The sequence below is a fragment of the Leishmania panamensis genome (genome assembly GCF_000755165.1).
Source record: "Leishmania panamensis strain MHOM/PA/94/PSC-1 chromosome 32 sequence".
Classification (NCBI taxonomy): domain Eukaryota; phylum Euglenozoa; class Kinetoplastea; order Trypanosomatida; family Trypanosomatidae; genus Leishmania; species Leishmania panamensis.
The window spans coordinates 304,021-371,332 of NC_025879.1; the positions used below are offsets into that span (position 1 = coordinate 304,021).

General features: G+C 55.9%; 15 protein-coding genes across 15 annotated transcripts in view, besides 5 other annotated features; all 15 read left to right on the plus strand.

The window, feature by feature from the left end:
* The window catches only part of LPMP_320900 (hypothetical protein), a gene marked incomplete at both ends in the record, with an annotated part of 1,539 nt that extends 993 nt beyond the window's left edge, over positions 1-546 (plus strand). The window contains one exon of the mRNA XM_010703475.1: positions 1-546. This exon is cut by the window's left edge and continues 993 nt beyond it. Coding sequence (XP_010701777.1) covers positions 1-546 — 546 coding nt within the window.
* A 5,542-nt stretch (positions 547-6,088) lies between these two features.
* On the plus strand, positions 6,089-8,344 carry LPMP_320910 (hypothetical protein; the record flags this gene model as incomplete). Its single annotated transcript, XM_010703476.1, has 1 exon — positions 6,089-8,344. The coding sequence occupies one exon, from the start codon at positions 6,089-6,091 to the stop codon at positions 8,342-8,344; it is 2,256 nt and encodes a 751-aa protein (XP_010701778.1).
* Positions 8,345-8,946: 602 nt separating this feature from the next.
* On the plus strand, positions 8,947-10,956 carry LPMP_320920 (hypothetical protein; the record flags this gene model as incomplete). The annotated part of the gene is made up of 1 exon (XM_010703477.1): positions 8,947-10,956. The coding sequence occupies one exon, from the start codon at positions 8,947-8,949 to the stop codon at positions 10,954-10,956; it is 2,010 nt and encodes a 669-aa protein (XP_010701779.1).
* Positions 10,957-13,086: 2,130 nt separating this feature from the next.
* Positions 13,087-13,348: a repeat region.
* A 627-nt stretch (positions 13,349-13,975) lies between these two features.
* Positions 13,976-15,478, plus strand: LPMP_320930 (phenylalanyl-tRNA synthetase alpha chain, putative; the record flags this gene model as incomplete). The annotated part of the gene is made up of 1 exon (XM_010703478.1): positions 13,976-15,478. One exon carries the CDS (start codon positions 13,976-13,978, stop codon positions 15,476-15,478), a length of 1,503 nt encoding a protein of 500 aa, XP_010701780.1.
* A 1,791-nt stretch (positions 15,479-17,269) lies between these two features.
* On the plus strand, positions 17,270-17,809 carry LPMP_320940 (60S ribosomal protein L18a, putative; the record flags this gene model as incomplete). The annotated part of the gene is made up of 1 exon (XM_010703479.1): positions 17,270-17,809. The coding sequence occupies one exon, from the start codon at positions 17,270-17,272 to the stop codon at positions 17,807-17,809; it is 540 nt and encodes a 179-aa protein (XP_010701781.1).
* Positions 17,810-19,151: 1,342 nt separating this feature from the next.
* LPMP_320950 (ethanolamine-phosphate cytidylyltransferase, putative) lies at positions 19,152-20,363 on the plus strand (the record flags this gene model as incomplete). The annotated part of the gene is made up of 1 exon (XM_010703480.1): positions 19,152-20,363. The coding sequence occupies one exon, from the start codon at positions 19,152-19,154 to the stop codon at positions 20,361-20,363; it is 1,212 nt and encodes a 403-aa protein (XP_010701782.1).
* Positions 20,364-24,058: 3,695 nt separating this feature from the next.
* Positions 24,059-24,460, plus strand: LPMP_320960 (hypothetical protein; the record flags this gene model as incomplete). Its single annotated transcript, XM_010703481.1, has 1 exon — positions 24,059-24,460. The coding sequence occupies one exon, from the start codon at positions 24,059-24,061 to the stop codon at positions 24,458-24,460; it is 402 nt and encodes a 133-aa protein (XP_010701783.1).
* Positions 24,461-25,439: 979 nt separating this feature from the next.
* Positions 25,440-26,282, plus strand: LPMP_320970 (protein phosphatase methylesterase, putative; the record flags this gene model as incomplete). Its single annotated transcript, XM_010703482.1, has 1 exon — positions 25,440-26,282. One exon carries the CDS (start codon positions 25,440-25,442, stop codon positions 26,280-26,282), a length of 843 nt encoding a protein of 280 aa, XP_010701784.1.
* A 2,105-nt stretch (positions 26,283-28,387) lies between these two features.
* Positions 28,388-31,081, plus strand: LPMP_320980 (vacuolar proton-ATPase-like protein, putative; the record flags this gene model as incomplete). The annotated part of the gene is made up of 1 exon (XM_010703483.1): positions 28,388-31,081. The coding sequence occupies one exon, from the start codon at positions 28,388-28,390 to the stop codon at positions 31,079-31,081; it is 2,694 nt and encodes an 897-aa protein (XP_010701785.1).
* A 2,652-nt stretch (positions 31,082-33,733) lies between these two features.
* Positions 33,734-34,029: a repeat region.
* Positions 34,030-37,156: 3,127 nt separating this feature from the next.
* Positions 37,157-37,493: a repeat region.
* Positions 37,494-37,835: 342 nt separating this feature from the next.
* Positions 37,836-39,950, plus strand: LPMP_320990 (hypothetical protein; the record flags this gene model as incomplete). Its single annotated transcript, XM_010703484.1, has 1 exon — positions 37,836-39,950. The coding sequence occupies one exon, from the start codon at positions 37,836-37,838 to the stop codon at positions 39,948-39,950; it is 2,115 nt and encodes a 704-aa protein (XP_010701786.1).
* A 1,024-nt stretch (positions 39,951-40,974) lies between these two features.
* On the plus strand, positions 40,975-44,124 carry LPMP_321000 (hypothetical protein; the record flags this gene model as incomplete). The annotated part of the gene is made up of 1 exon (XM_010703485.1): positions 40,975-44,124. The coding sequence occupies one exon, from the start codon at positions 40,975-40,977 to the stop codon at positions 44,122-44,124; it is 3,150 nt and encodes a 1,049-aa protein (XP_010701787.1).
* Positions 44,125-45,080: 956 nt separating this feature from the next.
* On the plus strand, positions 45,081-47,882 carry LPMP_321010 (hypothetical protein; the record flags this gene model as incomplete). The annotated part of the gene is made up of 1 exon (XM_010703486.1): positions 45,081-47,882. One exon carries the CDS (start codon positions 45,081-45,083, stop codon positions 47,880-47,882), a length of 2,802 nt encoding a protein of 933 aa, XP_010701788.1.
* Positions 47,883-49,850: 1,968 nt separating this feature from the next.
* Positions 49,851-50,108: a repeat region.
* Positions 50,109-51,213: 1,105 nt separating this feature from the next.
* On the plus strand, positions 51,214-52,029 carry LPMP_321020 (ubiquitin-conjugating enzyme protein, putative; the record flags this gene model as incomplete). Its single annotated transcript, XM_010703487.1, has 1 exon — positions 51,214-52,029. One exon carries the CDS (start codon positions 51,214-51,216, stop codon positions 52,027-52,029), a length of 816 nt encoding a protein of 271 aa, XP_010701789.1.
* Positions 52,030-53,143: 1,114 nt separating this feature from the next.
* LPMP_321030 (hypothetical protein) lies at positions 53,144-58,816 on the plus strand (the record flags this gene model as incomplete). The annotated part of the gene is made up of 1 exon (XM_010703488.1): positions 53,144-58,816. The coding sequence occupies one exon, from the start codon at positions 53,144-53,146 to the stop codon at positions 58,814-58,816; it is 5,673 nt and encodes a 1,890-aa protein (XP_010701790.1).
* A 5,283-nt stretch (positions 58,817-64,099) lies between these two features.
* LPMP_321040 (hypothetical protein) lies at positions 64,100-65,767 on the plus strand (the record flags this gene model as incomplete). The annotated part of the gene is made up of 1 exon (XM_010703489.1): positions 64,100-65,767. One exon carries the CDS (start codon positions 64,100-64,102, stop codon positions 65,765-65,767), a length of 1,668 nt encoding a protein of 555 aa, XP_010701791.1.
* A 696-nt stretch (positions 65,768-66,463) lies between these two features.
* Positions 66,464-66,767: a repeat region.
* The last annotated feature ends 545 nt before the right edge of the window (positions 66,768-67,312 follow it).

Genomic DNA, 67,312 nt, shown 5'->3' on the forward strand with positions numbered 1-67,312 from the left:
GGCGTTACGGCGATCCGCCGCAACCAAAACAAGAAGGAGATTCTGACTGTGAAGGCTGCCTCACCGGACGACGCGCTGGCCATCGTGACCTACATGCATCGCGTGCCGTATGTGGGTGGCCAAGTGAGCGGCAAGCTCTTCCCCAACTACGTCGAGCGATACCCGTGCACTGACGAAGGAGACCCGCTCGACCCCGAGACGGTGCAGTACGACTTCACCGCTTCCCGCCATCGCAGCCCAGGTCATCGCAGCAAGGCCGTGCCGTCGCGCATCATCAAGATCACAGGCTGCAATACGTACGAGGACACTGAGGTGATGACGTATCTCAACGGCAAGGGCATCAACCCCGAGCGCATCACTAAGTCCGAGGATGGGACCTTCGAAGTTCATCTGCCGGACGTGGCAACTTCCGTGAAGGTGCTCTTGGAGTGCCAGGGGAGTGTGTGTGACGAGGAGAAGTCTAACGTCATCTTTGTTGAGGGACCGCGCGATGATCCGGTCAGTACGGATCATAAGGTGGCTGAGGAGCACGCGAACGAGCAGTGAGTCAGCATCCACACACTCTTTAACCGATCACCCCTGTATATGGAGAGTTTTCTCCTTCTATGATATGTGTTCTCTTTTTTTTCTTTAGCGTAACGCAGGCGTCGATTGCGTGTTTGAGGGTATTCTTGTGCGAAATAGTCCCCTCCCCCGCCGTTGTAGGTACGTGTATGTGTGCGCATGTGCGTTTCAGTCGTTGTTCTTTCGGCGTTGACGCACTTGTGTTTTGGCGTCTCACTTTGTGAAAGCGAGTTAACCGTATAGACCAGCGAAGACTTTGTTCTCTCTTTCCTCTGCAAGGATTCCATGGCTGTAAGAGGGAAGAGGTGGAAAAGGGGAAGGGGAGAGGTAGGAGAAAAGAAGGAAGAAGAATGCCACATCTGACCGTGTGCGTACATGCAGGCACACACCGGCAGACACGTCGGCTCACCCCTTCATCTCGCTCTCTAACACTCTTATCTTCTCTATTGCCCTCCTGTTGCACCCTGGTGCTTGCTGGAGCTTAAATCTCTTGTTTTGCTGTTTTTTTTTTCTCATGTTGTTGTTGTTAAGGTATGTTAAAGAAACAAAAAAGCTGAACAGGAGGGAGAAACGAAAAGACTTGCCATGACCCGAAACGTGACCCCCTCCCTCCCTCGTAACCTTGTCTTGTCCTTCCGTATTTGTGCGTGCTATCCTCTGCGCGGGCGCTTTGTTGGAATGCTGTGACGCGGCAAAGTCACTTGAGTGTCTCACCGTTTGTCGTCTTTCCTTTTCTCCGTGAGGACATCCCACGACTTCTCGTCTCTCCGTGGATGCGCGCGTGTGTGCGTAGGGAGGTGCGTTTGGCTGCCGTTTCTCTGCGTTCTATGAGTTTAGAGAGAGACAGAGAGAGCGAGAGTGACGTTGGACGGGTGCTTTGTGTGCTTTGTGTACGTGTGTGCCAGTCCTCGTTGTGCTTTCTTTCTTCCTCTAGGCATCACTGCCAACCTTGCGCCTCTCAGTGCAAGCGTGCGTGTTGGACGGCGAGTGTATTGCTGAGGCTGCAGATATGTCACTTGCTCACACCCAGGCACAAGCGCATGCGCACATACACACACGCACAGCCGCCGCCGGCTCCTCCGCCTCCCTCGTCTGCATGCTTTCCAGTTTTGATCGGTGCTCGCGAGCTTGCAGCCTCATCTGTTTTTCCTTTTTCGTTCACCGTGTTCTTGTTGCGTGGGGAGGGGTGCATGATCACCACAAAGAAACCCCTCTCTTCCCCCATACCTTCCTGGGACCTCCACGCTCCACCTTGACCGTCTTCTCCACCTTGTTCGCTGTCTCTTCTTCTTCCCCTCTGTCTTCCTCTTTGTTTCGTTTTTCTCTCCCCGTGTTTCCCACACATCCGCACACCCACATGTGTGCGTAAAGGCCCCAACTTCTTCAATGGACTTTCTGTTCGCGTTCAGGGCGGCCTTTTCTTTCGTTTGTTTGTCCTTATGTGTTTCTTCTTACAGCACCCCAAGGAGGCTCTTGTTTACTCATCTCTACGTTTTCTTGAGTTCTCTCCACCCGCTGCAGCCGGTGGCCACTATACCGACGTCTTTCTCTTTCGCTTATCGCCAGGCACTCACGCATACTCACGTTACCTTGTTCTTTCAAGCAAATGCACCTCTCCGTTTCGCGCAAAATTACTGTTTAATTTTTTTTTTCCATGTCCGATACTATACGATCGTTGGGTCCATCGCCAACGCCTTTGAGGCAGCGCATCATGCGTCGTGGAGAGTTTGCGACTCATTCTGAAAGCTCACTATTTTTTCCCCTCTCTCTTTCTCCGTTCCAAGTCGCTGCACACAGTCCTTCCTTGCAGCAGCATTCTTTTCAAGTAATTAGTTCCACCGTATACTAGTCGCTTCAAGACAGGCTGAGTCTTTCCCCTCTTTCATCGGCAGAGCATCATCGCTTTCGTCTGCTTTGGCCCCAACGCCTTGTTCGAGGGCCCCTCTCCACCCTTTTCCCTCTTTTTCTCTGCAAACGGTGTCACGCCTGCGCCGCGGCTCCTGGCGCAGCGCTCCACCGACGCAGGACCGAGTACTGCCCGATCCTGAGCAAGGCTCATGTGTCTGTGTTACTCCCTTGTTTCCCTCGTCTCTCAGATGGAGGAAACTCGTGCTTGTTTATTCAGTGGAGGTCGTTCTGTCCTTCGTAGCGGTACAAGATGCGCTCAACGAGATCCGCAATGCTTCGGTGATGTGCCTGGTTCTTTCCCTCTTGCAGCTAAGGAAGCATCAAATGTGGGGCGGCCCCCACACAAACCCATCTCCCTTTACGCGATCTGTTTTACTGCTAATATCGAATTTCTTATAACCTTGCGCTGTGTCGCACGCCTTGCCTCAGCTATCTTTCGTCGACCCATTTGTTAACGCTTGGGTATTCCAAGCAAAGGCTTAAACGAAAAAAAGAAAAAAAGAGGTGAACTTACACGCGGCACACGTGCGTCTTCGTCTTTTTGTTGTTGTTCTTCTTCTGCGTGGGCCTACTGCATCACCATGCGGATCACCTTACTGTGTAGCAGTGCTTTTCGACCTTAAACTGTGAGATGACTCCCTTGTGCATTACCTCACTTTCGAGAACGAGGGAAAGCGAGTGCTATCGGGGAGGGGGAATGAGCTGGAAGGGACAACGCCATGTGCGTCTCGTGCCACCCATCTCCCCACACGTTATTTCTTCGTTTTCTTTTCCGGGGATGCAACCCTCTTTTTTTTTTTCTCTGCTCAACCATTTCGTGATCCTTGATGTCATACTCTTTTACGAAGCAAGCGAGGGGTACGGTGTGTGAGGGACGCTCTTGATTGCACCGCGCCCTCTTGCGCCTTATGTGCGTGTGCGTGTGTCCATTCTGCTCTTTTCTGTTGTGTGCTAGTCTTTTCTCTTACTTCGTTTTTACTGGTACACGGGTATTGATGTGTGTTTCTCTGACGGCAATGTGAGGTTTGCAAGGAGGTGCACGGCTACCTGTCCTTCTGGCCCTCTTCTCTTCCTCGGCTCCGTTTCATTGACTCTGTGTTTAACACCCACAAACTCCAGTGCCCCCCTCCCCTCCCCCCACTCAATCACTTTCTCCTCTCTCTCTCCGCTGTTTTTCGTGTAACTCTCACGCACCACAGTTGCTTTTCGTGGACTGAGACATGAAGTAACCAAGGAGTGCACTGCTCATTACTGCACATATAGGTGCGTTGTGCGTGGCGGTCTCTCTGTTCGACTTGAGGGGTGAGCACGCACCCACACCCACACACATCTTTGCATATTCATGTGATCTGGTGAGCGACCTGGTTCAGCTAAGAAATGCAAAACAACATGCCGCGCTGCTGCGCTGCTGCCCTCTCCACCTACTGATCTCTTTACCTGACCACCTCCGGAAAAAAAAAGAGAAGCTTTCACCCAATGCTAAAGAAACGATGCAAATAAACAACACCCCGTGGTAGAAGGGCTATGGGCTGGGAGGGTGGTGTCCGTCGTGCTGTCTTTTCTGGTGTTTCTTACCCACCTCTCCGCACGTGGCTCAGCTGCGCATGTACGTTTCACAAGTCTATGTCGTTTGGTGTGTTTTCGCCATCACCACAGCCTCAAGAACCCCAATCGCTGGACTGAGGAGGCAGGTGGAGGTGGACTGGGCTGCTCTAGGAGTTTTCTTGAAATGGAGCTTTGCGCAGCTATCCGAGCACCTACTGAAGGGGTTGTCGTGGAAAGCGTGGGGTTATCGACAGTGCTACATGGACTGTTGCAGTGCTGCAACTCGTCAGCGTCTAATGGGAGATGTCAGCAAACTAGATGAGCTACTATGTTCTACCAGTACTACCCCCCAACAGCTGCGAAATGTTCAGGAAACAGAGAAGGCAAAACAATGTCCTAGCAAGTACGACTGGCGACGCATCGGGATGAGAATTGGAAAAAAAAGGAAAAGGAGGATCTGGTCTGACACTGTGTACACAAGGGCCTACACACCCATGCACGTCTGTGCATTTGCCGCTGCATTTATGTGTGTAGCTGTATGCCTTGTTCACCAGAAACATGGAAAGTAAAGGTGCCTCTACTCACGAAAGGGCGACTCGGTCTCACCCATTTTTGTGTACGGGCGTGCTTGCGTGCAGGAGGAGCCTTGGTGACCTCCTCGAAACCCACGATTCAGTACTCGTCAAGAGACGCACAGCCGCACTCAAAGGCGTGGGGCAAACAACAGCACGTCACCCCCCAAAAAAAAACAGAAGCAAAGTTCGTTGGGAATTAAAACATGAGAAGTAAATACCTGCGCTTCTGCACAGGCTCGCAGAGAAGGATCAAAAAGCTGATTTTTTGTGCACCACCGGTGCGTACATACGCGATTGCATGACGTGGACAACAGCAAACTACCTCGCTTTAACTGAGAAACACACCAAGAGGAGGAGACAGTGGGCGAAGGCCAATGGCGGGCATGAGCACGTAGGAGACGAAAAAAGGCAAAAAAAAACAAATCAGATGAACAGCCGCGACGGCTTGATGCATCATCGAACTCCACTCCCTCCCACCCTCTCCCACTCCCACATTGTCTCTCTTTCTCTCGGCCTTGAAAACGTCTTTGACTCTTCTGCGCGTGTACGTTCTGCTTCTCTCCTTCTCCGTCGTCGACTTCACTGGTGTCTCCGCGCCTGTGTGCATCGAGTTAGGAAGCCAACGCCGCAAACACGAGGAAAAAAAAGCACATCGACAACAGACGACGAGTTTACGGTGGATTTTATTGCCTCCCTCGAGTGCACTGCCACCCATCCCCCTCGGGCAGGTGCTGTCTCCCATTTTCTCGCCGTCTTTTTTTTTCTGGGCTTTGTTAATTAATTCTGTGCTGAGAGGAAGGAAGGAAGACGAAGGACGCTGGAGCAAAGTCAAGTAAACAACAAAACAGGGAAGCGGGTGGCTGCCCAAAACCACCCGTGCAGTTCATTTCACTTAAAAAGTGCGCTTGCAAGGCTGTTACTTTCTCCCCTTTACCAGGCCGCAGGAAGCAAAAAGTGGCACGCAGAGAGGAAAACTGATCTCGCTCGAATACAAGGAACGTGAAAAGTACGGACAAGCTACCGCACCAAAAGGAGGCGAGCGTGTGCGTGGAAGTGGCTACTCAGCAGGTTGGAGCGCTTGCAGGACAGGGTGACATCACGTATTGACTGTCTTGTTGGCTCTTCTCACCTTTTTTCCCTTTTTTCATCTCCTCGTTGTTCTCCACAGGTGACCTTTCATCATTGTTCTGTCCATGTGTGTTGTCTGTCGTGCATTTGCGTGAATTGTTTGAGCTCTTTGCCTGCTACCTCCTTCAGCTCACTCGAGGTGGCGTCTCCTTCGCCGACTTTGTGGATGTCTGTCGCTGTCTCTCTTTCTGCCTCCTTCGCTAGTGATCTGTTCTTGTAACTGTCGCTGTCTAGCCACTGCACCTCTTTTTTGGTTCGCCGCTTCTCCATATCTAGCTAGCATTTCCTTGGTTCCTAATTCTCCACCTCTTTTTTGTGTTGTTTTTATTCGGTGTGCCCCCCTCACCCAGTCAGCGTAGCTGTTCACCATGTCCACTGTGGTCCTCAGCAACCTCCCGATGGGGTGCATCGAGTCGGATATCCACCGGGCCTTACTCATGTATGGCACCGCCGTCCACATTGAGATGCATGTGAATGCATCTCAGGCCACTGTGACAATGCGCACGAAGCAGGAGGCCCAGGCACTGTTGAATCGACGCTCTGTGAACGTCATTGGCACCTCGGTGCGCGTGGACGCTCCGGTGCAGGGGCCACCACTGCAGCCGCAGCATCACCTGACTCAACAGCAGCAGGCGATGCCCCAATCACCGCAACATCTGCAGCAGCAACAGATAGGTGGCTACGGGTATGGTTCTGGTGATGGTGCCCAGCAGCAACAGCCCATCTACAGCAACATGGCACCGCAGCAGTATCCCCAACACGAGCTCAGTCGTCCGCCACAGCAGCACCTGCAGCCACAGCAGCTCTACCCACAACAACCACAGCAGATGCCCTTGCAGTCGCAACCGCAAAGCACGGGCAATTACATTACAAACTCCAGCCACAGAGGCGGCGGCAGTGGCCACGCAATCATGCCAACGCCTCCTCAGCCTTCTCGGCGTCTACGTGTGCTTGTGGAGGACTGTCGCTACCCGATTACCCGCGACGTACTCATGCAGATGTTCAGCATGATTGCTCCGCCCGTGAGTGTGTCGTGTGGCCCGTACGGCCCAACTACCACCGGCACGGTGGAGTTCGCGGACGCAGCGGCGGCGCAACAGGCCATGGACGAATTTCACAACAACGCAATCTATCCCAACTGCTGCTACATCAAGCTGTACTTTGAGCCGATGTGGGACCAATTCGACCCCGCGCAACCGCCTCAGCCGTTGCACCAACCGCACTTGTACGGCAACAGCAACAGCGCCTACGGCTATCCGACGCAAAGCTCCACCAACTCGCCGCCCTCGGGGCATGCGAATCCGTACGGTGTGACATCGCACGCCCCCGCTCAACCCGACGCGCCTGGCGCGGGCTGGGGCGGCGGCGATAGTGCCCGATGTTATAGCGGCTCCACCCCGTCAAATGCCGCGCCGCAGTCGCAGCATCCGCAGTCTGGGCAGTCCACAACCGATCCTAACAGTGGCGGCCGAGACGGCTATGGTGCCGGTTCAGGCTATGCGCACGACGGAGGCTCTGCAGTGCGACAGGGTGGCGAGGGTGAGGCTACTCGTGGAATGGCACCTGGGGCGATAGGGCGAGGTGGCCGGGGCACCATTCGGGGTGGTATCGTGGGTCGTGGGAGCGGTCCGGGGTCCGGCGCTGCCACCGGCTTCAGCCCGTACGACTCCTCAGGGGCACCGCCGGCGCGAGGTGGCGGTATCGGCGTCGTGCGCCCTCCGGGATCGCAGGTGAGCCCCTGCATCGTCTTGGTCAGCGGTGTGAACGAGTCGGTTCCTTTGTACGACCTATGGGTGCTATTAGAGGTTTTCGGCAACGTGAACTCGTTGAAACGGCAGTTTCGCGAGCGCACGAACGTGGTGGCGCAGTTCCAACACCCTGGCGATACCTTGACGGCGATTCAATACCTGCAGCACTGCCCGTTTCGCGGTGGTGTGCTGCGGCTGAAGCGCTTCAGCGGGTACCAAGCGCGGGAGGCGGAGTTGGAAACGAAGTCGGCGACTGATCCGACAGCTCAGGCTGCGGTTTTCACCACTGGTTATCACCACCGCACGCCGCCGCGAGCGCCAGTGAACGTGCGAGGCCGTGTGCGCCCAGACAAGAACCTATACATCACCAACCTCACGGAGGCCATCCAGGATGACGAGCTGAAGGGGATCATGAAGGAGGTCGGGTTTGAGCCAGACTCGTTCTACCGTCGAGGTCCTACAGGAGTCATTGTCGCCTATAAGGATACGGAGACGGCTGTAGACGCTCTCATCGCGGTACACGCCAAGGAGGTGCGCGGTCGCTTTCTCCGAGTGACCTTCTCACGCTTCCCACCAGGTCCGCGGCCCTTGCGCGACGGCGTGGACAAAGGAGACGAGGACGACGACGGGGATGCTGTGCAGTGCGGCGGTCAACAGGAGACGCCACCACCGCATCAGCAGCAGCAACAGCAGGCGGCTGAGCCACCACAGGAAAGCGAGGCAGCGCCTCAAGATTTTGCAGAGGCGCCGGTGCCGCCCCCGCCGCAGAAACCTGAGCCTCTTCCAGAGGGGGCGAACAGAGGCGAGGCGGAGTCGTCCGCACCTGAGGCATCACCAAAGACGACGAAGGCAAAGACGAGGGCTGCAAAGAGGTAGAGGTTCTGTGTGTAGTTTTGTAGGTTAGTCGCGCCTGGTTGCGTGAGGTTGGCCTCGGCGCCGCAAGAGGTATGACACGTGCGCAGCGAAGAGGTGAAGAGTGGGTGCGAAGGACATGCACATCCTGCCTATCGAGGATGGGTGCTTGGCGTGCGCTGCGTGTGATGAGCCTGTACCTGCGCCGGCCGCTTGAGTCGCTGTCGCTGATGCTGTCGTCAAAGGGTGTACTTGTTTTTTTGTGCTTGTACTCTTGGGTCTGGGGCCGCGTGAGGGACAATAAAGGAACTGCTGTCAGGTCAACCTATGCGGGCAGGCGGGGGCGGGGGAGGGGATGTACACTGCAAAAGGGATCGCCGCGTATAGCCTCGGACGGCCCATTACCACGGATGCTGCGTCGACTCTGCGCGGCGAATGCGAGCGAGAGCACGTGCGAAAGGCGTTCGAGCCGCCAGGCCTTTCCCTGTCGCTTCGGCGCCTTTGAAGCTCTCCTCAGTCAACTCAACTGCGCAAGACGCGTCATCGGCCCCTGTGTGCATGCCGTGTTTCCCAGCTACACCTTCACGAGCGCGCATACGTGACCGCCCCCCTGCCTCTCGGTGTGCATGAGCTCAGTAATTTCTCCAGCCCGTAATAAGCATGCTACCTGCGCACGTGCAGGTACTGTGCTGATCTCCCTGTTTTGCCCACCGATCTCGGCGCACGCGTTCGTGACGACTCTCGACGTAGGTGCCTATGCGTTTTGGTTCGTGCACGTGTGTACTCTCGTATTAGGACCCTCCTCCCTTTCTGTTTGCTTTTTGACGCTCCTCCGAGGACACGAGCTACACCTCCGTCAGCATGCGTCCCCCCTACTCACATTTAGAGAGTACACGAGTATGGATGTGGCTGGCTCGCTGGAGCAGGCGTGGGATCCATCCACGCCTGGTGCCGGCGCGCTCCGTGCCACTGCTATCGCCCAGCTCTACTTCCGGATGACCACTCATCACCCCCTGACGATCTTGGTGGTGGACACGATGTGCCTCGTCTTTGGGGCGGACGGCGTAACGGTGCAGGAGCTGGTGAACTACTTGGGGATCACCGAGGATCGGGTGCGGTTTGGTCTGGAGGGCATTCCCGCGGGAATGCGGTGCACTGCGCGGCAGCTGGAGTCGGAAGGGTCGTTTGTTGGAGCTGCGCCCGACGCATTGGAGGATGAGGATGCGGTGCAACGCGACCGACGCACTGGCGACGGAGAGGGGGGCTCCAAGGAGACTCGATACTACCTGAACTACAAGCAAATGTTGCCCCTTGTGTACGCCCATGTGACGCGTCTGCTGCTGTCTGCGTGCGTGACCGATGTGCCGCCATGTCGGTACGTGGAGTCTGTGAAACAGGCGCAGCTGGCGGCGTACCAGAAATTTGATACAAGCAATGCTTACGCCTTCTTTGCCTCCGGCCCCCCACCCCACGCAGAGGAAGCACAGGCGACCAGCGGCGGCGTCGGGCCGTCCGGCAGGGGCATCGACGATTACGTCGATATCTCAGAGGCAATGCGGCGCCGAAACGCGATTCGTGGTGTCCCCTGTCTCGGCTGTTCTTGCTACTTCCTTGTCGAGGAGTTTTGCGAAACCCTCACTCGCTGTCCGCGGTGCGGCAAGGACATCCTGAGCCTCTGCCTTCACTTCATCCAGACAAAGTTACAGGCACGTGTGAAGGAGAAGGAGACTCTGGTCACGCTGTTGCCACCGGTGAGGCAGATGTGGAAGCGCTTCGTTGCACGTGAACAGTCACAGACGCCGAGTGCCGCACCGGTGTCTTCGTTATTGACTGCCGAGACGCACAAGACAGCAGTGCACAACACCGCTGCGAGCACAGGTGCTTCCGCTGCTTCAGCTGTGCCACTTCTGAGGCTCCTGCTCGATTGCACGCTGGCCCGCGACCCGTTTTTGTTTCAGCAAGCTGCTGCATTCTTGTCGCTCTATAGCGCGCGCTTTGCCTCTGTGAGCGACGCGGCGAGTGTAGTGGATGTGCAGGAAATACTCACCGAGCGCGAGTATCAAGATCGGCTTCGGAGCTGCGCATCGCTAGCCGACCAGTTTCGCTCCCGCCACCGTCACGCCGCGTCGGTGCACGTGCGTCTTATTTCCCAGCGAGAGATTGACGCAGCGAGGCAGCAGGAAAGCCACCAGAAGCTGCTGAAGCGGGCAATGCTGCCACCTTGGCTGCGACACACAGCCGCGCTCGATGAACTCGGTGGCAGCCACATTTGCGCCAGCCCTAACAGCGGTACCGCCTCGACGCAGGGGGCGGAGATGGACGTGGCAAAGGAGCCTTGTGGAATAGAGGGCTCACGATTCGGAGAAATTAGCAAAGGATGCGTCTCCACTGGTGGAGCGGTCTGGACGGCAGAGAATAGCCTAGCCGGCTGCTCGGTAGCTGCGGCGTCTGCGCAGAAGCGTCAACGGGCCGCAACAGACACTGACGCGAAGGCAGCACTGACCCGAACCGCTTCCTTCATCACGGCGCACTACTACAATGACGAATTTGATGCGGTGGTCCTCCCTCAGTTGCGGCGTGTACGACGAACAAAGAAAGAGCCATCCATCGGAAACGAAAAACCGAGTGTTATATAAAGGTGCGCGCGCTTGTGGTTTTTGTCTGAGTCTACTCTGCAACGGCTGACACGCGTTACATCAAGCTGCGATTTTGTCGTTGCTGTTCCAGCGGTGTTTCATGCCAGCGCAGCGGAGGTGCAGCTGCCTCCGAAGAGGTCCATGCCAGAAGCACGGCACTGGTGCCGCGAAAACAAAATGACGAGAAGCAGTGAAGAAACATCCTAGCGGGCGCATGTTATCTTTGCAGTTGCTAACAAGTCTGTAGGTGTCTGCATGCATCCTCCTCTCCAGCCCCGTAGGGTGCCATGTGCGCCGTTCAGGTGGCAGCTGTTGAGCCCGGTCTGCTGAGACTCGTGAAAATGGAGGGGGGGGGTGAGGACATGTATCCAAAGGTCATATTTCACCGAATCAACCGCGGGACGACAGTATGCATGACTCTTCCATGCTGTCGACATATGCTCTTTCTTCGTGTGGACTGAACAACGTCGCAGTCCTTACTGGCCTAAATGGTCCATGTGGGCCCCTCTCTTTGGCGTGGGAAAGACGCGTTAGATCTTGTCGTCTTGTCTCTTCTCCCCCCTTTTTGCTTTCCCTCGAGCTTAACTTTATACCGTCAATGTCGATTTTCCTCATCCGGAAACACACGGTGTGTGTAGGCGCCTCTGTGCTGCCACTATCCAGATTGGCGCTGCTCCAAAACTGCTTCGGGACACTGTTGTCCATGTCTCTCTGTCCTTGTATGGCTCTCTACAGCAGCTCAATCGACCCTGTATCCCGTTTCTCCAACACGTTGTCCGCCTCAAGTAGCCCCCTCCCCCCTCAGTACACAGCCATGCGCAGGGCACCCCAAGTGTCCAGGCGCCCAAGTGAAACACGAAGGGTAGAAGACATGGAAGGCGTCCTCTCTCGCTGACGTTGTCCATCCTCCTTTTTGACCTTTCTTATTGAATGGGCTCTCTAATGAGGGCGACCACACTCTAGCTAGACACGTCGGCATACGTGCGAATCCCATAGCGCGATCGCTCCCATGCGCATTCTCCTTTCCCGTCTCTTGATCTCTTGTTCGCCAAGGTCGTAAAGTACTTACATTCGACAGCACCATTTTTGCCCTCGTCTATGCTTCTACTTCGCTCCCCTCTCTGTGCCGCGAGTTCACCCCGCCTTCATAGGGACCCACCACATACGCCCAGCGAATGAAGCGTTCGCTCTTTCTCTACTAATCGCCGGTGAGTTCGGCATTCTTTGGCATCCACTTAGAGCCAATTCACCTCCCTGTTGCCGCTCTGTCTTGTGTTTGCGTTCGTAGCGCGCGCGAGAGAGACGAAAATTCACTATGACAGGCTCAGCGCAGCTGCTCAGACACGTCTTTCAGTACCGGCGCTTTTTCTGTTTGCTTACCCGACGTCTGGGCGATCGGGGTGCGCGCGTGGGTCAGTGTGCGGGTGTGACTACTTTTTTTTGTTCTCACATCGTTTCGTCGATTCCTCACTGCTGTTACCGCCCTTGAGGCTGCAGCGCGCTTTTCTTTTCCGCTCTTCTCTTGGTGCTCTGTCCAAGTCAATCGCGCGGTCGCTCGCTCTCTCCTTCTGTGTGCCTCCCTCGTTGCTTCCCTTTTCCCTCTTCATCGGACTGCATGTCGCTTTTTTGCTCTATTTCCTGTCGTTGTCAATCGCGCCCCTCAGCACGGAGCGCGTCATTCTTTACAGTGAATTCCGTCGTACCGGCCTTCACTCCCAATCGTGCTCGCCTTTGCAGTCTCGGGACTACTATTCAGTGGACGGCTATTCCAGGGCGGAAGTCCGCGGTGGCGCGTCAGTTTTCTCCCTTACAGCTGCTGTGCAGCAATGAAGGTGCTTTTGCTGGTAGCGAACGGCTGAGTGAGCTGCTCTACGTTGAAGTGCACCTCCTCGGAGAGGAAACGGCACCTTCCCTACTACGGGAATTGCGCTTCGGGCAAGCCTACGGCAGTCCCCCCCCTGTGTCAATGCCAGCGCAAATCGCGCTGAACGTTTCTTTCGCGGCGTTACCTCTAACTCAACCACTGTTTTTCTATGAAACAGAAGCGCACGCCCTGATAGCAGGCAACTCCTCAGTGCGTGGTGCCTGGGTCTAGGGCCCCACGGCACAGGGAAGCCAAGCAGCTTCAGTCCCGGCCCTCGCTCTCTACTGGCGTGGGGAGCCTGCGCCTGGTGGCGGCCGGCACGGTGGAAGGGGTCTCTGAGGCGGTCTGCGGGGCGAGGGTGGGTGGGTGCAGCTCGAGTCTGCGGCCGTGCTCGGATGACTGGGGTCAGCGCATGGCTGTGGCGCGTGTCTAGCGCTGCGGCACACGGCGCGAGCTGCCTGTGGCGGGCTGGAGGAGGAGTGGCGTTTGGCTCATGTTGCGCGGCCGTGAATGGGCACACTGGAAAAATTTCTTCTGCTAGTTTGTTGTTTTACTCGCTTATGTTAACGGAGCATGCGTGTGGACGTGGCGAAGAGAGGAAGTTTGTGTTACAGCACATAACACGAGCACGTGATAGAGGATCGCCTTCATGAGGAGATGCCACTTGGTTACTGGACGCTGTGTAGCTCTTTCAGTGGGGATCACCTGTGGTACTGTAGGCAGCATGTATTAACCGTTGTGTATACTGTGGCGGCAAAGGATGTGCAGAGCCGTGCAGTTGCACCCAAACTGCTCCTGTTGACCAGCAGCGAAAAGCTGAATACGTGCACACCCGCTAACAGCGTGGATGGTGGGGTCGCCGAGAATCCTCCGTGTTGTCGTTGCTACCCAACTACCCTTCTATCTTTGGGCAGTGCGGTTTTCATTTTTGTCGTTGTGCCACCTCGTGTCCCTCTCTCTTGTTCTGTTCCCTTGCCTGCACGCGCTTCACCCACAAGTACACAAGAGCAACGAAGCGTACCCTTTCGTGCACCTGCGCTGGCTCGTGCCCAACCATATACGCCTCAGTGGTGCCACTAATATACCCTGCCATTCATTCAAGTAGTCTGCTTCACTTTTTGTTTTTGCCTTCCACAGTGGCTTTTGTCTACTGAAATGACGGAGCAGGTATCAATTGAGGCGACCATCCTCAAGGCGCTGTCGAGTACCGAGCGAGTGTTCTCGACAGATGTAGCAGAGTCGATTGGGGCCGACCACCAGGACGTCGTGGGTGCCGGTAAGTCGCTGGAGGCGGACAACTACATCCACTCGGAAATGGAGCAGAGGATGGTCCTAAAGCTCTCCAGCGAGGCTCTGCAGATTATGGAGAGCGGTAGCCCCGAGTACCGAGTCTGGAGTCTGCTCAAGGATGACAAGATGAGTCAGGAGGACGTAGCGAGCAAACTCGGCAAGGAGGCAACGGGGGTGGCGCTGGCCAACGGCATCAAGTCGAAGATGTTCAAGACGACAAAGGAGGCGGGGAAGGTCTTTCTGGAGCGCGTGCCGGGCAGCGAAAATGTCGTTGACACTGTTCGGGAGTTGCTAAAGGAGACTGCCGCCGCCGCGAACCAAATTGATGCCAAGGCGATGGAGACGCTCAAGAAGCGTAAGCTCGCGGCGATGGAGGCGAAGAAGGTCTTTGTGTATACAAAGGGGCCGTCATACGCTGTGGAACGTGCTGCGAAGGCAGTGGGGGACCTGACGCGCGAGATGCTCGCCGACGGCTCGTGGAAAGAGCGTCAGTTCAAGGAGTACAACTTCTCTGCACAGGGTGCGGAGGTGGGTGGCGGTGCACTGCATCCGCTCTTGAAGGTGCGCCAGGAGTTCCGCGAGATTCTCATGGAGCTTGGGTTCCAGGAGATGAGCACGCAGCATTGGGCAGAGGTGTCGTTCTGGAACTTTGACTCGCTCTTTATTCCCCAGCAGCATCCGGCGCGGGATCTGCAGGACACCTTCTTCCTGTCAAAGCCAGAGACCTCAAATGTGAGCGACTTGGAGTACGTGGAGCGCGTCAAGGCGCAGCACGAGGAGAGCTTCCGTACGCCGTGGAAGCTTGAGGAGGCAAGCCGCAACGTGCTGCGTACCCACACCACCGGCTCCTCAGCCTTCGTGCTAAAAAATCTCGCCAAATGTGCGAAGCGTGGTCCAGATGGCAAGCTGCACTTTACTCCTGGGCGGTACTATAGCATTGACCGCGTATTCCGCAACGAGGAGATGGACCGCACCCACTTGTGCGAGTTCCACCAAGTTGAGGGGTGCGTGATTGATCGCGACATCTCTCTTGCCAAAATGATGCACACTTTCGACTCCTTCTTCCGTCGCATTGGCGTTTCTCAGCTACGCTTCAAGCCCGCCTTCAACCCGTACACGGAGCCCTCAATGGAGATCTTTGGCTTCCACACCGGCCTGAACAAGTGGATCGAGGTGGGCAACAGCGGCCTCTTCCGACCAGAGCTGCTGCGCCCAATGGGCTTCGAAGACGACGTGGCAGTGATGGCTTGGGGGCTTTCGCTAGAGCGACCGACGATGATCAAGTACGGTATCAACAACATTCATGAGCTCTTTGGCCATCGTGTTGATATTCGCTCCATCAAGCGCGCCGCAATTGCCCGCTATTAGACGTGAGCGCACATGTTGGAGAGGGCGAAATGGGGTAAGTCGTCTTGCCCTTTGCTGGAGACTCATCTGCGGTTCAGAGGGTGGGGTGGCCTCTCTTTGGTTGTCCTTTGGGAAAATCTCTGCGCACACCATGTCCTTTGCTTGTGGTGTTCTTTGGCGCTGAACGTCTTCTCTTCTTCTCTGTTGCCACGTCCCTGGATAGTCAAGCAGGCGAGCAGTCATGGGTTTATGCAGCAAAGCACCAATTATTACGTTTTCGTGTAAGTGTGCGATGCTGGTGGTGTGCACACTCTCATGCACACCACCATCGCGCCTGAAAGTGCGGTTGTCCCATCCCTCACCGGAGAACGAGACGCTCGCTTGTGCGTACGTACGTAAGGATCCTAGTGATGTGCCCAGTTGCCGAACTTTTTCTTTCCCGGCTGCTCGTTGGTTGTGTTGTACTCTTTGGTCACCCGTTTCTTCGCGCACGTGTGTGTGCGTGTGCGTGTGTTCTTGTGGTTGCTCTTCATGTTGTGAAGGCGCGATGACTTTTGTGCTGCCGTCGCGCAGAGTCCCCCTCCTCCCAAGAGAGAGAGAGACAAAACGGATGAGACTTCGCGTATGAGTGATGTGCGTGGCTGTCGTCTGTGCCCCTCGTTCTCTTGCTTGCTTGCTTCTGCAGTTTACTCTTCCCCAAGTCCCTCTTGCCTTGTGAGAGTCTGAGATGGAGTGGGCTTGAGGACGCAAGACAAAAAAGGGAGCGGGGTGGAACCGTGAATGCAGGGGGGTGGGTGGGTGGGTCGGAGTGCGAGTGCAATCAGGTCGTAGCTTAGGCTATTTTTTTTTGGTCTCGTCTTTCTAACATCGTTGCCGTCGTGGCTGTGGTTGCGCTGCGCAGGGTGATGTTCCCATGCCAACAGCTTCTTCCACAGACACGCCTCTGCTGACAAATGCTGACATGCATGCCTACTCCCACACTAACTGGTAGGGTGATGTGCGTCACACGTCGTTGCGATGATTTTGGCGTCTGTGAGGGTATGCGGCAGCTCGGCTTTGTCGTCTGCGTCCTTTTCCTTGTGAGTGTCCGCTGCGTGCGTCAGGCGTTTGGCATCGTGTCCCCACCTCACTTGGGGGCGGGGTGGCGTACGCACCTTTTTAAAGAGGGAGATTGTTCTACTTAACAGGTTGGAAGATCTCTCGGTGTGCTCCATAGGAAAAATCAAAGCAGAAGAGGGTAAAAGCGAAGTCAAGGTGACAAGACTGATGAGAGACGTATGGTGCGCTTGTTCCGTGTAGTGTAGTGAGGCAGTCACCAGGAAGGTGGAGGTGGGGTATGTGTGTGTGTGTGCTGGGGTGGGGGAGATGGGGGGAAGCATGGTAAGAAACCCAGAAAGACCACGAGCACTGTGTATTCAGTGGAGCACAGCTGCGTAGCATGCGATAGGTGAGGCTCGCATCGTGCCGTGCAGTTCTTCTCTTCTAGGGAGCCTTTTCCCTCCTCCCCCGCTCATCTCCATTCACCGGCGTAGTGATGTGTTCTCGTGGCATAGGTGCTGCTTGTTTCGCATAGGCCGGCCCCACTCGCGGAGCAGAGGTTTCACGTATGTGTGTGCCGCCTTTCCTTTCCTTTCCTTCTCTCCTTATCCGCCCCCGTTGCACTGTTTCTCAACTATTCCCCCTTTCCCCCCCTCTCTCTCCCTCCACACGTCTCTGCATGTGTGCCTCTCTTCCATTCTCCGTCCACGGTTGCCACGATTTCATAATTTTTTTTTTAGAAGTGAGGAACAGCCGTCGCGCCTCCACGCAAAAATGGTAAAGCCACACCTCCGCCACTACCAGGTGGTCGGCCGCGAGTCCCCCTCCGAGAAGAACCCCGAGCCGACTGTGTACAAGTTTGAGGTGTTCGCCCCGAACTTCGTCGTTGCCAAGAGTCGCTTCTGGCGCATGATGAAGATCAAGAACAAGGTCAAGGCCACCCACGGTGATGTGCTTTCCTGCAAGGTCGTGAAGGACGCGAAGCTGGTGGCGCGCAACTATCTGGTCGACATCGCCTACTACAGCCAGCGCTGCGGCTACACGCGCATGGTCAAGGAGTTCCGCGACGTCTCCAAAACTGGTGCCGTGAGCCAGGCCTACCACGATCTGGCCTCCCGCCACCGTGCTCGTTACCACAACATTGAGGTGCTGTGCGTGAAGAGTATCCCGGACCACGAGGTGAAGCACCTGAGCATTGCCCAGTACCACGCCCCGAACCTGTCCTTCCCGCTCCTGCAGCGCCGCAGTAAGGCAGCCCGCAAGGACCGCGCCATATTCGTCAAGAAGAACACGAAGCGCGCTGTGGTGGCGTAAGGAATGCGTTAGGGTTCTTCTGCGTTGCTGACGTCGGCATAAGTGTGTGTACAGGGCGTCTGTGTGGGGAGGTGTGCGGATGCGAGCCTGCGCTTGTGTGCTGGTGCGTGTGTGCAGCCTGCGCTTGTGTGCTGGTGCGTGTGTGCAGCCTGCGCTTGTGTGCTGGTGCGTGTGTGCAGCCTTCTCTCCCCGCCCCTCCCTCTCTCTGTTGCGCACTGGTGTCTGTTGTGCCCTCCGTTTCCATCTAATTTATTCATTTTTTTTTTCCGCCTCGTTTCCTTTTTCGAACTTGTACGTCCGCAAAACAACGACATAAAAGTCCACTCAGAGGCTGAGCAGCAAGGAGTAGCCAATACCGGGCTCTGTAGTACATACCCGCCCGTGGCTCTTATGGCTCCTGTATCCTCCGCTTCTACCCCTCTTGATGGGCCCAATCGCTACAAGTCGCATACCCATCGAGGATGGACCGCTTCTCTGCGGCGGCACAGGGGAAGAGAGTGTCTGACGGTACTGAAAGTATCCCATGCGGCGGATTCTTCTCTGTCAACTGCCGGTTGCGGACTGCAGGGTGTGCAGAGCATGCGCCGTCACTGCTATGAAGTACCGTTTCCTGTTCTCGGTGCTTGGACTCAGCCAAAAGGAGTGCAAAGCGTGAGCGGACAGGCAGGGGAGAAGAGAGCATGGACGGAGGGTCAGGCGCATGTATGTGTACACGCTCACACCCATACGTGCTTGGCTCGTTGGCATGTACATGTGCTTTTCCTGATCATTTTCCCCCACTTTTCACCGCTCTTTATTGCCGTATACACTACCACCCGTCCACACACACGCACACCCACAGATGTGTACTGTGTATGTGTGTATATACCTGCCACACGCATAGCACCTCTCCTACATGAAACAAAGAAAGAAGTGAGTCGTTACACAATAAAGATATAGGCATCTTTGTGGTCGTCATACTTCTGTATTTCGTGCTCGTTTGCTATACCCGTCGCTCACCCCCCACCCCCTCACCCGCCGCACGCCCTCCAAAAAAGTGACGTGTGAGTGGTGATTTTTCGTTGTCTCTTTCACATATACCCCCCCTTTTTTTTTCTCACGCACCTGGTGCGGTAAAAACGCAGCAGTGTCGTTCCTTCGATACCCTTTGCTGGCCAGTGCACGTAGTCGCTGCCCTATTTGCTTAGCACCCTCGTACAGTGCGAAAGGCAGCAACCCACTACTGCGGGTACCTTCTGTGTCGTTGCTCTTTGGTGCGCATACGCAATCCGAGGCGGTGCTTACCAATTCATTGTACACTTCCCGTGCTTCAAGACTAACTAATTCCGCCCCCACCTCTACCATGTCTGCCGCTCCTTCTTCGACAACTCCATCGTGTGTCACCTCGCCTACTGTGGAGGTCCCATCAGGCAAAGTGTGGTTGAACTCTGACGAGCCCAATGACGAGTACGCACTGTTCTGCACCGAAGAGATCCCACCGAAAGCGCCAGGCACAATTCGCATCTGGGTAGACGGGTGCTTCGATATGCTCCACTTTGGACACGCAAATGCACTGCGGCAGGCACGCCGACTCGGCGCCGAACTCTTCGTCGGCTGCCACAGCGATGAGGAGGTGATGCGCTTTAAAGGGCCGCCAATGATGCACGCTGAGGAGCGCTATGAAGCGCTGCGGGCGTGCAAGTGGGTCGACTACGTGGTCGAAAACTACCCGTACTGCACACGGCTCAAAGATGTCCAACGTTTCGAGATCGACTACGTCGTACACGGCGACGACATCTCCGTCGACTTGGATGGCAACAATTCCTACCAGGAGATCATCGATGCCGGCAAGTTCAAGGTGGTAAAGCGTACTGAGGGCATCTCAACAACGAACCTGGTGGGGCGCATGCTCCTGTGCACAAAGGACCACATGCTGAAGTCAGTGGACGAGATGCAGCTGGAGAACTGCCTGTTCGAAGAAAAACCCACCATGCACTGTCTGACCACCTCTCGCAAGATAGTGCAGTTCAGCAACAACTCCAACCCCAAATCAGGTGACCGTATTGTGTATGTGGACGGTAGTTTCGATCTCTTTCACATTGGCCATATCCGCGTTTTGCGGAAGGCGCGCGAACTGGGTGACTACGTCATTGTCGGCGTGTATGAGGATCAGGTGGTGAATGAGCAGAAAGGCAAGAACTACCCAATCATGAACCTCAACGAACGTGTGCTCGGCGTCTTGTCTTGCCGTTACGTTGACGAGGTGGTGATGGGCGTGCCGTTTGACGTCAGTAAAGAGGTCATTGATGAGCTCCACATTGATGTGGTCGTAGGCGGCAGGTTCTCGGATGTGGAGGCAGGGGCGGGAGGGAGTACGGCGTATGAGGTACCCAAGGCGATGGGCATCTACCACGAAGTCGACTCGGGCTGCACCCTCTCGACGGACTCCCTTATCGATCGCGTCGTCGAAAACCGCCTTGCCTTTCTGAAGCGTCAGGCGAAGAAGCGCGCCAAGGACAAGAAGAGTCAGGAGAGCAAGCCGGACGCGTTCCGCAATGTGGAGGAGGTGAGCTAGCGGAAGTGGGCTGGTGGAGGGATACGGAGAAATGAGAAGAAATGTAAGGAGCGAAGGGGGAGACGGTGGAGGAGACGAAGGGTGTGCGAGGGGAGGAAGAGAAGAAACCGATTGTGCCAGCACCCCCTTCTCAACTACTGAAACTACCTTCCTCGTTTCAGGGGGTTGGTGTGTGGGTCATTGCCAATCATTCACCTCTTTGCTCCTTTCTCTCTCTCTCTCTCTCTTGGCGCTTCAGCTTGCTGAACCGCGCGAGTTGCTCCCTTCGCTGCGGTGTTGCGATGATCTCGCCACGGTTGTCCCTGTGGGCGCTTCCCTCGGTGCTTTCTTGCCTTCCCATCTCCATCTCTGTGCACTTTTTTCAGTATAACGTTGCCTCGTCTTCCTTTTCCGAACCGTATGCTGTTGGAGGCGGCGACACTGGAGGCTGTCGGTCTTGCACAGGAGCGAAGCTGCAGATGCACTTTCACCACCACAGGTGCATTCTTTTTTTTTTCACTCGCTCTTACCACTCCGCATCGTTATGCAAGATCAATCTAATCACCCCACTCGGGTATTCCTGTTTAGGATGCATTGCATTTCAAGTAAAACACGTCTAAAGCACTCGAGGGGCAGAGGCGCATCTCTCGCATGCGCCCGCGAGGGGAATTGTAGGCCGTGTTACGGGGATGTACGGGTTCGAGGTGTTCGTTCAGCCTTGAGATGTTGGCATCTACACGGATGCACATGTGTTGCTCGGCAAAAGGTTTTCACGTGCTTCCGAGAGATAGTATCCTCGCAGTCTGTGATGTAGATGAAAGAAACGCGAACGACATTTTCAGCTTTTTTTTACCGCTGTTCTGTTTTGAGTGCGGTGTGCGTGCCGGGCACTATCGGTCCTACGCCCACTCCTCCTGTTGTTTCGCTCGCGGTATTCCCCTTCCGTTTCTCCACCGCTTCCCTCCTCCCTTCTTCACTTCCCGTGTCTTCTTCCCCACCTCTCCCCCCGGGCATACAACGCCCAGGGAAGACAAAAATGGGTACTCTTCGCTACAATCACCCACATCCACACACCACCGCCTCTCTGTGTGTTCTGCGCCGTTCTCTCTCTCACGCTCTTTACCACTTTTCCCAGCCCGAAGCCCACACCATACTCACAGCCACGCCGCTGAGGGAATCGGGTCTTCCCTTCCCCCCTCATGTACGAGCGCAGGCAGATGGCGCTTGGCATATCCTGCACCTTGGAGTGAACCAGCTCTGCCATGGTCACTTCTTCCGCTACGTGCAGCCCTTGCTGGAGCTGTCTGTCTAGCAGAACGACTCGTACGACATCTAGGGCATCGTTGAAGTGAGCTGGAGATGAAGGACTTCAATAAACAACAGTCCCTGTACACGGTGACGCTGCGCCTGAGCAAGGGTGCCCGCTAGACGGAGATGGTGGACAGCATCATCGTCTTTGTCTACCTCACCGAAGACCAACAAAAGGTCATCGACTAACTCGTCGATCAGCGCATCTGCATTGTCTCGCTGGTGATGATAGAGGGCGGCGACAGCGCTGATGGACAAAAGGGCTGCTTTATCTTGGCGAACGAGATGACCAAGTTGAACCTTGCCAACCTACAGCACCAGCACACGTCGTTTGCCTACCTCTTTGAGGTGCCAGCGCCGTCGCTGCGAGCACTAGGCGGAGCCGTTCACACCGATGTCGTGTGCAAACGTACGCCACAACGACGCTGTTGCGGAGAAGGGGATCCGAGCCTCTGCAAGTGCACCGAGGACAGAGTGTGTGCTGCCCGAGTCGTATGGTCGAGCGCATTACCCCCCCCCCCCCATGACGACGCTTACTAGGCACACGCACCCGAACGTGCTAACGGGGATGGACCACATGCAACCGGTGGGCGGCGATTACTTTAACCAGTGTGTGATCACGAGCAAGTTCTGCACTCGCCCGTCGTGAGAGGGCGTCGGCTAGTAGCTGTCTGGCGATGTGCTCGGCTTTGAGAACGCTGTGACACGCATCCTCAGCCTGTCTCATGTGATACCATCTTTCTCCGGTCTGTTGGTGGGCTACCGTAGAGCACATGAGACGTTGGCTGATTCCGATATCTACTGTTTCGTCAGGAACACGCTCGACGACGACACTCTGCTAGCGCTGGCGTCCCCTATGGACAAGGAGTAATGCACAAAAACAAAAACAAAGTACTCTCCTGCTTGCGGAGCACCGCGATCGGCGGACCAGCTGTTGCGCAATGCCGGTGACGGCTGCAGCAAGTTGCAGTTGTTCTGGGCGAGCAATATCGTTGCGGCCCAGAGGAACAAGCGTGATGTGAGGAGCTTCGTCTTCGGTTTGACCTGTTTCGTGGGGTACCTGGAGGGTAAGGCCTACAAGGACCAGGGCTTCCCGGTGATGGAGCCGCAACCCTACGCTTCATGAAAGGAGCTGATGATGAAGGAAAGCCTCGGCGAGCCGCTGGTGTGAACCATTTGTGAGTCGCAGCGCAACCTTCAGCACGTAGACGACCGCTGTCTGATCAGGGAGAAGGGCCCCTGTGTGAGCAACGGTTTTAGAAGACCGCAGCTTAAAGATGTGACGCACGAGAAGAAAGGCTAGTGCTTCATTGGTTCCACGACCGTGTGCGGCATTGCCGCGACCCCCGCTGGTTCTTGCGGGAGGAGGGTGAGTCTTTCGTGGAGGCGCAGAAGTCTTTCACTCTCTTGAGTTTCGCACCCACTTTCTCCTCACACGCATAGTCTGCAGTGTGTCTTTGCATGTATTCGTATGCGTGTGTACTTTGATGCGCGCCTTCTCTCCCACTCCCACACCCTCTCCCTGCTTGAAGTGCACCGTGGCATCAATGGAGTGTATGGGGCACTGCTGGAGCCGAGAAAAAAGAACGAATTGAAGCGCCGTCTTCTCGTGAAGTCATTGCACGAGCCACGTTGATGCATTTGATGGTGAGTTCAGCTGGAAGCCGCGCACATGTGAACCGCTCTCGCGAACTCGTCTGTGGTGCAGAGGGTGCAACTGTACTGTTCCGTGTGTTGTGTGAAGTCGTATCATTGTGACGTGAGCCCTACAAACACCAGCGACCTCTCCGTACTCCGCTGCCGTCTCGTCTTCCCCGTCTTCACTCTTTGTTTCTTCCCCTGCTATATCGCACTTTCTCGCTTCTCCTCTGCGCCGTTGCTTTGCGCGTCTGTGTGCCGGCCGGTGTATCCCCTGCGGTGTTTGAGAGTTAAGTTGTTCGCCGTCGTCTTTCGTCATGTTTGACGGGGTGGCACTTCCGTTTGGAGACAGCACACTGAGTGGGCCTTCATCCGCCTCCCAGGAAGTTCGATGGATGGCCTTTGCCCGCGACTTGGTTCTGCAGGAAATACAGAGTACCCCGTCCGCGGCACAGGCATGGGCGGATGCGATAGCCTGCTCGCAAGAGGCACAACGCAGGCACTACCAGTCGTTCTGCGACTTCGAGAATGCCGTGCAGGAGCGACTCCCGCGCAACATGCACGAGGGAAGTCCGTCACCGATTTCAGGCACGGTTCGACCTATCGGCGGCCCCTACCGTTTCGGCCTGCTCGACCGTGTTGAGGTCGCAGCGCCCCCTGCAACGCTTCGGTGTGCAGCGGTGACGGGTGCATCGACGGGAACTGTGCTGTGCCTTCCCAGCGGAGGGGGGCCGGAGTCGAAGGAGGGGGAGGAGGAGGAGCCTCTGTTGATGTCGTCCTCTCCCAGTGTCACGCCGTCCGTGACGCAGCCGATGGTTTCCCAGACCACCCTCGACGGTGTTTTTTTTGAAGCTCTTCTGAGCCAAGAGCTCAACCTAGCTCTCTGGCGGAGCTGCGGCGCACCACAGGAGGCTCTACAGTGTGCTCTGGAGGAGATGCAGCGGCTAGATCGTGCTGCTTGCGCAGAGGATGCGCTTCTACGCTACCTCAATGCCAGCCGCTGCACCGAACAGCGTGCGTACAAACGGCGGCGCGATGAGCTGCAGTCGCAGTTGCATAAGACGCGCGAGAAGGTCTCAGCTCTGGAGAAGTTGGTGTGCGTCGGAACTGCTGGGTTGTCTGCGCGTGAAGTTGGTATAGGCAAGCGCTTGCGCGCGTGCTTGCTCGAGTAGTGTCTCGGTCTTCTCAACTGGCGTTTCCTCAATGTTGGACATGATGGCCTGTGGGCCTCTCTTTTATAAAACAGTGGTGTTCTAGTGAAGGGAGGGCCTCCCTCATTTTCTCGCTGCCACCCCCCGATCATTGTGCTCCAAAAGCCCAATGCATGCAGGGAAGAGGCGTTCAGGAACGGGAAAGGAAGAGGGACGCACTCAGTGGATCAACATGCACAGGTGAAGCGATGCTTCGAGCTGATGTGGCTTTGGCGAAACTCTTCCTCGCTCACGCTCTCTCTCTCTCTCTCTCTGTGCATGTGTGTGTGTGTGTGGGGGGACTTCTTCCGCTGCCCCCCTTTCCTTTCCTTTTTTCTTTCTGTTTGCCATGCGACGAAGTACTTCGGCATTAGAGGGCCGGCAGATGCATTCTTCATCCTCTCCCTCAGCCCCCTCCTCCGGTTCATGTTTTTCTCGCTGCCGCCTTCCCTCCTCTCGTTTCCGGCTTGGTTGTACGCACCCTCATCCCCACTGAGCTAGTCGCCTCTGTGCTGATCCTACGGCACATCTGCTAGCCCCCAGTCTCACAGTAGACAACAAAAGATCACAATCTTCACTGACCGGCGGATCCCACGAGTGCACCACGTGTTCTGCACGCGCTCTGTTCTTTTACGACTCATTCTTTACCAGCTCTACCCAGGTGCTTAACATGTCCAGTGCTTCGACCAGCCCGCCGTTGCCGTCCCCTGACGAACACGTCTTCCTGAACGCACAGGGCGAACGTTTTCACTGCACCACCTTTGCACCGTCACTGTCATGCCTGACACCCACTTCACCGCAAGACACACCAATACCGGTGATTTTGTGCGTGCATGGCGCGGGTATGAGCGGTGATTGCTTTTTTAGGATGGCAAGGGACCTTCAGCGCCACATCGACAAGCCGAACGGCATGATGGCAAACTGTGCTTCACCTCCACTGCAGGAGATTGGTGCACCTTTGATGCCGCGCTCTGCATATGAGGCGATGACGTCAAGTGCGGAGTCGCATGGCGATGACATAGACATGCACGTCATGACATACGACCAGCGCTGCCACGGCCGGTCCACTTTCGGTGGCGGCGAAGATCATCTCTCGATCGAGGTGCTGATGCGTGACTTCTTGGACGTACTCCAGTACGCCAAAACAGAGCTGTACCCCACGAGCAACTTTTATGTCCTCGGCCACTCGCTTGGCGGCGCCATCGTGACGCGTGCGCTGAGCGGAAACAAGTCCGGCCTTGACCGTGTTTCTGGCGTGCTTCTTGTAGACGTGGTCGAGGGAACGGCGCAACTGTCGTTACAGCACATGAAGTCCTTCCTCAAAAACCGCCCCAACACGTTTCCCGAGGTGAAGGATGCCGTGGTCTGGTTCTTGCGCATGGGGGGGATGCAGAACCCTGATGGCGCCGAAGTCTCCGTGCCACCGCTGTTGCAGCAAAACCCCAACACAGGCCTGTGGGAGTGGCGGACGGACATGCACAAAATGGAGAGCGTCTGGGACGGGTGGTTCACCGGCCTCGACGAGGCGTTCATTTCACTGCCGTGCGCTAAGATGCTGTGCACCGCGAACGCGGAGCGGCTGGACAAGGCGCTCACGGTTGCACAGATGCAGGGCAAATTCCAGTTCGAGGTAATTGGCAACGGGTGTGGGCACTACGTCATGGACGACGCGACGCTGACCATTGTCGCAAAGGTGCGTCGCTTTGTAAAGCGCAACGAGGTGCTGGGGCAGAAGGTGCAACTTATAAACAGGCACCTCTCTGGTCAGATGAACAATACAACGGTGCCGTCCAACCGCATGTAGGTGCAGCTGCCGCTGTTGGTCCACGCCTATGCGCCTACCCAACATGAACACAAGGCTCACTGCGCGGAAACGTCCCCCACCCCACGTTCCCTTCAAGAATAGAAATAGGGACAGGGTGTGGAAGCCGCAGCGCAGAATACAAAGGGCAGCGGCTTTTAGGCCCGTGCGTCGTTTGTGTTGGGGTTTTCCTCATTGCCGCCCACGCGGTATATCTTGGGCATTACGCGACTCGTGTTTCTTTTGCGAAAGGGAAATTTGTTTCCTCTCTGTGGCGGTTCTCATGTGGGTCTTGTTCGACTTCCTTGCTCCTTCATACAGACGCACCCGCACACAACGAAGAAAGGCCTGCCACCCATGAGGAGGCACTCGCCGCGTCTTGTCTGCCGCTCGTTGTCATTCTCCCAATAAGGCCGGACACAAAAGGAAAGTGCTACACTCATCGCGTGCGCGTACACGTGCGAACCCAGCGTGGACGCTGGCTGCGCTTCTAGAACGCTGGTTGACTGCCCAGGAAGGGGCACCTGGTGTTGCGGTCACGTGCACTTCATTTCCTCGGCCATCTTCTGCCTCACATCTTGGCATGGCTGACTGAATGTGCCGCGCTCAGCACTCCGCAGTTCTCACTGTGGGTCAGTAAGTCGTTTGTATTCGTTCTGTCGTGCAGCTTGCGCACTCTTCTCCTTCATGTATGTTTTATGTATGCGCGTGTCGTCGTGTGTATGCGTTCTCTCCATGGCCCCCTTCTGTCTCTCGCTCCCCATTTTTTTTTGTCCACTCAGCAACGTTAACGCGCGTGCTTGTATCGCCTCCGCCACGTACAGTTTAATACACAAACACCCATACTGACGGACTTGCGTCTCCTTGTCATCACTCTCCACTCACGTCCATGTTTCTACCCACATGAAAGCGAAGCCTCAATTGCCCGCAGACTCGACTCCCCCCATTTTTGACACTGACACTCCTTTTCGGCCTTCACTACCACACGTACAAACAAGGCACATTTACCCCCCCCCCCTCATACTGAAAAGTAACTGAGACTCTCTAGAGAAAGCCAGTGCCACCCTGACGAGGGCGCAGAGGCCAGGAAATCCGAGAGGACGGCATATGGGTGCTTCCCCCTCCCCCGTTTTGTGTCTACTTGTGCTTACTGTGTGTGGCTGTTGGCATTTTCTTCTTGTTCGCGGTTCGAGATCTTTTTCTTTTGGGGAATTCGCAAAGGACAGAGGTGCGTGCGAGTGCGGAAGTGTTCATTACCGGGATTCTATCACCAACCATACGATTTTTCTCCTCGGGGCCTTTCATTCTCTTTCCTCCTCAGCGAAGTAGAGTGTACTGTGCGCTTGTTGTTCGCGGTGCCATTAGCTGTTGTTTGTTGTTGCTCTCGCGGAGGGTGGGCCTCCGTCAGTGAGGGTGTGGTTTGTCGCTGCCGTGTCCTTTTCGTTTCTCTCTTTGTAGTGTACCTTTCCGTTCAGTATTGGCACTCCAGCGCCTCAGTGTCTCTGCGAGTGTGTTTGCTCGCTCCCTTTCTTTTCTCTTGCCATCTTAGTACTTTGTCCAGTCGTGCCACCTGTAACAGGTGCGATCAGGACCGAGGAAGACGGCCCACCCGGATTCCAAAGGAAGAAGGAAACGTCCACCACGCAGTTGACACCTGCTCTCCTTCTGTCGGCTCTGCTGACTCGTGATCCTTCATTTCTTTTTTTTTTTCACTTGAATTACATTGTTGGGGCTTTGCATCGACGGCTTAGTGGGATAGCGACAGTGGCAGCGGCTGTAGGTGTCTATGTATCGCTGAATGACTGTGGCGCCGCGCGGCCTTCTTGTCCTCTCTCTCCCGGGCCTCTGCTCCTTCCTCTTGCTTCAGCTCCCGCTCCCGTTTCAATCCTCCTTTCTCTCTTTCTCTGTCTGTGTGTGTGTGTGCTATGCTGCTGCTGCTGCTGTTACGTGGACTACTCTGCAGTATTCATTCCATTTTGCGTTCTTCTCGCTTTTCGAGTCTTTTCGGCCTTGTTTTTCAACAATCCAGGAAAAGAAGCATTACGTACATAGCAACTCTATCGTGACCTGCCTTCACTTCATTTTCCCCGTTACCAATACTGCAGGCCATGTCGTGGTGTCAGGAGCATTGCAGCGGCTTGTGGCGGTCGGAGGACATGATCCGTGTCAACATCATTGTTCAGCGAGAAGTGCTGCATGACACAATGTACGAGATTGGGATGCTGGGCCGTGTGCAGTTTCTCGACATGAACCAAGGCGTGACGGCGTTTGCCAGACCGTTCACAGAAGAGCTGCGTCGCTGCGAAGAGCTGCAACGCAAGCTTCACTTCATCGAGGAGTCGATGCGCAAGGATTTGGTGTTGCTTGAGAAGTACCCCACGGACATCAACATGAGCGCCACCGTGGAGGAGATGCAGTCATCGCTGCTACGGAGTCAAATGCATATGATTGATGACCGCATCGAGTCGACCGTGAACGATTTGACCGCCATGCTCACATCGCTCGAAGGGTTCCAGCATGAGATGAACCAGAACCAGGAGATGACACTACTCTACTACAAATACCAGCTTTTGGTGGAGACGCCACCTGTCAGCATTGCGAGCAACAGCAGCTTTGCCCACCGCGGCTCTGCCGTTACCTCAGAGGCGTTCTCCCGCCTTTCCAGCCTTTTCGGCATCATTGACACAACACTCAGCGAGGAGCTCTACCGCCTGTGCTATCGCATCACCCGCGGCAACGCCATTGTCGAGATCAATAATGAGCCGGCCATGTTCGTCGATGTTCAGACCGGAAAGCGCAATGTGGCCAAGACGACATTCGTCGTGCTGTGCGCCTCGGCGACAATGATCACCCGCTTGAGGAAGCTCATGAGTGGACTCGGCGCTAACGTGTACAGCCTGGACGAGGTGCAGAGTCGCGGTATCGAGCTCACGACCTCGACCACCGCCCATCACGTCGAGGACACTGTCGAGGGAGTCAAGCGGCGCAAGCACGATGTCCTGACACAGTGGTATGAAGAGCATCGATTGTATAAGACGTACCTGAAGGTGGAGAAGGTGGTGCTGACAACAATGAACATGTGCGCCATGTCTGGCTCCACCTGCACGGCCTCCGCGTGGGTGCCGCTGCGCCACGAGCAGGCTCTTCGCCGTGCATTGCAGGACGCTGTCGCCTCCGCAAACGGCAGCGTTGAGTCCATCGTGACGCTCCACAATGAACAGCAGCACCCGCCTACGTTTTTCGAGACTACCCGCTTCACCGAGTCCTTCCAGAGCATTGTCGATAGCTACGGCATGGCACGCTACAAGGAGATCAACCCCGGCGTGTTTACCATCATCACGTTCCCGTACCTGTTCGGCATCATGTACGGCGACATTGGCCACGGCTTTCTTCTGCTGTTCATTGCCCTCTTCTTTGTAAGCAAAGAAAAGGCCTGGCGCACAGCGCAGCTCAACGAGATAGTCGCCATGGTGTTCGGTGGCCGTTACTTATTGTTGCTCATGTCCCTCTTTGCCATCTACATGGGCGTCCTCTATAACGACTTCTTTGGCTTTTCCCTGAACCTCTTCTCCAGCGGGTATACGTGGGCGCCGATCGCTGAGCAGAATGGTACCACCTACCCGACGACGCCGAGCGGGTTGCCAAGTGTGAAGCCGCCTCACGTGTATACGATGGGGTTGGACGCAGCATGGGCCGAGACGGACAATAAGCTCGAGTTCTACAACTCTGTCAAGATGAAGCATGCTGTCATTGTCGGTGTGGCCCAGATGCTTGCTGGTCTCTTGCTCTCGCTTAGCAACAGCATCTATGAGAAAAACTGGTACAAGGTCGGCTTTTTATTTGTGCCTGAGTTCCTTTTCCTGCTTTGCACTTTTGGATATATGTCGATCCTCATCATGGTGAAGTGGTGCTGCACCTGGGAGAACACAAACAAGGCGCCGAGCATCCTGGAGATCATGACGAACTTTTTCCTGCAACCTGGCTCGGTGCCGAACCCACTCTTCCGTGGACAGGCTGCGCTGCAGGTGTTCCTGCTCCTCTTGGCGTTTGTGATGGTGCCCTTCATGCTGCTGGGAATGCCGTACATCGAGATGCGCGACTACAAGCGGTGGAAACAGCGCCGGCATGTTGGCGGCGGCCGCCACTACGGCGGATCGCAACGGGCCAGCATGATCACGATCGAAAACGCCGACTTCTCGGACGTCTTCTTCAACGAGCCGCCGGTGTCGCGGCAGCACCGGCCGTATTGCGACAGTGGTGACGAGAGGACGCATCGCACCTTGATGAGCGATGACGATACCGCGGCGCCGCCAGCCGCGAACATCTTCTTCGATGATGACAGTATGCATCCCTTTGGTGGAGCTCCATCGGACAGCGAGGGCGGTGCAACGGCCCAGGTGATCCAGAACGAAAATGAGAAGTTTGAGAACTTCGATGTATCGGAGTTGTTCATTCACTATGTCATTCACACCATTGAGTACGTGCTGAGCAGTGTGTCAAACACCGCATCGTACCTGCGTTTGTGGGCGCTGTCACTCGCCCATGCGCAGCTCTCCGAGGTCTTCTTCAACTTCGCCGTCGTCCAAACCCTCAACGTCGACAACAGCTCTGGGCTTGTGATCGCCATTGGGGTGTTGTTATGGCTTGGAGCTACACTTGGCGTGTTAGTAGGCATGGAGGCCCTGTCAGCGTTTTTGCACGCGCTGCGGCTGCACTGGGTCGAGTTCCAGAGCAAATTCTACGCCGGCGACGGCCGGACGTTTGATCCGATGGACCTGCTAAGCCTTAACATGCAAAGCTGACGTGGCTAGTGGGGGAATGGGTAGCGGCGCTGCATTCTTGGCCTGCTCTGCGATAAGTGCCATGCTCGTGGACACATGTGCGTTGGTGAGCCCCTTCGTTCCCTTTCTCGTGCTTTGTCGAACTGCCAAGGAGAGCGGAACGGAAAATGGAGAGCACACGGCCCCACGGGAGGAACGAGTGCGACCGCCTCACATGGTTCATGCCTTGCCTTTCCCCCGGCTGCAGATACCACCGACTCCTTCCCCACCTTCTTTCCGTTTTTCTCCCCACAAACCCCTCCCCCCTCCCTCCTGTTTCTTCCTGCTCGTTTTTTATTTATTATTGTGTTCATTCTTATGACTCATTTGGGATGTATGCCGTAGCCAGCCCTGCTACCGAGTGGCGTGTACAATGCGTGTTGCGTGTGTGCGAGTGCATCTCCCTCTTCGTCTGTCGTTTGTCTTGTCGTCGTTTCCTCTCTCTTTCGTACTGCGTTGCTTTCCTCACTTGCTGCCTACGTCAATGCACACAGCGTCCGTCCGTCCGCACACACACCCACACACCCACACGCACACACACACAGGCACACAAAGGTGGACTGAAAAAGAAAATACAGAAAAAACGATGAGGTGGTATAACTGTTGCCTCCCTCCCTTTTCCCCTACTGTCCTCCCTCGTCGTGGCACATGCTGCGTCATCGAGTACGGGAAATAAACGAGCGGATTCTTGAATGGCAGGATGGTTCTGGGTTGGGGTGGGCTACATGCGTTGTCCTAAGGAATGCTCTTCCTCAGAAGATCGCTATAGCGCAGTCTATGGCTGAGGCCAACAGCCGTGGTGCACGCACCCGTCCTCACCCCACCTTTGGCACTCCCTTCCACGTGCTCTACCTCTGTTTCCCTCTCTTCCCGTCTATGTCTGTGTCTTTCGCCCCGTCTCCACATCCGCCCTGCTTCTCCGCGGCTAGTGAAGCGTCGAAGCGTCCTCCCAGCTCACTGAGCAAGCGAAAGAAATCACGAAGAACCACGGCACACACACAAAAAGCGTCTATCAGGGACACACCTCTACTCTTGATTTTTTCTTCGCCTCTCGCCCTTTTTTTCATTGTCACTGTCCTTTCAACACCTCAGCAAGCCCTGCCGACATCACGAGCGTCCTCACCTTTTCTTTTTCTGCCTCAGTTTTTCTGGCTTCTCATCAGGTCTATCGCCCCCGTCTGTTTCACATCTTTTTTCCGTTCTTTGAACGACTCTTGTCACGCTCCGCTGGCAACGTGTCGGTAGAGACCTCTTTTCTTCTACTTGTCATTCTCTCTGTTTCGCCACCCCTATAGCGATTGTGGTTCTTTTTCATCGCTGCTGTTCAGTGACCCGCTTTTCTTCTTCCCTTTCTCTATGTGTGTGGGGTTTCTTGCTTGCCCGCAATCTTGTGCTCTTTCGCTATTGTGTGTGCGTGCCCCATCGCACGCGCCCCTCCTTTCTTTATCATATGCTCGTTATTATCTTGTCTGTTAGTCGCTCTCCGTCCCCGTAGCGTTGGACCCCCCTCCCCCTCCCCCATCACCACCACAATTTGCATTGGCTCTATACGGCATTTGCGCACTTGTGCTTCTCATCGTTTTCGTTATCTTCGCTGTTCTTTTCCCTTTGTTCTTGTTCTCGTAGACACCACCATCTCTGGAGAAAACGACGTAACTCCTCAGCGAGGTCGCAAGCAGAAGAACCACGGCCACAGGCGATAAAAGGAGGTACGGTTCGGTTGCTCGCACGTCCACTCGACTCAGCGTATCGTTTGCGCTCTCTTTCATCTCGCGCTCTGCTTCTTTCCGTTGCCGTTTCTCTCTTTTTTTTTTTTTGCACTCTTTTGCTCGTATTGTTCTGTTCTTCCTACAGCCACCCACTCATTTGTGTGCCGCGCGCTTTCTCCCCGTCACGCCTTTTGTTTCTTCACCAATCACCACATTCGCGGCCCAGTCAGAAAAACAAGAAAACATACCAACCGAAACCTATATGCCAGCCATGAGGCAGTCGCATAGCAAGAGCTCTAACACTCTTGCTGATGTGGAAGACAAGCCCTTTTTCGTGGCCACCTTTAAGCGCACCCCCAGTCGCTGTGGTGCTTTAGAGAACGACGATGATATGCCGTCGAGCTTGATAACCTCGCGTTCCAATGTGCCTGGCATGACGCCTCAGGAGCTCATGGCGGCGCACCGCTTCTCCCTCGCCGAGATCTCGAAGCGGGCGGATCCCGACTTGCACAGCCTCACCCTCAGTCGTCATCAGGTAGAGCCGGAAGATATTTGCCACGCTTCGCTCGGCGACATTCCGGATGACGAATACCGCGACGCGTTGGAAAGCTTCAAGTTTGGTCACGCTGACGATTGAGTGCACCATCAGTTTTCTCTTTTTCCTCTTCGTTTACTGCTGCTTGCAGATCTTGCTTAATGCGTGTGAAATTGTTTTTTTTTTTCTTTGGGACAACTGCGGTGCTCAGCAGCTCTGATGTGGCTCGCAGAGTCTGCCGTTGAGGGGCGGGGGGAAGCACTGAGAACATAGGCCAGTAGAGAGAAGTCAAAACACAAACACACGTCTTCATCCATCGACTCGATGTTCTGATGCGTCTTTTTCCCCTCCTGCCGCTTCTTAGCTGTTCTCCACCAGCTGATCTCGTCAAGGCAGACATCAGATCAGGAGCGGCCGCATGTCCTTTATGCTGCGAACACACTCGCCGGTGCAGGGACAAGGGACTGCACGCCCCTCCCTGCTTGCCGCTATGGCGCCGAGCACGACGCAATGGAGCCGTGGGACCTGGCGTGCTGAAAGGACAACGGGGCCAGCTGAGACACAGAGAAGCCCGTCTGGCTGCTGCTACGGACTCGCTCTCTCTCTCCTCGTGGCGCTCGACACGGGACCCGACCGCGGTGCTGGGACGGCTCAGTGCGACGTACGTGGGCACCAAGGCTGGCGCCGGTCGCGCGGCAGGCATGCGAGGAGAGGGGGTGGGCAGCGAGGGAGCGGAAGATCCTGCCGGCCGCGGTGCTGGGACGGCTGCCGGGCTGTTGCTGTAGGCGTATACTTGCTGGCGTGTGGGTGGTAGAAGAGGTATGAGGAGAGTGAAAATTGAGTTCGTGGGAGTTTAGGGTGTTCGTGTTTTTCTTTTGTGTTTGGCTCATTTTTTTTACCGCCTTATTGTCCGGAAAACAAAAAGAAGAGGTATAAAAGGGGTCGCTGAAGGAGGTCAGCGTCGCCGAGGTGTACGGATGTGCTTCTGGTGGTTTGTCGTTGCTGTGCTCGTGTGTAGATGGTGGGAGTCTGTTAATGTTTTTCGCGTTTTCTGTGTATTTCTGCCTTCTCTTCCCTCTTGTGGGTTTGGTGCTGGTGTCGGGGGTGGTGCTCGTTCATTATGGCGCTCTTTTGTCTGAGTTTTCGTGTATAGCCTATTTGTATTTTGGGAGCCTCCCCCTTATTTCGTGGCTGTGTGGCACAGTCCGCAGGAACGACCTGCAGGCGGGGTGAGCTTCTCCGCAAGCAAGCGACCACTCGCTGTGTGCTCATTCTAAGGTTGCCTACTGACCCATTGTACGTGCACACTCCCACCCTCACCCACCCATACATACAGACACGCATCTGCGCGCCCGCAATGAATTCGCGCGCCTTTTTTTTCTTTCGCTTCGTACACCCTTTGAAGATTTTCTGCTCTCCCTTTTTCTCCTGCCTCACGTGTGATCATTGACTCGCTTCTATTTTTTGTTTTTAGTTTCGGTTTGCGCTCCGCTTTCACTCCTCGCTCTCCCACTCACTCTCTAGTTGTTGTAGTGGTGGCTTCTCTCTCTTCTCATTTATGTGTCTACCTGAGAATGGATGATCGGGAATGCACCTGGTTCTCGTGCTGTTACTGCCGGTGCACCGTGACCGTGGCTGTCAGGGGCGGGGGACATTTACTTCACCTATGAAGAAAGCGCAAGCACCTCAAAGCATCGTCTTATTATTGTTGTGTGTGCTTGCGTTTTCGGCTCTTTGGAGATTGTTTTTACCGACATACAGGCATCAGCTGAGGTGCGCGCTACTGAAGTGGGGTGGAGGCGCCTGCGTATATTGACGTGTACCTCTAAACTCGGCAGGCAACAGCAAGGGAATGGTGTATGGTAAAGTCTTCGTGGCGCAGTGAGGTAGTTTCCTCCTTATTACTGGCTTTGCTTCTGAAGCTGCTCAGCCCCGCTGTCGCGCAGTACTGCGTGGTGACGGACTCTGTGTCGTGACGGGGAGGTGTGTGTGTGTGTGTGTGTGAGGGGTGGTGCTCAGACTGCTTAGCTGCCCATCAAGGGAGTACCGCTTTACGGTATGCTCGACACTATCATTTCACGGTTTTTTTTCGATAGAGTTTTCCTTGATTTGTGACGCTCTGTTCTTCTCTTCCTTATCTGTCTTCCTTCCTAACCCCTCTTTTTACTCCATGAGGCTTGGCAAGTCAGTCCGCGGCGCTGCATACTCTGCTCTGCTCTCTTCCTCCACTGTCTCTTTCCGAACATACTCCCCACAGAAATTGTCAAGCAGCAAGAAGGCGCTGGTGTACGTACCACGGCATTCTCGAACCTTTCTTCCCCTCCCCCCTCTTCCTCAGCTCCCACCGTTTTATCTTGTGGTGGTTGTTGCGTGGGACTCATCACTTTGCGCACGATCCTTTTTTTTTGTGGTGGTGGTTGGGTGGTGGTGGAGGAGAGACGTGCTTTCGCGTGTTCATCTAATGGTTGCCCCTAATCAAACCCTTTCTTCTTTTTGGTTACCCTCTTTGCTTATGCTTGCTCGAGCGTGTTGCCACGCTATTCTGAGAATTCGAACGTGAGTGAGTGCCTCTCTCTCTACTTTACTGTACGGGTGTCTGTCTAACGAGTCACTTGTGTGCTGAGGTGCATGGAGAAATCGGTCCTTCATTTTTTCTTTTTTTGTTGTTGTCCTCTTCTTTCGTGTTTCGTCTTGTTTGTTTGTTTTGTTCTGTTGTTTTGTGGGTTGGAGGTGTGTCCATACCGCACACCCCATTATTCCCCTCACTTCTTTTCTACGCAGTCGCGCTGTTCGCTCTCATTTTGGGACTAGTGAGGATGAAGCAAAAAAGAAAAAAAACACGCAAGCACCATAACGGCACAGCACCTCATCTCGGTTTGTGCAGTGCCTTTAGTGCTTCTCTCAGCCGCGGCCTGCTCGAGCGCGTATTCCTCTCTCCGCGTGGGTATATATATATATATATATATATATATACATACATATACATGTGTGTGTGTGCCGCATCTCTCTCGGGCACATTGATCTGCTCTCATTACTTGAGTGTTTGCGTGCGTTCTCGTATGACTTCTCATTCCTCTTTTCCGCTTTCTTTGGCTCGTTGAGATGACGAAAGTGTGAATCGGGTTGTGGGAGGGTGTAGGGACGTGCTGTGGAGAATAACGAGGGCTACAGACAAAATGGGAGCCCTTGAAAAACTGTAGGAAAGAGGGAGAGCAGGAGCGGAAAGAAGACGTTAGATGTGGTGAGGACTCGTACTTTCAGGTGTTCATTGCATTATTTTTCTAGTCTTTTGACAAACCAAGCAGCAAAACGAGAGGGGAGAAGCAACCTTACCTACCCATTCTGGGCAGTGCTGCCGACACCACTAACGTGATTGCCGCAGCAGGCGGGGGTAATAGGCACCCAGCAGCCTTCTTTGTCGTTCTGTCCTATTCGTCATCCCCCACAAGCGCAGCCTCTCATTCATATGAAACATATATATATGCGTCTGTCCCAGGAGAGGAGAGAAGTGTGTGTACCCCTATCCAGACCAGATAGCGTGCTTGCGTCAGTTTGTTGTGCTTGCAAGTTGGGAACTATTCTGGTACTCCACACTCACCGCCGCACATCACGCGCAGCAAGACGCATGCGGAACTCACCAAAAAGAGCAAAATAGGAAGGGGTGACGTTTCCTCCTTCTTTTTTCCTCTTGCGACCTTTCTGGTTCCTATGAGTTGTGTGCGAGCGCTACCACACATCGTGGCGCTTCCCCACTCTCCCTCGCGGCGTTACCTCTAACTCAAACACTGTTTTTCTATAAAATAGTAGCGCACGCCCTGATGGCAGGCAACTCCTCAGTGCGTGGTGCCTGGGTCCAGGGCCCCACGGCACAGGGAAGCCAAGCAGCTTCAGTCCCGGCCCTCGCTCTCTACTGGCGTGGGGAGCCTGCGCCTGGTGGCGGCCGGCACGGTGGAGGAGGTCTCTGAGGCGGTCTGCGGGGCGAGGGTGGGTGGGTGCAGCTCGAGTCTGCGGCCGTGCTCGGATGACTGGGGTCAGCGCATGGCTGTGGCGCGTGTCTAGCGCTGCGGCACACGGCGCGAGCTGCCTGTGGCGGGCTGGAGGAGGAGTGGCGTTTGGCTCATGTTGCGCGGCCGTGAATGGACACAGTGGAGCGAAAAAAAAAACTAACGTCGACCTTATCCCAGATGTTGGTGCTCCCTTTGCCCGTGACATCGACATTCCCCTTCCCCTCCCCCTCCGTTACACTCACTACTCGCTACCGAAAGGCTTATGCACAGGCTTTTCTGTGTGTGCACCTCTCTGGGGTCTATTTTCGTCCCCCTCTCTTTCTCCCTGCCGAGCTGGTCTTTTCTTTGTATTCTTTTTACTGAAACCTGTCACACCAGGGGCTTGACTGCCGTCTTCTCAGAGGGGGGGGCACTCAGGCATAACTCGCGTCCGGTATTGCGGTCCTTCTACAGCTTGCCTGCTGTCGTGGCAGAGCTGGGTGGATATGTTTGTCGAATTAGCCATCGTTGTGGCGATGCTTCTCGTGTGTTGGTATCGTAGCTTTCGACCGCGCTCTACGAATCAGCTGCGACCCTCTTATCAGAGCCATTGCAGCACTGCCGGGCTTTGCGCTGGTGACTACGTCGTGATTGGCGGCGGTGTTGCGGGGCTCGCTGCAGCCGCAGAGTTGCTACGTCGTACCGATGAAACATGTCAGATCATCCTGATCGAAAGTGGGAACGACCCGCAGTCGGCGTCTGCAGCAGCGCTCCTCTTTGAAGTCGGTCGACGCGACCGGTTGCTGTCTTTTGCGCCAGACCTTGTCCGGGTGCCACAGGAACTGCTACTGAAGGGAGTGCGCCCCACCTTTCTAGGTGGCACGCCTGATGTAGGGTACCTCGCACAGCGCCCGTGGCACTACTTCCAAGATGAAGAGGTCCTTTTAGGGACCTCTTCGAGTGGGAGCGGCGAAACATTGTCGGCAGCAAAGGCAAAGGCGAATCGATATCGTCAGCTGCAGTACGCTGCCTACCCCCGTGGTGTCGGGCTTGGTGGCACAGCGCTGCTGGACTGGGGCATACACCTGAACTCTCTTTGGCCGTCTACGCCAGAGGCGGTGCCAGATGCCGAAAAGGCAACGTTCAAAAGCGCGATGACCTGCAATGAAGCATTGCTGCAGTGGACTCGGTTGCCCATGCGCTTTCCAGACGTCCGAAATCCTCTCTCCTGGGCCTTTGCTGAAGCCGTCAAGACTCTCAAGCTAGCTGCACCGTACCTGCCCAGTGTCTCAGCACCTGTCAAGCGAGGTGCTGTGTTTCCTTGTTATCTGTACCTCGACGAAGATGGCAGGCGTCTGGCGCTTCCTTCGGCTGTGCTGGGCGACATCGCAGCAGACGAGCTCCACCGCCGACTGAGCGTGCTGACAGGGTACACGGCGGTGGACTTAGACCTAGCGGCGCAGGACGGCGGCGAGGCCGAGGAGCGTGGGGTGCGCGTTATAGGTGTGCAAGTGCGCCTCAGTCGCGGTGGCGCAGGTGCGGTCATCTCCATCCCCGTGAGAAAGGGCGTAGTTGTTGCGGCTGGAGCTCTGCATAGTCCGCGCCTGCTTCACAGGATGTCCCGATATCGTGCAATGCGCATGCTGAAACCTCCATCATCCACAGTTCCTGTGCGCGATGCGCTGGCACTGCCGCTCATTTTCTCCGCGGTGCAGGCGGTCTCAGCTGACAGCCTCAATGTGCGGGATGCGAAGTCGAGCGCGATATGGTGGCTCACCCAGCGAGGCCCCTACTTGACACCGCTCTGTGACACAGTTTTGTCGCTACCACTGCCCCACATCGGCCCACAGGCGGAGCTGCGTGTTGTGCTTTTCCCCTTTGGCGGGCGCGATGCCGCCCGGTTCAAGGGCATGGGATGGGACATCGTCCTTGGTACCCCGCTGCAAGCCTTTACAATGCTTCTGATCTTTCATGGCATTGATGGATTGGAGCACATGATGACGCTGGATGAAGAAGCGCCTCAGCCTGGTGTAGCGCATACCCGCGCGCTTTGTTCTCACCAGACTGTCTGCTCGTTGTCCGAGGAGGTGCACCGCAAGGTTCAGGATGGGTTCCTTGCAGGCATCAAGGAGTGCCGCCGCCTCACAGAAGCCGAACCGCTGGCAAGTCTAGCACTCACGCCGGGATTCGAATCGACGGACTTCACCCTGCTCGTACCTAGCGACGCGTCGAAGGCTGTTCGACTTGCCCAGCTCTCCCGGCTGCCACCATCGAAGCGCTCGGCCCGCGGGAAGGCGGAACTGAAGCAACTGCTCGAGTGGTCGCACCGCGTCACGGCGACGGAGTGGTACATGCGTCGTTACGTGGACACGCACGCATATTGGCTTGGTTTTGCCAGTGGCAGCAGCGAGGCCTTTTTGGCTTCATCGTCGTCCACGCCCTGCTCGTCGCGGGTCGCAGGGCTGCAGAACGTGTTTGTTGGCGATAGCTCCGCCGTTACTACTGCGCATTGGTCCGGTGTGGGAAAACGCGACACACTTGCGGCAGGCAGTCGTAGCACCTGTATGGATGCCGCAGTACGAGCCGTGACGGAGCTTGTGAAGATCCGCGGGCAGTCGTAGATGCCTTCTTGAGAGAAAGAGGTAGCACAGCTGTGCCAGGTAGCATGCGTGCGAAGCGGCAGTAAACAGTACATCCTTCTCCATACGTAGTTTTCCGTGTGCGGCGTTTGCGGATGGCGCGGGTAACCGAGGCTCATCGACCCATCGTGTTGTACCCGCCAGCATCTCTCGCTCTACGCATCACGTCTTTGTCCTCACGAATCGTGTCTTCACCCCCTCCCCTTCCACGTCTCACCCGAACGGTGTGGGGTGGCGCTGAGGGAGTTGTGATGGGGAGCTCCTTTGTGCGTGTAGGTACCTTTTGGCTGTATGTTCGGTCCTCTGAATTTGCACAGTGGTGCCTGCAATCGACGTAACAGCAAGTAGCAGCGCTAAAAATCAGCGAAAGAGGAAGACAAACCGCCTCTTGCAGCAACGAGGGCGATGCTGGACGAGTATGCGTGGAAATGACTAAAAGCAAGCCTCCATGCTACGCCTCTTCTTTACCGTTCTCCACCCTCTTGACACCCTGTCCGCCCTGGAGTCGTGCGAGTGCTGCCGCAGTGCGACAGGCAACTGCATGACCGCCTACTGGATGTCTGTACACGCCCGTTTAGGTGTATTGGCTACCATGTGTCCGCATCTCGCAGGCTTTTTTTCTACACCATAGCATCTTCGTCCACACTTGTCAACTCGCATCCTCTTCGTTCTTTCTTTGTGTGTAATTGCCATGATTTGTCCCTGCCTGCCGTCAAATTTCCACGGTGGGGTGCGGGACGTGCGCACCTTTACACTCACAGTGGGGTCTCCTGCTTCGAACATAATCTTCGAAGCAGGACACTCTTCCTCGCCAACGACTCTGCGCTGACGTTGGTCAATCGCAAGAAGAGTTCATGAAAAGCCGCACACCGTGTCTCAGTGTAGCTTTCTCTTCCCCGTCCCCTTGTGAGAAGCGGCTGATGAGCCTGTCTTTCTGACACTCAACGAACACACGCATCCTAGATCAGCACGCGACAGTACTCACCGCAACGCAATCAATGCTATCATGGCACGCACATCAAGTGTGGCGTTGACGGATGAGGAGGTACTACGGCGCGTGCAGGTGCTCAGCGACGCCCTCGCCGAGGAGCAGCGCCAGACTAAGGTTGCAATCGACTTACGAAAGCCGCTGCGTGACTGGCATGTCCAGATTCGGCTGCTGGAGGAGGTGGCGCGCTTGCTCGCCGATGACATCTCTGACCGCCTTGCCTTTGTGGGGTGGATGTCTCTCTATATGAGGAATTGCCTGCTGCACTCGATGCAGAGCCGGCGCACACGAATTGCGGTGGCAGCGGTGAACGTTCTTGAATCTCTTGTGCAGCATGGTGCCAATCGCGCTGCTGTTGCCGTTGTGTGCTCTTGGTTTCTCCCCTGCCTCGTAAGACTCGCCGCGAACCCCTCTGCAGTGTCGGTGGTGTCCGCTGCGGCGATGCATGCATTGCTCTCTGTGGCAGAGAAATGCATGCTCACCCTTGATAGCGTTAGCGGCCTCTTGTGCGACTGCGGTGCCTCCAGCGCAGCCGTGCGCCGTTGTTCTGTCGAGGTTTTGCGCTCCTACCTGCAAGCGGCCAAGGGCACCTCAATTCAACTGTCCATCAACGCCTACACTAAGGCTATCCATCGCGTGATCAGCGATCGTATGCGCGACGCCGACGCAGGGGTTCGGCATGCGGCGCGGCGTTGTTTCTGGGCCCTGCACATCTTGGAGCCAGCGTCGACAGGGGCTCTTCTTCGCTTATTGCCCGCGGGCCTGCAGCGACAGCTGGCCGCCGAACGCGCAGATGCGATGCAGGAGCTCCAAGCAGTGGTGTCCTCACCGGTCCCACCTACGTCGTCTCTGTCGGCTCCGCGGTGTGGCAGCTCTGTGCATCTGCATCCACGCGGTACAGACGCCACGCCCGCATCCCGCACCGTCACGTTAAAGGACGATTTGCAAAGCGCAGTGGCAAGCCGTGCGCGCGTGTTAGCGGTGCGTGCCACGACTCCAAGAAAGGCACGTCATCAGCTGTTGCGGTCGGCAAAACAGGCCGTGCTTCACCAAGAGGCGGACGCTGGTCGTCTACCAACGCCATATTTGTCGCCTCCCAGAGGAAGGACCGTGACCATGAATACCGTATCACCGCGCTTGTACGCCGTATCGCATCGCTCAGGTGGTGATACATCCTTGCTCACATCCATGGAGAGCACCGACTGGGCAGTTCGGCGCACTGCCGTGCTTCAAGGGCAGAGACTGTGTGAGAGCGGTACCTTGACGAGCGAGGACATCGCACATCTGCTAGAAGGACTGCTCAGTCGTCTGCGGGATATTCATTTCCGCGTTGTGGAGGGGGCACAAAATTGTCTGCTCACATTGGTGGCGCGAGCTCCAACAGCCACGCAGAACGAGTTTCGAAGTCTGCTTCCCTTTCTGGTAAGTGCACTCGTGCGCAACACGAGCCATGCTCGGCCGGCCGTGTGCGTTGGTGCTCGTTATTTGCTCGACCACATTGTGCGCACCCATGAGCCGCCACAGGAGGTTCTGAAAGCGGTGTTGCGTGCCGCGGACGACGTCGTCAGCGGCGGCGTCACCATGAATCAGCGCTACGCAGAGCTCCTCCATTATTTGATGACGGTGCGTCCCTCTCTTTTCGCTGAGGTGTCAACGATGGGCATCGCTGTGCGGGGCGTACTTGCGCACTTGCACGCACTGGAAATGCCGCAATCAAAGGGGAACCATCGCCCGGGAGATCGGGCGGCACAGACAAGCTGGTGCAGTGCTCTCGGCGCAGTGCTGCTTGCGTGCCCTGGATCGTTTCGGCAGATAGCGGAGCGGCTCGCACCGTCGGAGCAGGAGGAAGTGCGCACGGCACTCCGCAAGGGCTTTGGATTGATGGACAGGCACTGGGAGGAGCAGCTCTCGGACATCTTTGAAGGTGGTAAAAGGTGGTTGCGTTGCCCATTTGCCGAGGAGCTGATGGCCTGCAGAATGACAAAGTGGGACGTCACGGGGACTGGCAAGCTGCTATCTGGTGCAGACGACCGAACGATCAGGGACGGTGACGTGTCGGGCGTGACGTCGCTAAGGAGTAGCACATTGCAGAATGCCTCAACGCAACTGCGTGAGTTTCTTTCGTCCAACGGAGCATGTCTTCTGTCAGCAGAGGCAGTGTCAGCTCTTCCAGAAGACGCAGGACCGGTAGTGCCATCCCAACTGGCACAGCCGGCTATTGCAACTCGTATGCCGTGGACTGCGCGTGCTAGTGCCGATGCGAGTGAGGGGTACGGCGATGTTCCTGCACCTGTTCCGCAATGCGCCTTACCCGCGGCAGAGCGTAGCAGGGACGCTGTTGCTTGCTTTCTCCGCCAGCGGCCTCAATGCAGAGGCGCCGAGGAGCGCCGCCGCGCGTTGCTGTCATTGGCGGAGGCGCTACGCGCTGACAGTGCCACGGGCGAGAGGGTAGCCATTCTACATCGCCTGAACTGTGTACCAGAGGAGGTGGTGCGGCTGCTAATGCACTGGGAGCGGGAGTTATCCGATGTGGAAAGGGAGATGCACCACAGTGTGCGATGGGCTATATTGATGACCTTGCAGGAACTGCTGCAGTGGCCTGCTGCCAGATCTTCAGTGGCACGACAGCTTACTCGCGTACTGGGCATCTGCCGTGCTGGTCTCGACGACCCCTTTGTGGAGGTGCAGCTGCAGGCGACGACCTGCCTCGACACCCTCCTCACCGCTTCCAAGCTGCCTGCCGATCTCTGCCTCAACGCCATCTCCAGTTGTGTAATGCGATGGTTAGAGGGCCCCATGGGCGACGCTGCGACTTCAGGCTGGCTGGTCCTTGTCCACATGATCATTCGAGTCGTGGAGCAGGCGCAGCTGACGCTAGCAGGGGAAAAGGATACGAACGGAATAGGCTCTGTAGGGCTTCCTGGCGAGCCAGGGTGTCCGCAGTCGGCCGCACTGACCGCTCCGGTACTCCATCGTGTTGTAGCCACCCTCAAACGCTGCCTCACCCACTGCCACGTTTCTGTAAGATTGTGTGCTGTATTGGTGCTTGTGGGGATTCGGCGTTTATTGGGGGACACTGTGACGCTACCATTCCTGGCGCCGCTCTCTACTGTTCACATGCGCCTTATTGACGTGTATCTGGGAAAGGGGATGGAGAAGTGTCCATGACGTCATGTGAGTTGACCGACCCTCCCCCCCCCCACCTCGCAGGGCACGGATGTTGATGTCGATCCTTCCACAATGCCAATTCACGAGTGTTACCCAATGGTGCAGCTGGAGCCACAAAGTTTTCCTGTTGAGGCAATCAGAGCGTGTAGTTTGTTCGTGTTAGTCGCTTTTTTCCGTACCAATGCCGCTTGAGATCGCCTTCTCTCGTTGCAACGGAGTCTAGAGCAGTCCTGTGCAAACCTCCACGTCGATACTCGCATACTCACTTGCGTTTGCTTTCTCGTGTCGTCTATTCCCCCCCCTTCACAAGTGAATTTCGCCTCTTTCTTTGTATCCGTCGTCTACGTGCGCCACGGTACTTTTTGTTCCCCCCTTACCGCTGTTGATGCGCCAAATATCGATACCGTCAGCCCCTCTCCCCTCTTCCCCTTTCCCGCTAACCCGCGTCATCTCCCTACGGCGGGTGGCACACGGAGAGAGTACGACAGGGAGATGGACGAATGCAGCAGTCTGTACCTCGAATCATTCTGCTAATCTCTGTATGGGGTCCCATGTTCCACCTGCGTGGACTCGTATCCCCACCCTTTCCTCACACAAGCCCTTTTCACAGTTCCCTGCCTCATCCCTGTCACACCGCCATTGAACTGGTGTTTTGCATTCTGTATCCACGACGATAACACACGCGTCTACACCTTTACGCGCTTGTCAGCATTGGCGAGCGACACCCAGAGTACCACATAAACTTTCTCTCCTCAACCACGTCCCCGAGTCAACTGCGCACAGGCAAGAGAAAGGTCATACGAGCCGATTTGTTCTACGAATACACCATCGAAGTATTTCCACGCACACAGCAGACAATAAGAGAGACCCCTCCCTCCACACACACACACACGCTCAAAGCAGTTTACTACAGGGGCACGCCAACACTCCCACATAAACGTACACACTTTTAGTTAATGTCCTACGTCGTCTACGCGGTGGAGAATGCGGATCGAATGATCCTGATGGGTCCGACAGTGGCGGACCAGCCCACATTCAAGGCCATCACGCTTAGCTACATTCAGGCGCCGAAGCTGGCACGTCGTATGGCGACTGGAGAATTCACGCCAGAGGAGCCGTACGCCTACGAGGCGGCTGAGCTGATCCGCTCTACCTTTATTGGCAAGCAGGTGCAGTTCGTTGAGGACTACTACATCGAGGCGCTGCAACGAAGCGCCGGTCGTATCATGGGTGCCAATCAGCAGGAAGCGACGGGCATGTTACTCAAGGAAGGCTTGGCCACGCTGCCCGATCGTATGCCGCCGCGTATAGAGAAGGAGCTCTACGAAATCTACTCGCTCATGTCTGCTGCAGCGCGTGCGGCCCGCAAGGGTCTCTTTAGCGGCGATGGCGACAAGCACGTGCGTCAGATGAAATCGTATACCCCCGAGGAGCTCGCTGAGAAAATTGAGGGGATCAAGGGCCAGCAGCTCCTGTCCCGCGTCGAGAAGGTGTTATCGCCTACGCTGCTAATCATCTCCGTCAAGGAGCTTGGCGACACGCAGTTCGCAGCCCATCTGACCGGCATCACCACGAAGGACAATGGCAATGAGTCCATCAATACCGAGGCCAAGTTCTTTATTGAGCGTCTGCTGCAGAACCGCAACGTGAAGGTGCGCTACGACGGACTCGACGGGTTCAACAACGTCATGATCTCCATCATGTCTCCTAAGGGCTCCTTCCAGGAAGAGCTCCTGTCCAAGGGCTACGTGAAGATTCAGAATGCGACGCTGCCGCTGTCCACCCGCATCGACCAGATTACCTCTGCCGAGGCTTCTGCCAAGAAGCAGCGTGTCGGGTGCTGGAAAAACTACGTAGAGCCGGCTGGGGTTGCTCCGTCCGAGACTGCCGAGTGCGAGTGGGGTCCTCATCCTCCTTGTGCGATCGGCGAGGATGATCAGATGGACGCCAAAGCTCCCGCGGCACCGAGGGTGGCGGGTCTTCCGACTACGCTGCCGGACGGCACTCCTGGTCCAGTGTATACGGGGCCGATCGAGTTTGTTGGCACACTGGTGCAGGTGGTACACGGTGACACAGTTGTTATCCGCGATGACGCCTCTACTGAGCTTCGCCGTGTCTCTCTGGCTGGTGTGCGTAGCAGCAAGAACATTGACCGTGACCAGGACGGCAACTCGCCTGAGACACGTGTCACGTACAACGACTACTCTTGGGAGGCCAAGGAGTTCCTGCGCAGCCGGTACATTGGTTCCAAGGTGGTGGTGTTCGCCGAGTACGCGCGTGTGATGCCCGAGACGAAGGAAATTCGCCTCGCAGCAACGGTGCAGGTGAAGCACACGGGCATTAACATTGGCGTGGCGCTGCTGGAGGCCGGCTACGCTACGTTCTTCCTTGGCCGCAATGACAAGCACTCCAAGGCAGGCGAGCTTGCCGCCGCCGAGGATGGCGCGAAAGAGGAGAAGAAGGGCGTTCACCGCAGCACTCCTGCGCCGCCGATGAAGGTGCTCGAGCTGAACCACCTCGGCGAGACGCGCGGCCGCTACTATCTCAGCTTCCTACAGCGCGGTATGCAGGGCAACCGGCCGCCCCCACTGAAGGGTGTGGTGGACCTGGTGCTCGGCCCCAGCTCGCTGCGCGTGTACATTCCGAAAGAGAACTTTCAGATCCCGGTCAAGGTCGCAGGCATTATGACACCATCCGCCGCTTTTCGCCCCAACGATAAGGCGGACCCGTTTGCGCAGGAGGCGAAGGACTTCGCGATTGATCTCGTGCAGCAGCGCAGCGTCACCATCCAGGTCTTCACCTCCGACCGTGCTGGGAACTTTATCTCGTCTATCACTCTAGGGGACGGCACAAACATTTCTGTCGCGCTGGTCGCCGAGGGATTCGCGACGGTGGCGAACACGGACCGCTTGCCTTTTGCACAGCAGCTGATGGACGCGGAGAGCGCGGCGCGCGAGGCGAAGAAGCACATCTGGTCCGCCGCTGGCGCAATCCCGCAGCGTGCGATGAAGATGGAGCAGGAGCGCGCCGCCAACAATCCGCACGCGCTGACCCGCGTTCTCGATGAGACGTCCCATTTTGTGCCATATGTGATCACCAACATCGCAGACGACGGGCTGTCGGTGCACTTGCAGGGCTACGACGAGGTGCAGGACACCAAGAAGGGACAAATCCAGTGCCTCCTTAATGGCACCGTCGCCCGTGAGAGCTACACCCCCAAAAAGGGCGAGCGTGTAATCGCCCAGTACAGCGGTGACAAGACGTGGTGCCGTGCCACAGTGCTCAAGGCTCCACGCGACGGCAAGGCGGAGGTGCAGTTCATTGACTTTGGCAACACCGAAGCGGTGCCGGTACAGAACATCCGCGCTGTGCCGCGCGGCCCCGAGTACGCGCTGGTGCGTGAGACGCCCGCGTTTGCGAAGCTGGCCCGTCTCGCCTACCTCAAGTCGGCCAACCAAGACGAAATGCTCGCTGGCGTCGCCTGCGAAGCTGTAGAGGAGTACTCTGAGGGCGAGGTGCTGGCGAAGGCCGTGTACCGCGACGGCTTTGACCAGGTGTACTACACCGTGGCGACCAACGAGAATGTGCCATCGCTGAGTGAGACTCTACTGCAGCGTGGCTTGGCGCTGTTGGACCGCCGCGCCTCTGCTGTGAACCCTGCAGACTACCGCCTCCACGAAGCTGCGCAGGAGATCGCACGAAAGGGACACAAGAACCTGTGGCAGTACGGTGATATTGATGAGGGTGACGCCGACTAATAGGAACATGTTGTGTGCACGTAAGTGTTTCACAGGGTGTTCTTCCACTGGGTGCATTTTTCCTTTCTTTGTTTCAGTGTGGGATCACCGAGTACTGTCGAACGTCCTTGGGTGAAATCCGCAACGGGGTGTGGCCTCTGCCTGTGCCTCGTCTGACGTTGGTTGCTGGATGCATGGGTGGTCAAACTCTCGCTACTCCCTTCCCTCAACTGTGCCACTCCCCCCTCCTCCCCCTCCCCCCTCTCTCTCTCGTTGTTGTACGTTTGTGGCTGCAGGCACGGCTTCCCGTACTGCAGTTGTGGGGGGGGGGGTTCTCTCTTTTTGTTCTCCTTTAAGTTTGCGCTTTTATTTCACCATGGGCGTTTCTTTTTCTCTTTGTTTTCCCCCTTTTTCACGACTCTGGTTCGATTGGTGGTCCCTACAATTCTTCTTGGCTCCCCGGCCTTTGTGTGCTGCTTTTTTTTCGTCTGCATGCGTATGCTCGCTGGACGACCTGTGTGCGACGTCGCGTGCGTGTGTCGCCGTGTCTCACGCTCTCCCTCCATGTAAGGGGGTCGAGTGGGCGGAGGTCTTTGGCTTGGCAACAGAATTCTCTGTCATATCCTGTTTCTCACGTGCCCTCTTTGGTTTTCTTTCCGCTTTACCCTTTCTCACTCTTGCGTTCATAGTGTGTCTTTTTTGTGTGTGTGTGGGTGTGTATTGTGGTTCCCTCTCGCTTTCCCTTCGACCTTAGCGCGAGCTCAATGAGTGAAACCTCACTCGCCCGTGGCTTGTGTGGTGGTTGCCGTCCGGCTTTTCATTTCGGTCGTCTTCGCCCCCCCCCCTCTCTCTCTCCCCTCCACGTTGCCTTTTTCGTCAGGCGCTCTTTTTTTTGTCGCGCGTGCGTGTATATCCGTGCAGCTCATTGTGGTCAAGAGAAAGTCCGACGATGTCTTGGTGACGTGAATCGTGAGTGTGTTTTTTTTCCCTTCCCGTGATCAACACGGAGAAGAGAGGTGTGACGTGAAGGCGAAAAGGTTACGCCGCTCCTCCTTCAGCTGCTATATCATTTTCTCTCGCGTCTTGGCGATGGGCAGAATAGAGAGGCAATATTCTGACGTTCAACGGTTGAGCGTGTGCCGGTGCGATTCACGACGTGCATCCACTTGACCTGCCCGCGCCGTCTGTGGTGATAGTGGTGGGAGGGAATGCATATGTGTATCTACATGTCAATGAAAATATTCTGCTTTCTGTATCGCAGTCTGAAAGGAAGCTTGCTCCCTCTTCCTCTTCTTGCCCTTCACGCCATGCGTGTTTTTGCTGGTGTTTTGCGCCTTTGCCATTCGTGTGTGAGCTGGCGGGCTAGGTTGTGCGCGCGTGTGTGTACACTGCCGTTTCCTGCGAGTGGGAGGCAACAGCACGCAGGGACCACAACGAAGGTTGAGCGTAACGAGCATTGCGACGACTGCTGTGGCAGCACATTAGTACCAAAACACGCAATGGAGGGCTTCACGCGACTCGCGCCAACCGCGTCTCTCTTCGTTGTGCTTCTCACTACTTACCGTGGCCGGTAGCTCGTGTGTAGGAAGCCCTTTCCTCCCTTTTGCCTCATTCGTTGGCCGCACTGGTTATGAGCAGTATGCTTTGTAAGATTAAATTCTGAGGAGGAGAGGGTACGGCGTACATTGACAACTGGGTGCACCTGCAGAGTCAAGGTACCGACTGCTTCTGTCGTGTCATCATCTTCTCACAACAGGAAAATTGTGTTTTGCACGCTCTCGGAACTATGAACGTCTCTCTAATCTCTTTCCTTCTAGCTCGATTGTGTGTGTGTGTGCTTGTCTGGTTTTCGCAAATATGGTGTCTTCTTTCCCTTTACGCCTCCCCCCTTTACTACCCCTTGGCGGCCCGGGGGGGGGGGGGCGACTCCTCAGTGCGTGGTGCCTGGGTCCAGGGCCCCACGGCACAGGGAAGCCAAGCAGCTTCAGTCCCGGCCCTCGCTCTCTACTGGCGTGGGGAGCCTGCGCCTGGTGGCGGCCGGCACGGTGGAGGAGGTCTCTGAGGCGGCCTGCGGGGCGAGGGTGGGTGGGTGCAGCTCGAGTCTGCGGCCGTGCTCGGATGACTGGGGTCAGCGCATGGCTGTGGCGCGTGTCTAGCGCTGCGGCACACGGCGCGAGCTGCCTGTGGCGGGCTGGAGGAGGCGTGGCGTTTGGCTCATGTTGCGCGGCCGTGAATGGACACACTGGAGCGAAAGGGAGCAGACATCTCTGCGACTGTCACTCATTTCTTTGACTGCCTCTCTCACGTCTACTGTTCTACTTGACCTCTTCTTCTTACTTTGTTCTTTTTTTCTCTTTTTTTTTTTTTGATTGCTCCCCGCACCACGACGACTGTGTGCGGTGCAGGAAACACATCAGCTGCCCGCTTTCTCTTTTGCGTCCTATTCTTCAACGCCCTTGTTCTTCAGTGCCACTGTCTTGCAGACTCATCGACGCGCAGAGAGAGGCTGACGGAAGAGGACAACACGATCCAGACCACGAGGCATCTAACGTCGTGCTGCGCTCGGTGTCGATGTGCTTAGCGAGTACCTCTTTAAGTTGAATACGCACACAGCACAGTATATATCTTTAGAGAGGTATATCTATAGAGGTATATATCTCGACATCTCGATCTCTCTCTACATCTTCCCCTCTGTCACGACCAATTTGCATACCCGCACCGAAATTGTGCGCCACAGCATCACAGGAGCTAATCAAACCGGAAGAAGCGAAACACAGTAATTGAAGTAATCCATAGTGAAACTAAATCAACGAACTCCTATACATGCATGCCGTAAAGCGATAACGACTTTGTGCGTCTGCTTGTGTTGTTCATTCACATCGCCTCTCTCTCTCTCTCTCCCTCAGTATCAGCTTTTTTTTTGTCTGTGTGTCTTATTTCCAATACACTTCACACCCACATCTCTGTCGCTTTCTCTCTGTGTCCTTCTTGGGCTCTTTGAGCCAGTGTTGCGTGTATTGCTGCTTTCGCTGTGTTTTTCCTTTTTTTATTCTGTTGTTGTTGTGGTGGTGGTGGTTCTTCTTGCTCCCTCCCCCCCCCTTTGGTCGCCTGTTCTGTTTCTCAGTTGTGCTGTCCCTCATCTGTGTGCCGGCGACTGCGTGTGTTTGCTTGTTTGGTCGTTAGATTGGGGTCTGCCTCTGCTTCATTTACCGGCGTTCGTGCCATTTTGTTTTCTGCTCTTTTTTGTTGTTTTGCTTCGTGATTCCACCAACTTGGCTTATAAGGGAAAGCCAAAACGACCAGCGCCCACCAAACCCACACGCAGAGACAGAGATAAACCAACCAAAAGGCGATGTCGGCCCTTCCGCACATTCAGAAAGAGTTTCGCAACCTCACCAAGGACCCACCTGCGGGTTTCCGGGTGGAACTAAAAGACAACAGCTTCTTCACGTGGATTGTATGGTTCACCGGCCCGGAGGGAACCCCTTACGCTGGTGGGCAGTACAAAGCATCGCTGTCGTTCCCGAAGGAGTTTCCGATGGAGCCGCCCACTTTCCGAGTCCTCTCGTCCTTTTGGCACCCGAATGTGTACGCCGATGGGCGGGTGTGCATTTCCATACTGCACCCCCCAGGCGTGGATGAGATGAACTCGGAGGAAACCGCGATGATGCGCTGGACACCGGTGCAGACCATCCGCTCCGTCTTACTCTCCATCGTCTCCCTTTGGAGCGACCCCGATCCGTCCGACGCCGGCGCCCCGGCCAACGTGGATGCCCTTGTGCAATACCGCAACAAGCGTGCCGAGTTTGATGCAAAGTGCAAGAGTCTAGCAGAGAAGTCTCTCACAGAGCTCCCGGAAGACTTCGAACCGCCATGCATGGAAGAGAAGGTGGAGGTCACTAAGGCATCGGGCGACAACTTCGACTATATGCTCTCCGAAGCGGATCTTGAGGATGAGGAAGACTTCGACGATTTTAGCGCCTCTGCTCCTGCCGCGTCCGCGAGCGCTGGCGCTGCCGCCTCGAGCGATCCAGCAAAGAAGTATGCGGTGGAATTGATGCAGCTCCGAGCGATGGGAGTGGGTGAGGGCAAATCTGACGCTGACATGCTGAATCTGCTAATCAAATACCGTGGAGAGCTGGCCAGTGTCATCGCAGACCTATCATGATTCTTCGTTGTTGTCACGAACAGACAGTAGCAAAACAACGTGAGGTACGAGGGCAAACTCCTCACGAGTGTTGTGTGTGTGTGTTTGGTTTTGAGTGCCCTGTCTCTTTTTTTTTCTTTTCGCTCTTCCTTGTCTTTCCTTCCCCTTTCCTCCTCGCTGCGTTTCGTTATTCAGGCCGAATGCGCTCCATGTGTTTGGGGGCCTCAAGGTGCGCACAGTGCATGTGTGTATGTCGGTGTTTGCTTGCTTAGTGGGGTGTGCGCATGTGATGATGTAAGCGTGTGCTTACTTGTTTCTCTTTGCTTTCTCGGCCCTTTGGTACGGCGTGTAGCCACTCGATTAGTGAGTCACGGTCCTTGCAGGGTTGACATCAAAGAACAGAAGAGCAAGGGAAGCAAGGAGAGCTTGGAACAACTACAACAAATCGCGATGACCCTCACGCCATGTGTTGCACGATAGCATCTGGCAATCGAACTGGTGGAGGCACTTGTGTTCCAGCTCTGCTGCGGTCGTGCACGTGTGATGCGTGAGACAGCGAGCGGGAAAGAAGACGCAGCTTGATGTCTTCGTAGCCATCCGCTTCTTTGTCGGCGTACACACTTCTCTCAGTACAACAGTGAGAATCGGTGCCGATTGTGTTCGTGCAGCGCCTATGCCCTTTTCAGACAAGTCGTTTTGTCTTTTTCAGCTCACATGTCGGGTCCCAAGTTTTGCATGGCTCGAGCCATGCGCGTTGCCGATGGTACGCTCTGTGTACCGGTTTGTATCTCAGTGATTCACTTTGCTCTTCCACGCCTCCCCCTACTGTTATTATCACGTTGTTTTCTCTTTTCGCATGATGCGTGCATTTCGTTTGACCGGCCCACCCAACTACCCACTCCACCTCTTCTTCATTAATTACCCGATGGAAGGCAGTTGTAAAGAGACAAGGACGACGAAGCAGACGCACAGACATTTCTTCTAAGCATCAGCAACTGCCTCCCAAACGGTTCCCTCTCTAGCGTTTTGCTGCTTATTGGCAGCTCCTTCCTTCCCCCTCCCCCCTTCACCCCGCGCACCTTTCAATTTTGCATATAGTTATCATTTTTACCCTCTTACTGATCGCTGTACGTGGATGCCCGCTAAGGCGTCCTCGGCGCCTCCCCGCGCTGCCCTTGCTGGAGTTTGCTCCACTTTTGTGGACGGCCGCTTCTGCAGCTTGCCTCTCTGGGATGATGCTCAGGTGGCCCAGGAAAAATGGGGAGACCCGCTGACAGTGTCCGTGCCGAGCGTCGGCGGTGATGGGGGCAGGGAAGCAAAGGAAGGTGGTGGTAGATCGAAGGCTTTCAGTGGTAGCAAGCAGGGATCGACGTCCTTTGGGGCAGAGACTCACTTCGAGGATGAGGCGACGCACCACGCCGTCGAGGCGTTTATCGTATCGCTTTGTCCGCCGCGACAGTCGGACCGGGATGCCGAGAGAGTGTGCGACGTGTCCTCTTCCGACGAGGTGACCTGGCTTCGACCAACAGAGGTGTTTCGTCCTTTCCGCCCTGTAGTGCATCACAATGTTACCCCGTTCATGAATCCGTACGCAACAGCTGAGGCTCTGGTACCGGTCGCTGCCAAGACGGAGGAGGTGCAGTGCCAGTCACCGTCGTCTGCTGGTGCTGTGGCCCCAAACAACAACACCAGTCACCGAAGGGGCGGCGGTAGCGCGCGGCAAAGCAGTGCGGCGGCGCCTGTGCAGCAGGCGTTTTATCAGCTGTACCCCGAGGCCATAACCGTGCTGGACACGTTCCTGCAGGAGGAGAGGGAGCTTTGGACTCACTGCACGCCAGCAGAGTCGGTGCGGCGATATCGAGCCCTACCCCCTCTAATGCAGCCCTACGATGGTGTGCTGATTGCTGGCTGCGCCGAGACGCCAGCGCAGGCGTGTGAGTCCCGCTACAGCACCGCTCTGCGTCACAAGCTCCAGCAAGCCGAGCAGCTGGCCTCCTTAGCCGAAACGCCACCGTTTCTGATGAGTGCCTTCAACAGTGCCTTGATGGCGGTAGAGCAGGCGCAGCGATACATTCCGGCGGGCTGGTACCTGTGGGAGCTTGTATACCCGCACGCCCCTGGCACGTGCCACCCAGTGTACAATCCGTTTGGCAAGTACGCTGTGAAGCTATTTGTCGACGGTGCCTACCGCAAAGTGCTCGTAGATGACTGCCTGCCAGTGGACGTGCTTGGTCGTCCGCTCCTCAGCATAACAAGTCGAAAGGAGCTGTGGCCGTGCCTGATTGCGAAGGCTGTGGTAAAGGCGCTCGGCCCCGTCAGCGGAGTGCAGGCCTTGACATCTGCCCCAGAGCTGATTGTGGCAGCGCTATTAGGCAACTGGGTGCCACAGTACCTTTCTCCCAGACACGACATCGTCTATACCACCGCACTGCTTCTTCTGTATCAGCGTCAGCTGACACAGCTCGAGAGCCTGACGGAGCCGTTTGTGAAGGATACAGTCGCAAGCACAGAGGGGCGTGGCAGGGGCGACAGTGCCGGCGATGTAACGGCAAAGGGTGGAAAAGACAACGCGCGCGGCCGTCGAGGATCGCCGAATCCAACACTGCAGAAGCGCATCTCGTCAAGTGGGGCTCGTACCAGTTCGGTGAAGCGGCAGCAGAGCAGCCGTGCCTGTGGGGTCTCTGGCGATGCCGGCGAGGAGGCAGGCGAACTGAAGCCGCTGACGGCTACGGAGTATTGCGAGCCGATCATTGATGAGCCCCTGCCTGAGCAGCCTTTTTACGTCTGCGGCTTGCACGCTCCGTCGGCTGAGACGCTGAAGTCGAAAACTGCAAGTACGGCCAGCGGTGGGTACGGCTTCGGGACGCAACTATATACGATCCACGCGATGAAGTCCTTTCGCAACACGGTGGCCCTGCTGCTGCACACCACTCCCCGCGTGTGCATCTCCGAGGGCATTTTTGAGAAGGAGAAGGACGCCGACGACGTGAGCGCGCTCCATGACTGGGGCCGTCGCGCTGTGCGAGTAGGCGGTACACACGCAGCCAGCACAGGGAAGCCGTCGCACGGTCCGGAGGGCGTAGCAACACCCTACATCGTCGGTGCGCAAGGTGATGGGACTCCTTCCATAACGGACATGATGATCATGGACAGCGACAGAGCGGCCTCCGTGACATCCTGCTGGTTGACGCTGGAGGAGTTCATGTTGCACATGGAGACGGTTATTATCTGGCGACAACTGATCGGGCGGTACGCCAACGCAGTCTCAGTCAGCGGAGAGCGACTCCTGCAGCACCAAGGAAATGGTTCTGCGACTGGCGGCGCTGGATCCAGTGACTCCCCGCTATCGACAGCGTTACGCAAGAAATCACCAACGCCGCGCCGCGGGGAGGTGTCGCCGACGGCGACCGTGACATCCAGCATCGCCCCGCAGTCCTCAACTCCACCGCCGCCGTCGATGATGTGGTGGAAGCTGACGGCCGAAAAGGCCGTAGAGGCGGTTGTCGTCGTCTCGTGCTCGGCGGTCATGGAAGCCGCCGCGCGTGGCACCGTGGCCGCAAAGGTACCACCGACGACGTTGTCATCATCTCATTTGTGGCTGTCGACGGGGCCATCTGACCCGGTTGCTGGCTTGAGGGGGTCGGCAGGGGCAGCGGAGGGGCATCTGGAGCGGCGAGTGCACTTTCACCACTTCCAGTGGGATCGTGCGGAGCCGCTGAACCACATCGGATCTCTCACCTACACGAATGGCGTGCTGCGCTCGACAGTCTTGCACTTCCGCCCCGGCGTGCACCTGCTCCGCGTCGATCTACACCAAGTGCAGGCCACTGATACAATTTCCTTTCTCTCCGACGCTTCGATGGAAGTGCAGCTGGATCTCTCCCACGACGCTAACCGCGACGGGTTTGCTTGCTTGACCGACGCCGGTGTCTACTCGGCAGTGCAGTCTTGCGACGTAGAGAACGTGTGGCTGAAGCGCGTCTTTTCCTTCAACGTCCCGACGTGTGTGACACTGCAACTGTCCACGCTGGACTCGACGGAGGATGTGATGGGGCACCGGCAGATTTACACCACCGCCAACCAGGCATCTGCGGCAATAGCAGCAGGGAAGGGCGGTGGTAATCACGGCAAGACAGCGGCCAGTGTGCGGGGTGCACCGCAGGGCGGGAACGCTGGTGCTGGTGTGGGAAGGTCTGGCAGCACGCCTCCGGTGCCAGGTTTCACTGCGGCGGACGGGAAGAAGCGTAGTGAGGGACTGCTAACGGCAGATGCGGAGAATCGCGCCGCGTTCATTGTCGCCACCAGGGATGCCTCACCGTCCATTTTGCGGTACACTTCACTGCTACTACTCAACCTCGACCGCCCAGAGGACTACTGTGTTGGGACTGCTGGACGACTCGTGAAACTGAAGCTGGAGCCGAACGAGAAGGGGTACCTGATTATAGCATACACGAAGGTGCCGGGGTCTCTGATGCAAAGTGTCCAACCGCAGGACAAGGTGGCGGGCGAGGTCGGCGGTATGGGATCGTTGCTGCCAATGCTCACGCCGACCGCCTCGCCCGCTGAGGAGGAGCTGCGGACGCCGGAGTCGCCATTGCCGAGAAACTCACTTCCAACCCCTGCATCCACGACGCCACCGCTGCTTTTTCCCGCAGCGCAGTGGAAGCTGACACTTCGCTCCAGCGCAGAACTCCAAAGCTTCGACGCCGTTGCCCACGATTTGAATAACGTGACAGTGGAGGCTGACCTACCGCGTGGCGGCTCGCCGATTCTGTGCCGCCGCATCCTCACCATCACGGAAGCTACCCACGTCTCTATTGTCGCGCAGCTGCGCTCTCCTTTCCCGATGCCATACACGGTGCGCATCGTGCGGTTTCTGACCCCAGCGGCAGGGGTACCGACGTCGACCACGCCGAAGGCGATCCGAGCGTCATGCAGCAACAATGCGCCTGTTGGGATGTCGGAGCCGGTCGCGGCAGATCTCAGCCGCGTTGCTGGGACTGCGCCCTCGCAGGCCAGCGCCTTTGTTGTGTACGAGTCGCCCCTAACCCTACACCGCCTCTTTGTAGCTGACGTCCTTCTGAGCACGGCGGTCGACACGAGCGTGGGGAAGGGCGGCAAAGGCCCGGTGGTATCGGGCTCGGTAGGGGGAGCGGCGGCCGTCTACGCCATCGAGGCCGCAGTCTCCGAGGAGGACGCTGCCGCATGGAACGAGAGTTGTCGCCAGAGCCAAGAAGATGCATTCCTTCTCTATCGCAAGGCTGCTGAGGAGCAGGCGGCCATTTCAAACGAGCGCGACCTGGCCGAGTACCACAGCAACCCCGACGCCTTTGTGCGGCGTAAGAGGGAGGCCGCAGCTCAGCGCCGACAGTGTGCCACAGAGGCTGCCGAGAAGGCTGTGTCGCGCTCCGCGACGACAGGGCGGAGGCGTAGCGGCTCGATGCGGCGACAGAGCCACCACATGCCTGGTGTGCTCGAAAGCTTCGCGAAGAACGCGCATCGCGGTCACTCTTCGTCGATGCGGCCAGATACAGCGCACGAGGCGTCCGTTCAACACTACCTCGACACTGTGGACCCCAACTGGGCCATGCACATCAATATTCACCTGAGCTTTTCTAGCTCCCGCGCAGAGCCGAAGGTGGACACGCCGGCACCAGACGCGCTCGCAGAGCTTCGCAGGCACATGAAGGAGACGGTGTCGTGGTTGCAGGAGTGGAGTGAGCCAGGCGCCTCTAGTGTAGAGGCGGTGGCTGCGGCGTCTGTAATGAGCCCCATCGCGACCGCCACCCCCTCGGGTAGCAGATTGGGGGCCTCGCGGGGTCAGCGCGATGTGGCCGCGGCCACTGTCACCACCGTGGAGGACGCCTTGCGTGCCGAGGCAGCCCGGCAGAGTCGCTTGGAGTACCTGGGCAACCCGCAGCACCTCTTTGCTGTCTTTCTCGATCCGGGAGACAACGCGGACGCGGCGGGAACGCCCGCCGGCGTCTCTGCCGCCTCCTTCGCGCACAAATCAAAGCATGACACGTGTGTCAACAGTAACGGAACCGGGGCTGCCCACTCAGCGGTGAGCAGTGGCACACAGGGGGCACGCTGCTATCGAAAGGAATGGACGGAGGCAAACGCAGGGGCGTCTAGCAGTGTATCGGACTACCCCTCATCGGCGCACTCACCACCGGTTCTGATGTACGATGGACCGGCCACACAGTTTCGCTACGCGGCGCCACTGCAGCCAGCGCAGTACCGCATCGAGCTCCTGCCTCTGCGTAGCTGGGAGGAGTCCCCGAGAGCTGTCAGTCAAGGGCAGGATGGCGTCGCTGGCTCTGGGGCCGCTGCGGCTGCGACGAGTAACCGCGGAAGACGACCGAAGGCTTCCAGCTCAGCGCCTCCGGCCCCGGCTCCACCAGCTCGAGCGCACGGCAGTGGATCAGGGGTGACGAGCGGCAGCTCTCCACGATCCTTTCCAGATGTTACGTCAGGCGGCTTCTCTACCTCAATCGCATCTGCCTTGTCTTGCCCGCTGACAGCCGCTGAGTGCGAGGCGATGCTTCTGCCCTTGCGGCGACCCCTGACGGAGGCGTCTGGGAGTTGGGACCTTGCCCTAGCACCGGCACGCGTCGCGAAGAGTGAGAATCAAGCGCGGCTAAAGGGCAGCTTCCACGCGTACTTTGAGGCCATGGCGGAGCAGAAGGCGGCGAACGGTGACGCCAGTGGCGTAGCTCTGCCCCTTGTTTACCACTCCCTCCTGGGTGGCAAGGAGGAAGATCTCGGGGCGTCGTTTAAGCTCAGGAGGTCGATTGCTTTCACGTAGGGCTCTTGTTTTGCTGGCGGGGTTCTTCTCGAGCACCCTCCCTCCACTCCGTTGCGCTTTGTCGGTAGACGTGGTGAGAGGTGGGTGGGTAGTGGTGAACTCAGAGTGTTGTCCTTACCACTTTCGCTTTTCCCCTTTTTCCTGGTTCGTGGCTGTGCCTCCATGTGGGTCGCTCCGTGATGGCAGGGTTCTTTTATGGGCTTCCCCCTCTCTTCTTCCTCGATGTACAGGAGTATTTTTTTCCTTCGTTCGCCTTGTCGTTACCTTCTGCAGTCGGAGGCGCCTGGGACACGCTTGGACTGGCATCCTCGTTGTTGTTAGTCCTCTTCGTGCGTGCATGCGCAATTTGAGGCGTCCTCCCCCCTCCTCCGTCGGTCTCGTAGCGCTTCCCGCTTGGCCAATCAATGTACCGTGGCTTTCCCGTGGCCTCCTCCCCTGTTCTCCCTTTCCTGCGCTGAAGTGTACGCGGAGGCGTTAGAGTAGCAGTGTACGCATGCGCGTATATGGCGGGATGAACGCGGGTGGGGGGGGGAGGGCGGGAGAGACCCTTTCGCTCTCGAACTGTGTCACAGTGAAGACTTTTACGCGATGAAAAAAAAAAGAATTTTGTCAGAGGAAGGAAACGAATAACGAGGGGATGAGTCCGGGTTCGCGGTGATTCAGGCAGAGGGAATGTGCTATGACTACCGCTGGCGGTATATGACTTTGGCGGAAGCTAACGTTTGTGTGCATTACCACCCAAATGACACGCCTTTTGCCTCCCGCTTTTCAGCTGACGGAACAATGACAGATCGGCACTGAGGAGAAAGAGGAGATGGGCACACACGCGCGCAAATTTTCTGGTGCTGTGCCCGCGGACTCTATGTAGAAGCAAAGACACCGACTTCCCCTTGATTTGGTGAAGGGCATGCTTTCCTACGCCAGCGCCACCGTCACTCACATTCTCTGCAAGTGTCACCTCTCTTCACTCCTATTCTTTCTTACTCATATACGCACTCGATCCTCTCACTCCTCGATCGTTTTGGTGTTCCGACGCATTGTGAACCTCCGCCGTCTACCCATCATCTCCTCTTGACACACACACACACACACACATACCCACATCATACCTGCACGTACGCGCGGGCTCGGGTACGTGGGTTTGCAGGCTTTGCACCTCGCAAACGGGTAAGTCTATATTTCGCCATTCAGTTCTCTCCTTTTCTTTTCTAGTCGCTTGTTGCGTTGAAACAAACAAACCAATAAAAAGGAAAATAGACACGTGTGCGCGCGCGCCCACTCCACTCGCCTTCCCCTTTTCCCCACCTCTCTCTTCCTGGCACATATCCCCATCTTCCTCTCTTTTCGAGTGCATCTCGTTCTCTTCCTTTTTTTTCTGTCTACTTGCGCCGCCCCTCGCATCTCCCGCGCCTATTGCCCTTCCTTTTCCCACCCTTCCTCTTTCGGTGTCTCTCTCGGTGTGTGTGTTTGTGTGTGCACACGCCTCTGCTGGCGCTCTTCCTTCCTCAACCAACCCCCGTTGTTCTCCTTCCGTGCTTTTTTTCTCTTGTGCTTTTCGCTTACCACTTCTCTTCGTTCGCTCCTCTTCCCAAACTTCTCTTTCGCGTATGCGTTAGTGCATCCCTCCTGGTCGCTCCCTCTGTACGTTTCGTGGTTTCTTTTCTTGCCAGTGTGGAAGTCCATCTCGAGTTGTTTGTGCTGCTTGCATCGAAGACGCTGAGCGTAGATATACAAACGAAAAAAAAAGGCAGAAGGGAGTCGATAGAGATCGTTTACGTTTGCCTTTGCACCTCTGTCTTGCGGTCTTGTGCTTTTCTGTATCTCTGTGTGACTCCGTATTGTTTCTTTGTGGTTGCCGTTCTCTGTTTCCTTCGTTCGTTTCTCTCCCTCTTCTCCCTCTCTTTTTTTTCCCTGTTCTGCCGTCGCGTCATCTCGGATCAGTTTGTTCCTTTTTTTTTTAATTCCCGTCCGTTTAGTTGTCTATTTCTTTCTTTATTCCTTCCCGGTAACGCTGTCGTGGTTGCGCGTACGTGTTTCTGTGCGTGCGCTTGTTGTTTAGCGTGTGCGTGTGTATTTTTCGTCTTCCTCCACAAGACTTGTCTGTTTCACATATTGCTCCCGTCTGTGTCACCCTCTTGTTGCACTCCTGTCCCTCCCCCCTTTCTCTTCCCTCTATATCGTGGATATCATCGTCCTTTCTTTTGCCTTGCGTATGCGACTTCTCTCTAGCCCCCTCAACGTTTCGTAATTACCCCTCTTCTTGACTATTGGACTTCGCCCTAGGACGCATCTTTGTCCCTATTTCCCTCTGTCACGCGACGTGCAGCTTTCCTACTCCTGATTGAGCCACTTCTAACAACTTGTCTGTGTGGATTCAAGGCGATCTGTCAAAGAGCTGGAACACACTTGCTTAGCATTGACAGGATTAGGAAAGCAGAGAACCGGTTGCAAGGAGAAAGCGGTAGACGTAGCTCGAACGGAAAGGGATATACCGACTCTAGAAAAGGAAACGAAGAAGAACAGTGGCGCGCCTTTTCCCCACTTCGGGGTATCAGAGTGGTGGTACCTTCTCTGCAAGCACAGGCGAAAGAAGACAGGGGCATAGGAATACCCATCACGTGTCTTCGTGCAGACTGATCGAAAGGTAGGGACACCTACAGCGGTTGGCGCTCATCCTATTGTGGCTGACGTCTACCCTTTTCGCTCTCCACCAGTGCCCACGGTTCTGTAGTTTGTGTCCGTATCTCTGTGTGACACACACACACACACACACTAGTGCTTCCAGGCAGTAACGCACATTGCTGCTCTCCCTCTTTTTTTTTTGGATGTCTGTTTCCGTAGTCTTAAGCGTTTTTCTCTCATAACGTTTAGCATTTTTTTTTTTTTGCACTCCTCGTCATTCGTTTCTCGTTTGTCTCTCTGTGTGCGTCCCGGTGTCTCTCTTGCGCATTTGCCGCTTTCCCTCTTGCCCCTCTTTTTTCCCTCTTCTTTGTGTTCTTTGCGTTTGGTATCTGTAGTGTCTCTCACTGCACCTTATTTCAGCATTCTCCCCCCCCCTCTCTCCCCCCTGCCCATCCACTTCTGTTTTCCTTTTCCTTTGTCTTCACGTCCTTTGTGGTTGTTGCGTAGCGCTTCACGCTCCTTTTTTTTCTTCACTTTCCCCTCTCGTTACCCTCTGGACGCCCCCCCCCTTCGTCTTGTCTTGAAAGGTGGAATACGCCACACAACACATACTCGCAAGAACAGGACACATTGCACGCGAGAGGTGCGCTCCGAAACGGGGTGCGAACACACGCAAACGAGGAGCGGAAGAAACAGCCGAGAAGGCATAAACGGTAATTCAGCCAAGTAGAAAAGGAAAAGGAATTAAAGACAGACGCCCGCTATCGTTCTCTCTCTGAGAGAGAAGAGTCCTCGGTCGCAAAGCGTGTTTACAGATTTGTTTTTTTTTATCTCTCTCTCTCTCTTTGTGATTTCCAGCAGAACAAACGAAAATACAGCAGAGCGAGGAGTGGGTGCTGCACGGAGAGAAGAAGACGAAAAAAAGGGGGCCTCCGTTCTCTGCCTTTCTCTGTGACGGAATCCCCGGTCACACGTCGTGCGGTGTAACGACCCTCTTCACTCTTGTTTGTAATTCTAGGAAAAAAAAGGAGGTGCCCATCTCACGTCCTGTACAAGGAGCTCGACGGACGCTTCACGGAAAGGGCTCAACGCTTCTTGCGGCTTTACATTTCCTTTATGCTGATTGTTTTTGTTTTGCTTACGGTGCCTCCTGCTCTGTTTGCCTCCTTTTCTAGTGTCTCTTTACCTGGCCTCTTATCAGCTGATCTCGCGTTGTAGTTGAACGATTCTTTTTTTTTTCTTCTTCGATTTCGTTTTCTTTTCGCTCCTTGCTTTCGTGGGTACGGTTTGCCGCTGAGAAAAGGGAAATAGAAAGGGAACACACCCCAAAAGTACGCGCACGCGTGCACACACACCCACACACACACACATTTTCCCGTCCACGTTTTGTTTTCTGCTCTTTTGTTTTCGTTGTTTGTTCGTTTCTTTCAGATTCCCTCGAGCCCTCCTTCTCCCTTTCTCGTCTGTTTTTTTTTTTTTATTTATCAGGCTGCGCTTGCGTGTTGCAATCTGTAATTCTTTTTTTGTTGTTGTTTTGTTTTCCTCTCTGTTGCGTGTCGGTGCTAGTGTTGTGCTCTACCCTTTGTCTCTCTTCCGCTCTTTGTTGTTGAGCTGTGCGGGGGTCTTCGAACTTTACTCATTTTCTTTCGTTTTGTCTCTGTTTTGCGGTGTGTCTGTGTGCCGTCGCTGCTGTTTGTGTTGCCTCTCTCATTGCTGCTCCTGTCACTGTCGCTGTTGTATGTTTGTGAGCTACTTTTGCTTGTGTGTTTCTGCACCATTCATATTTTTCTCAGACGCTCACTACGTTGGGAGCTGCATTACTTCTCTCAGCGGAGCTGCCCATTCTCTGTGTTTTGTTTTGAGCGTCTATTCCTCTTGTTCCGTCTCTCTGCTGTGTCTTCTGCCTTTTCGTTGGGACTCGTATCTTCGGGGTACTCTCGATTGCCTTCGCTCCGTCTCACAGCGGTGTCGTACTACAAATTTTGTGTGTGTGTTTTTTTTTTGCCGTTGTTGGCTCTTGGCGTTTAGCCCTTTCTCACAGCAGAGGCTCTCGTGATCATAGTAGTGCGTCTAAATTGCTCAGTTGGGTTGTTTTCCACGTAGTGGAGCGAAAGCAGCAAAGAGGAAAAGGACTGTACCGTGTGAGAAGAAGAACTGCTCTGACACATACAACGCTACGTCCCTCTTCCTGTTCCTTCTCTATCGTGCCTCTCCGCTAGCATACACACGAGCTTTAACGTGGGTGGTCCTTCCACGGCTGTTTAAACCCTCTTTCTTTTTCTCAGAGCGAATTTTCCACCATACTGGTTGTTGTGGTTGTTCCTCGCGTAGACATCACTGCTGTCTCGTAAATCTGGCGTCTTTCCTGTGGTTTGTATTAGTGCTGCTAAAGGTCCATACCTGTCCGCTGATTTTGTGTGTCTCTGCATTTTCCCCTATCAAAAACAAGTCTGCCATACGCGCACAAGTCTCTCTCTTTGTTCCCCCTCCCTCCCCCCACTCCTCTCGCTAGCACGATTAACCGCGCCGACTTCGTCGTCACCATCGGCCTGACGCACCAGTCATCCCCCCTCACGTGTATTGCCGAAAGGGAGGAAAGGAGTGTGAGGCTGCCCAACGACCGAAATAACATCCGCCTCCAAGTGCGGGCTCATTCTCTTCATGAGCGCCATGAACGACCTTTTCGATGACGAGCTCCGCACCAACGTGCTCACCGACCCTTCATTGTTTCTCGACATTGAGGATGACGACGAGAATGTGACGGTGTCGGACGCGCTGCCAACGCCAACCGTCTTCCTCAAACTTCCGCAGGAGCATCAGCAGAGCGAGGCGTCATTGACCACAAGTGGGCAAGGAAACGGCGTGCCAAAGCTGGACGTCACGGCGCTTAACAGCTCTCCGCCTCAGTCCAGCCAGCACCCCATCGCTGGGCTCATGGTACCGGCTGCGTCGAAGTCGCCGATATCCTTCTCGAACGACCTTAACCTGGACCACACCCCCGCCGATGCCCTCATGAAGGGGACGGCGCACTCCTCGAGTCAGGCATCGTCACCGAAGAATACGTCGCAGAGCCTCTCGTCCGTTAATGTGTACGCCAACATCGCCAATTCACTGCTCTGCGCGCGCTCGCTGCCGTTCCGTGACTTTTTGAACCAAAAGTCGGTACCGCCGCACATTGAGAATGAGGAGTCCACTGGCATCTTTGTGGGCCAGATTCCCAGCAGCTACGCAGAGGAAGACATCGAGGCCCTCTTGAAAGCGATTGGACATGAGCGGGGAAAGATGGTGCAGGTGCGCGACGTGAAGTGCCATAACCGTGACCGTACTTGTGCGTTCATCATGATCAACGCAGGCGCCCTCACGGCCATCTTGGACTTTACAAAGCGTGTGCTGTGCGATCTCAACTGTGTGTGGATTGTGGAGCACAGCCAGGCCGCCCAGCTGCCTTTGTTCATTCAACAGATGCCCCGCGAGCAGTTGCGTGGGGTGCCGAAGGCTGCTCTGGTCCTCGAGAAGCTGACTCCGCAGTCCAAGTCACGGCACTCAAGCAGCAAGTCCAACGTGACTACGAGCCCGAACACCGGATACGTCACGATGCAAAACGGTTTGATGAGCCCAATGCAGCAGAGCATGGTGAACATGGTACCCCCAACCGTGTTCGTCCAGCAGCAGGGGACCGGCGCATCGGCTGCCCCTGCTGCTGGTTACCTTGACGTGTCGGCGCTTCAGGCCACGTCTCCTTTTGTCGGCACCAACTTCGTCCAAGCAGCCCACGGGAACGGTCTTCCACAGTTCTTCGACACCAGCAGGTTTCAGCCTGGTGCGCCCACGGGCACCGTCTTCTCACCCAGTGGTGTCGCCCCCTGCCCGAGCTCTGTATATGCGATGCCGGTAAGCAACAACGGTATCGCCAACATAGAGGTAGCGAATCAGATGTTGCTCGCCGCACCACGTTCCTTTGCCGAGTTCAATAGCCATCAGCTCAACAGGTTCCCGCCATCTCCGCTCCAAAAGGAGTCAAGTGCGCCCCCGCCAAAGCCGACCATGGTGACTCTGCAGCCGACCCTTCAGTCTGAACACTGCAGCTGTGGGCAGATGCTGCTCCTTTCTCAGTATCTGGAAATGGGCACTTGTGCCAAGTGCCAGTGCGTCATCTCGCCGAATGATGTCGCCTACTGGTGCGTGTCAGGCCACATTGCTGTGTGTGCGAACTGCGCCCTCAAGTCGAACAAGGCTCCAAGCGGACAAGACACGACTGGGCGGGGAATGTCCACGGATTCGAAGTCGAAGCGTGTCGATGTGGGTGTCACGAGGCGTGCCATTAGTTGAGCTGGATGCCGACGCGCTCTCGAAACATGGCGCATCTCTACCTCAGCTGCGTGAGATGTCGTAAGCAGAAGTTGCGAAGGATTCCTTTGACTGCGGCTTGTGTGTGTGTGTGTGTGTTTGTACAAAGACTGACCTACCCGGGTACCGATGTTATTGTCTTTCCCAACCTCACCCCTCCCTTCCGTCCGTCCGAGCATTCACCCCTATTCCACAATTCAGTAAAAGGTCATCGCCCTTTTCGTGTCGTGTATCGCTGCTTTCCACCCCCTTCTCCCTACCTCACGCCCATGGGAAGGGCCTCTTTTGTCTCATTTTCTTTCTACCGCACTTCCTTCCACAAAGTCCTTTGTTGCGCTGCTGTGTCCCTCACACACTCTCACCTCTCTCACCCTCCCTCCCTCCCTCTCTGTCGAACCCGCTCCTACTGCCTCGGTATCTCTCCGTTTTTCTGCGTATTCCCCACCCTCTCCACCCCCACCAGTTCTCTGTTTTGCCTTTCCTGCCTCCCTCTATCCAGTAAATACGTCTTTGCGTCGATGTTCTCCCCCCTTGTTCTCGTTCATTGACACTCGCCGAGTCGCTCTGGTGACACTCGCCGAGGCACTTCAGGGCTTTTACAGCATAAAATCCTCCCATCACCTCCTTGCCTGTTTCCCTACACTCGACGTCCATTTTCTCCGCCCTCTTCAACCTTCTATGAAACTACTCTCCCGCTTCGCAGCGCCCCTTTGCGTGCTGAGCAGGTTGTGGTGCGCAGAGAGAGAGATCAGATCAGGAGCGGCCGCATGTCCTTTATGCTTCGAACACACTCGCCGGTACAGGGACAAGGGACTGCAGCCCCTTCCCTGCTTGCCGCTGTGGCGCCGAGCACGACGCAATGGAGCCGTGGGACCTGGCGTGCTGAAAGGACAACGGGGCCAGCTGAGACACAGAGAAGCCCGTCTGGCTGCTGCTACGGACTCGCTCTCTCTCTCCTCGTGGCGCTCGACACGGGACCCGATTGCGGTGCTGGGACGGCTGCCGGGCTGTTGCTGTAGGCGTATACTTGCTGGCGTGTGGGTGGTAGAGAGACGCTCTATAGGGGGGAATTTGACTGAGCTCCTTCTTACTGTGCTTTTATTCTTTGTATTTGTGAGTGCATCGGAGCTGACTGTGTTGCGGACGTTTGTGTTGTGTGTCTAGTGCCTTTGGGAGCGCTTGTGGGCAGCGCTGTGCTCTTGGATTTTCGTATTTGTGGTTGCGCTTGGGTGGTGGTATTGACGGTGCGGCTTTTGGGGCCCGCTTTGTTCTGTTCGGGGCACGCCCGTCTTTTGTGTGTGTGGGTGTGTTGGTGGTGGTCGCCTCAATCACATCTGCACTGATTTTGAAGGGATGCTTTGGCTTTTTTTCTGGCGAGGTGGGGAGATGGCAGATGGTTACGTGTTTGCTTTCTGGGATCGGAGAGGTGTGGGCTGAGGGGTCTTGTAGCGCTTCTGCAGCCCGTTGTGCGTCCGTATCTCACGCTTTCCTTGGCTGTCTGCGGGGCGTGTTTACATGTTTTTTGAA